Source organism: Protomyctophum parallelum (genome assembly GCF_964188405.1).
Source record: "Protomyctophum parallelum genome assembly, chromosome: 17".
Lineage (NCBI taxonomy): Eukaryota > Metazoa > Chordata > Actinopteri > Myctophiformes > Myctophidae > Protomyctophum > Protomyctophum parallelum.
Window position 1 is genome coordinate 4964132 of NC_139719.1, and position 72089 is coordinate 5036220.

Sequence of the window (72089 nt, forward strand, 5' to 3'; positions counted from 1 at the left end):
TGTTTTTTAAAATCTAATTAACACATTCTGATGTCCACCTGGCACTTGAAACGGATTCTCAATAGACACCTGGCACTTGAAAGGAGTGGAGAGAGCCCCCACCCTTGTTTACACAACACCCTTTGAAAACTGCCAGATGTCAGTTCAAAGGAATGGAGAGCCCTATTGTTCTCCGTTTCACACCTGTATGAGGAATCTCTGCACCTGGCACGGCTGTAGGCTTGGGACATGTCACAGGAACATGAGCGAGGGAGGGTTGATGATCAACTTTTTTTTAAAACATCACACACACACACACACACACACACACACACACTGTACACACTCTGTCATGGAAAATGTGCGATTAGCTTTCATTATTTAATAACACTATGGTAATTATATTTATGATATATATATATACAATATGATTTATGATTTATGGAATGTATGGAATTCAAGGAATGTAAATAATTGAATGCATAAATTAATTACTCATTTGCATAATTTATGCATTAATTGACTCAGTGGCGCCCCCAGTGGTCAAAAGGTGTAGCAAACAGACACCATACTATACTACTTATGGGGAAACTGAGAGACACTGCCAATGATTGCGTGTCACAGGTGCTGCTAAGTAGTCTTCCCAGGTCCGTCCTCCGAGCACGGATTGGCTCCTGGTGACGAGGGGGGGTGGGCAGACAGGTTGATGGGTCTCCGCCTCCACGCACCACAGCAGATCAGACCTGTGACTGAAAGTGTTGATCAGCACTCTGTATAATGTAACCTATTCATGATATATTATAATTATATATATATATACAAGCATAACCACGTTATCATATAATATATATATATAAATACAATCATCAGGTTATCATCTCATAACTATATATAATCCCCGATTATGTAACAGCCCATTAGACCTTTTGCACAGCAGCCACTGTGACATGAATAAGTAATAGGTTAAACCAGCCAACACAGGCAAAATACAGTTCTGTTCCATTCAGGTGGAAGCCAGGGTGTGTGCTACTATTGAACTTGTTGGCTCACTGAAAAGGCTCTGGTACAATAAATTGAACTGAACCATAGAGTTCACTGTCTTTAGACCATGTCTTTCAGTATGCATGTGTATCCGGCGTACACGTGCGCTCGTGCGTGCTTGCTTGCGTGCGTGCGTGCGTGCGTGCGTGTGTTTGTTTGTGTCTCACTGAGTCCAGTGTTGTTGTGATCCCAGTCATAGTCCAGGGCCATGATGCGCTCCTCCTCCTTGAGGAAGTCGTGGTAGGCCTCCGTCTGCAGGTTGAACCTCCGGATGCGAACGTTCTCTGGTAGGACCAGCAGGGGAACAGACCCTGAGGGACAACAAGGCCCACCAATAGCAGGTAGTAGTGGTTTACTTCCACAAGACATGGGGCAAGCAACGACGTTCATGATAATGTTCAAACTAATTATTATTATTATTTATTATAAATATAATTTAAATATAGGGCAGATGTCTTCAACAGGGGGTCCGGGACCCCCAGCAGGTCCTCAGAGATACTGCAGGAGAGCAGCCAAACGTTTGTGTTTGATGGAGGACTTTCACCCTCGCTCCCCTAATCTGGGGGGAACATTAGCCGACAATAGAAGCTCTACAAGCTCACAACGTGTCAGACGTGTTGTGAGCTTGTAGAATGGTGATTTTTGGTGAAGAGGTTTGGTGGTGTACACTACAGGGACAAAAGAGCAGACCAAGTAAGTAGTACTTGGCGAGAAGAAAACATTGAAGACCGCTGATAAAGTGCATAAGTGGACCAACTGACACTGACACACACTGACAGTTCAGAAGCCAGAGTGACAGTGGTGAGTGGTGTGCAATGTTCTGGTGTAAACCGTCTCACCTTCAGCCTCACACATGCCGCCGGCTCCCACAGAGCGATACCCAGGAGCACACTCGCAGTCATAGCCGCCCTTCCTGTTCTTACATGATTGGGGGCAGGTACCATACACCTCACACTCATTAATGTCTGCAAGAGATGTTGGAATGACATTTTTAACATACAACGCACACTGGAAATAGTTCATCTTTCACTGGACAACTCCCGTCGCAAGTTGATGATGTAATTAGTCCAGCCGTGTGGAATGTATGGATGCATGTGCTAATAAAAAGTATAAACATTTTGCTCATATTAACTTTAGTAACTTAAGTACCGGTATTGTGTTTTGTTTAGCACATGCATCCATACATTCCAGATTCCATAGGGCTGGACCACACATACAGGTATGACATCATCAACAGGACTGAAGCGGTCCCTATTGAGTGCAAGACAAACTATTTCTTAATAAATAAAATATTTAATGTGTTTTTAATTTCTAATTTGAGCTACTGGAATCCAATAGCGCCCTGCTTGGCACTCAGCATCAAGGGTTGGGGGTAAGTCCCTGTGACGGGGTGTAGCCTACATGTACATCAAGCTGCCTCACGCTAAGGAAACAGGAGATAGGCTCTGTGGGCCTATGGGCCACATACAGTACTGTAGAACCGTTGGTTCCCATGGCTACTTACTGTACTACTGTACAGTGCTCACAGACAGCACAGTATGGATTACATTTAGAAGTAGGAGCCCCTTCAAACACCTCCTACAGTATGACCAATGTACTGTACATGTTATATTTGTCTTATACTATTGCTGCTATTTAGTTATTCTTTTTGTAATCATATAATATATGATTACAAAATAGTAAAATTCTACTTTGTCATTATAAGGTGCAACACTACAATCTGGAATTTTGAATCTTTGAAGAGACATGGCTGTTACATAATTTGCATGAAATATATTTTTTCAATTACATTGATAATTGCTCTATGAGTCATTGTCAACCATTTAAACATTAATAGTGCTGTAATTATCTGTACTGTTCTGTCTTTTTCTTTTTTTTAAATACCATTTTGAACTAAAACCCACGTCATTGTTGTTTGGTGTCCACAGGCCTCCATACCACTTCTCACAACAAATGACATGCTTTTATCTGCACTGTGCGCTCCCTCAGGAGGTATTTTCAGGCAAGCTAATAAAAGCTTTTTTTGTTTTCAGTTGAATTTTAAGAGGGACAGCATCATAAATGGAAGAGGTAGGAACGGTTGCAGTCGTTAAAAACGATATTAAATATTTATCGTGTGCATATCTGGTTGGGTTTGCAGCATGGGCAAATACCCTTGCTCTGTGTACTGCAGGAGTATTTCTTTGTGTGGGTGTGTGCGTCCGTGTGTGCACCGTGCACGTGAATGCCCACACCTACAGAAATCTGTCATGTTGCATACTCAAGCAATTCTAGTGCCTAGTCTGTCGGGTGGAAACCTCACATGTCTGTAAAACTGTTACTTTTCAGGATTTCAAATTCAAAAATAACATAAATAGCAGATTGACAAGATCAAAGCGCGTCGCGCCACATTTTGAGCTGGTAGATCTGCTAATTTGTGTGACACCGTATATTACAAATCTGGAGATGAGAGGTTTCTGCCAGACAGCAACGGTATGGACTTACACACATTCAACTGTGTGTGTTTCTGTGTATGTACGTGCAAGGATGCATGAGTGAACTTGCAAAATTGTTTGTGGACACAGGCTTGTGTGTGCGGCTGTGCGCATTGCATGTGCACGTTGTGCGTGCATGCGTACCTAGGCAACTGTAGGTGCTGTCTGGATCCACTTTGTATCCAGGATTGCAGGAGCAGATGAATCCTGTACCGTTGAGGTTGGTGCACGTGTGCTGGCACAGCTTCTCCTCACAGTTGCGGTCAGGGCCGAAATCTGGAGCCAGACAAGACAGACAAACATATACTGTAAAAATCCTGATGATTAATTTAACTCATAACTGTGGATAAGTGTAACCAAATGGTCCGGTAAGGGTCTATTTGTGACCAGATTTGACTGAGAGACTGACATCGCGCACATTCCACTTTTTCCAAATGAGTTAATAGCACAGGCAGACTCTTCACATACTAGAGCATGTCTGAAATAAGTGTCAAAGCTGAAATTGACATGTAAATATGAAATAAATGCTTAAACATGTAGCTAGGTGTAATGTTAGAGACCACAGAAGTGAACCTTTCAAGCCTGTTTTCTCAACTCGCTGTTTTCTGCAAGACATCACTCTATAAGCCATATCTCCAAAACTGGTGGGTCAAACTGAACAACCAATATGTCAATTTGAAGCTATGATTCCCTGCTTTGATATGAAACAAAAAATTTAAAGAATCCAATGGCAGTCTTCTAGTCAAATTTGGTCACATTTGGTTACATTTTTTAATTTTTACAGTAAAAATACTGAATGTAGATAAGATGCATCCACCTTTCAGTGTCAAGACATGTTCATATACGGTAGCTGAATGAATCGGCTATCCGACATTATATGTTTTGATCATAAAAAGATTTGCAGTTACCTATCATTTAAATAACAAATTCATTTCAACCATTTTACAGCAGATGTATATTTGGAGCTTCAGTTCTTAGTTGTGAATTGTTATTTTAGACTTTATAAAAAATATATATCGTTATTTGTTTTAGAAACAACAATGAATAACAGCAACAAGTAGTGAGTGGAGATAAAAAATGTGTGACATTAAAATGTGCGACATTGCCGCTGATACATTTAAGGAATAATTTTCCTGCTCTGAAGGTGAACAGTGGCTACTCACTGCAGCCTATCTCGTCAGTGAGGTCGCCACAGTTGTCGTTGTGGTCACACACATAGGGCAGAGACACACAGTGTCCGTTGGTGCATTTAAACTCCTCCAGAGTGCACGGGGGCAGGGTGGGCTCCCGGCCTAGGAAGAGACAGACGCACAAACACACCGACAGGACAAAAACACGAATGTACACATGAACATAGATAATTATTCATATTCGTGCACCTGCACACAGTGGCAGGCAGATACGTATGAATAAACTTACAGAATTTACACTCAAAAAATTAACATCACATTCATCTTCAGCTTTCTATTCAACTGTTACTCTAATCTCCTCCCCCAAATAATTTCCTGTGAGTGATTTTTAAGCCTAATTATGCAATTATGCTTTTTATTATACGCTCTATAATTTCAGGTTTTTTTGTACTCGGCACTGACCGATGGACATTCTTAGATCCTGTTCCAAGAATGTCCTTTGATATAAATGATCGTTCAGGAGACATTCATGTTCAGCATGATCCCTGGTCAGTGATTACAGTGATGCATTTATTTGTGTCTGAACCCATTACGAGCCAGGTTAGGGGCTGTGTTTAAATGGAGCAGCAGCTGTAACATGATTGAATATCACAATGCATTTGCTCAGCATGAGCAGCTGTGTTCCAAGAACTAAAGCTACGCTCATGGGAACTTTAATATAATTTGTGCAGGGCTGTTGTAAATCTGTGTTTTAGTGTGTTTGAGTATGCTGTGTATGGGTGTTAGCACAAAGTCTTCAATTTCACAAGTTTAGAATAAAAACAGATAAAGATCTAAAAACGTGGCCCAGGCCGTAGCGTAACGGTCTGGGCACCGGACTGGTAATCCAGTCGCAGTGTGCCGCGGGTTCGACTCCCGGACCCGACACGGCCTTTACTGCATGTCATCCCCCCATCTCTCTCCCGTTTCCTGTCAGCCTACTGTCTGTCCCTTCAAAAATCAATAAAAGGCGTAAGCCGCAAAAAAAATAATCTTAAAAAAAAAAGATCTAAAAACGTACAGTGAACAAGATAAAATAATAGTTTAGGGGTGCAACGGTTAATCAAAGTAATTGATTTAATTGATTATGACTTTCAAAAATAGCGATCTACAAGATCTCAGCACGTCACATTGACATTTAGATCTACAGGAGAGACATACAGAGGTCTTCCTTCTCATCACTGCCGTCTCCACAGTCATCCTTTTGGTTGCACAGCAGGCCAGCGTTAGCGTAGATACAGTAACCGTTGGCACAGCGGAACCTGGACGGCATCTCACAGGTGATGTTCACTGGACACGCACGCGCACACACACACACACACACACACACACACACACACACACACACACACACACACACACGTGTCACTTCACAACAACAACAACAAAGAACCCTTTGCATGACTGATGATGTTCATGTATAACCAATTCTATACGGGAACCCATTTTGGTGTTAGCATCATGTTATGCTTTAGCTATTGAAAAATAGCAGGTCTGCTATTTTTGAAAAATCGAAGAACGACTGACATTTTTAGAATCTGATCTCAGGTCAGAATGGGTTCATCAGACCAGTGTGTGTCCAGTGGAAACCTCGTATGAATCTGATCTCAGGTCAGAATGGGATAAGCATTGTATGTACACGCAAAGTCACGCTTACGGCACAAACTGAGCTCCTCGTCGGAGGCGTCCCCGCAGTCGTCGATGCCGTCGCACACCCAGGCCTGGTGCACACAGAGGTGGTTCGCACACTGGAACTGATGACGAGGACACCAGCGGCCCCCTGGGAACCGCGTGGCTGGAGGTGGCATTTATAGGAGAGAAAGCAGTCAAGTCAGTTTAGTCATAGTCTTTGGACTGAAACTTCATTTCGTTTTAGTCACATTTTAGTCACCTGGAATGTCAGTCTAGTTTTAGTCGACTAAATGTCATAAGATTTTAGTCGACTAAATCTACAGTTGATTTAGTCGACTAAAATGTATTTTGGCGGGTCTTGATGCCGTCATAATGAGTGTTTTTACACTTGCTGAAAATAGCTGATCTACAAGCTCACAACACGTCGCAACGCGACGCGTTGTGAGCTTGTAGATCGGCAACCAAGTGTAAAATGACTTATACTGGATCTCTTGTCCCTTCCTAACATTTTAGTCTAGTTTTTATTTGTCGACGAAATTGTCAGTATATTTAGTCTTAGTTTTAGTCATCGTAGCTTAGTTTTCATTTAGTTTCCATTTGTTTTTGTCAGTGAAAATAGGTAGTCGACGAACATTGTTCGTCTTCATTTTAGTCGACGAAAACAACACTGCAGCCTATAGGTGCCCTATAGGCTGCCCGTAGCTAACCGTCCGGGGCCGAGAAGACTATGTTCTTGTCAACCGCTATCAACCTGGCAAGTCATTTGGTCGTGTCATTATAGGCTAAAATTATAGCCTATAATATAAGATATATAAGATATATATATATAAGATATATTATATATATTATATATATATATATTGCAAGACTGAAACTTCGCTTTGAATCTCTGAAAAAAGTTTTGAATCTCTTGAAATAAGTTTTGATAGGCCGAAAAGGGATTTTCAAATCTCAGAAGAAAAAAAACGTTTTACAGTGTTTCACCCAGGCATTTTCAAATTATCTATTTATCTATTTATTATCTGAATTACTATTATATAAGTTTGTCACATACACTGCTTCAGAATTTACTTTTTTGGCACCGTTTCCCCTGTTTCCATGTTTGAAACCTCGTAAAGTCCAAACTTAAAATAAAGGGTGTGTGTGTGTGTGTGTGTGTGTGTGTGTGTGTGTGTGTGTGTGTGTGTGTGTGTGTGTGTGTGTGTGTGTGTGTGTGTGTGTGTGTCTCTGTGTGTGTACTCACCACAGTCTCGTTCATCTGAGTTGTCTCCACAGTCGTTCTCATGGTTACAAACCCAGATGCCAGGGATGCACTGCTCGTTGTCACAGCGATACTCACTCTCAGAGCATGGCCTTGGTTCTGCACAACGCACACACGCACACAAGCACACACACACACACACACACACACACACACACACACACACACACACACACACACACACACACACACGCACGCACACACACACACACACACACACACACACACACACACGCGCGCGCACACACACACAGTATCAGAATGGGGTGCTGTCGTGCTGACATATACTAAAACTCTCACTGCGGTTGTTAACAGAAAGGTTTTGGTATGTATGATCTAGTACTGTATGTGCATAAATAATTCAGTGAGAATTCAATCTCATCAATCTCTGGAACAGATTGATGTTTGGATGAATTAAAGGCTCACACTGCTGTCAATACATGTAATAGTCCATTCACAGAATGGCCATGAATGGACTATTCTCCTGGTAAAAACAAACAAACATTATCTTCAATGAAATCCACAAAGCTTCTTTAAAAACAAATCAAACAAACTATGATTGGCAAAAAATGTCAATAATGAATGTGCTGGCAGACCGTGGTATGATCATGGTGCTTCAACTAAAGTATGGTGTATTGATGACCAATGGGAAGTCACGGACAGATGAAAGAATGGGCCAATGGGTGAATGACAACGAGGTGAATGTGAAATATAACGGCACTCACGGCAGTCCCTCTCATCGGAGCCGTCCCCGCAGTCGTTGGCGCCGTCACACTGCCAGCGAATGGGAACGCAGAGGTGGTTGTCACAACGGAAGTCTCCCAGAGGGTCACAGGTCACTGCCTCTGTGGCGATTAAAGCAGGTGGTCAGTACAATCTCATTCTGCACTTCAGTACTGTACAACATGCAAACCAGGACTTAGCTTAGATGCCTCTTCATTGTAAAAGGGTGAATTCTACGCCTGAACCAGTCTCTATACTCAGGCTGTAGTCTGTAATATAGTACTGTACATAACACAAAGAAAAGACAGACACAGTGGTCTAAGTAATTAGAGGCATAGTAACCATTTTGGGAACCATAAGCTGTCAATTTTGAGTCTGTCATGCAACGGGATGGAGCTCGTTATTTTTTATTGATAACAAGCACCTTATAGATCAGGCTTAACAAGTCGGGTTCTTATAGAGCCCACTATTATTCTGTGAAAAGAACAGTTGTGAGTGACTGTGAGTTTGTGGTTGAACGCCATATAAAATGAAATGAACACGACAAAAGTTAAAAATATTTTTGCCTACAGAAAATATTTATAATATGTGTATATATTAGGGCTGTCCTCGACTAAGGATTTGTATAGTCGACTGATAGATGAATAAATTTGCTGTTAGTCGACTGAGCAAAAAAAAAAAATATATATATATATATTTTTTGCCCCAAAATTTTTTATATAAAAATACAATATTTACAAAAATATTGTATTATTCCACTAGGTCTGTGGGGGACATAAACACATTTGAACATTCTGACTGCACAGCAGGTGAGATTGAGATTCTGGATCAGGCCAGCACACTGTGCGATTCAAGTCACAGGCAGTGGCACATTGCCACACAGGCAGACACACTCCACATGCACATTGGAGATTTGAACAGTCAGAATGTTCAAATGTGTTTATGTCCCCCACAGACCTAGTGGAATAATACAATATTTTTGTATATTTTTGTAAATATTGTATTTTTATATACAATTTTATTTTTATTTTTTTTATGAACATCGACTAAGAGGTGGTCAGTCGACTGAGACCCGTTCCGATCGATTAGTCGACTATTCGACTAATCGAGGTCAGCCCTAGTATACATATTTATTTAACCAAATAATATCACTTGCACTACATTTTACTATAGGGACAATTGACCTTTTTACTTAAGAAAATAATAGACACCCTGGCAGCGCTGGTTTGCAGATATCAATACACCTTTAGGCTGACATGTTTGTGCCAGCATGGGTGATTAGATTTATTTCTTCATCGCCTCCTCTCTTGATTGTTTAACCATGACGTCACTGGCCACTATGTTCGATAACAGGCTTGATAAGCCCAAAGCTTATTGATATCGGGTATACTCAATAAGCTTGTTAGCAGGTTTTTTTTAAAGGAATCAGGTATCAGGTTTCAAGATCCATCCCTATAGTGACTCACGCACACACGCACACACACATGCGCACAAACGCAAGCACGCACACAGCCACACGCACTCACCACAGCCCTGCTCATCACTGTCACATCGGGCCCACTGAGGGATACAACGGTAGTTGGTCTTACAGGAAAACTCTGTGTCCTCGTCACACCTGTAGTCCGGACCCCCTGGGGTGGGGGGGGGGGGGGGGGGTAGAGTGATGACAGGGACGGTGATTAAGCGAGAGAGAGAGATAGAGAGATAGAGATAGAGAGAGAAAGAGAGAGGCGGGGGATGGGGAGAGAATAGAGGGAGAGAAGGGTGAGGGAGAACAATTGAAAACAAATTAATGAATGAGTGTCAGGGGATGTGTGCAGAGAGAGAGAGAGGGGAGAGAAGGGAACGATAACAGGAACAGATAGAGAGAGTAATGGAGGACAGAAGACGGATGAAATGGTGAGGGAAAGAAAAGGAGGGAGGTAGAGATGGAGACAGTGGTATGTATGGTGAGAGTGATAGGAGGAGATAGTGAGACAGAAAGATAAACAAGGTAAGGATGAGCAAAAACAACAAGCGTTTATTAGCACCTCTGCAGATTTTGAATTTGTGTTTGGTGTGTGCAACACATATAAATTAATTTGCGCCGATTCATCACAAGCGCTGCTACGTGTCGTGTATTGATTATGCGTCCGCATAAAACCGCAGGAATCCAATGCTTCGTTAAGCCATCAGCACCAGCAGGGCGCTGGATATTGACCATCCCATCAATCTCTGTAATATATCATTAGCTGTTCATAATGAGTAGGAGTTCATTAGATTCATTGGCACGCAGGCCACATGGTTATGGAGGCCTTTTCCGTACGGAGGTTATAGGTTTCAATCCCCCCCCCCCCCCCCCCCCCAGCAATCAAAGTATTGTAGGTCAGCCATTAATCCATCCTGTCGACAAAACCCTGAAACACTGAACGGCTCCAGGTGGCGCTGGCCTCTCTAAAGGTACGGTGCTTTCAGACGGGCACCGATTAACGCATGTTATGCTTTAGCTATTTAAAAATAGCAGACCTACAAGCTCATAGCGCGCCACCGAGTGGCGCGCTACGAGCTTGTAGGTCTGCTATTTTTGAAAAATCGAAGAACGACCGACATTTTTAGAATCTGATCTCAGGTCAGAATGGGTTCATCAGACCAGTGTGTGTCCAGTGGAAACCTCATATGAATCTGATCCCAGGTCAGAATGGGTTCATCAGACCAGTGTGTGTCCAGTGGAAACCTCGTATGAATCTGATCCCAGGTCAGAATGGGTTAATCCATCCTGTCGACAAAACCCTGAAACACTGAACGGCTCCAGGTGGCGCTGGCCTCTCTGAAGGTACGGCGCTTTCAGACGGGCACCGATTAACGCAGACGCTGTCGCCTGGATCAACGACAGGTCTCGTTGAAAATGAATTGTGTGTGTGTGTGCATTTGCAGATTGCTCGACCGGTCTAACTGGACAAGAGACGAAACATAATGCAAAGTCACACATACTGCAAGTTTCAAACGGCTCGTCAGAATTGTCCCCGCAGTCATCCTGGGCGTCGCACACATAGCTGGCGGGCACACAGCGACCGTTGGTACACTGGAACTGGCCTGGCCGACAGGTCTTCTGGGCACAGCCGTCCGGGTCCTCGTCGCTGCCGTCGGAGCAGTCTTGGAAACCGTCGCAGTGCCAGGATACTGGGATGCATTGCTTGTTCTTACACTGGAACTGGTTCACCTCACACCGGTGGTCACCTGCACGGGGGGACAGATCAGAACTCAATACAGAGACAGGTAAACCAAGGGGCAGAGAGAGAAGACATGCACGACATGAAGGGAGGGAGTCGGATTCAAACTCCCATATATATATATGAACAGGAGGAGTGTGTGTGTGTGTGTGTGTGTGTGTGTGTGTGTGTGTGTGTGTGTGTGTGTGTGTGTGTGTGTGTGTGTGTGTGTGTGTGTGTGTGTGCGTGCGTGCGTGCGTGCGTCTCAGTGAATGATGTATTTAATGTGTACTGTGTTGTTTTCTCATCAGATTTCCAGCGTCTCACTCTGGACACAAACACAGCAAACTGTCTCCTCTCTCTGTCTGAGAACAACAGGAAGGTGACACGGGATGGTCAGGTTCATTCATATCCTGGTCATCCTGACAGGTTTGATGAACGGCCTCAGGTTCTGAGTTCAGAGAGTCTAGATCAACGCTGCTACAGTGAGGTACAGTTCAGTGGACTGGTTAGGATAGGAGTGGCTGACGGAGACATCAGTAGGAAAGGATGGGGTCAGGACAGTCTGCTTGGAGGGAATGAACGGTCCTGGAGTCTGGTCTGTGATGATGGTCAGCATGGTAACCATTACTCTGTCAAGGAGACTGTCCTTCCTATCCGTCCCTCTGGCTCCAACAGAGTAGCAGTGTATCTGGACCGTCCCGCTGGGACTCTGTCCTTCTACAGAGTGTTAGAGGACACTCTGACTCACCTGTACACCTTCCAGAGCACCTCCACTCAACCGCTCTACGCTGGGTTTTGGTTGAGCACTGACTCCTCTGTGTCTCTGTGTGAGCAGAGATAGACAGTCTCCATGTGACTTCAGGTCGCCATGGTTACTCAACATGTTTGGGTGAGTCCATGTTGTCATGGTTACCACTGTTGCCTAATAGTGGACACTTTGACATCCTAGAACTCCATATTTGGACATGACTGACTCGTGGTGACATCATAGAACTCCATATTTGGACATATTGACTCAGACTGACAGCATTGTGACGTCATCATAAATAAGACAAGCAGAGACACACTGACATCAGAGAGGATTTGTTTTCAACAAGCAGATCTACAAGCTACGAGCTTGTAGATCTGCCATTTTGTAGATCTGCTAATTTGGAATAGTGATGTATTTAGGTTAAAGTTATTTTAGGTTAGATTTATTTATCATTTTGCTCTTAGGACCCCCTGGAACCGTCTCGTGTGTGTGTGTGTGTGTGTGTGTGTGTGTGTGTGTGTGTGTGTGTGTGTGTGTGTGTGTGTGTGTGTGTGTGTGTGTGTGTGTGTGTGTGTGTGTGTGTGTGTGTGTGTGAGTGTTGTTTTTGGCAGCATATTTTTGTTTTAGTCATAGACTTTTGAATAGTTTTCATTTAGTTTTAGACCCATTTTAGTCAGCTGGAATGTTTTAGTGTTAGTCTAGTTTTAGTCGACTAAATCTACAGGTGATTTAGTCGACTAAAATGTAACGAGTCGCGCTGCGACGCATTGTGAGCTTGTAGATCTGCTATTTTCAACGTGATCTCAGCAACCAAGTGTAAAATGAATTGTACTGGATCTCTTGTCCACTATAGTCTCTTCCTAACATTTTAGTCTAGTTTTCATTTGTTGACGAAATTGTCAGTATATTTAGTCTTAGTTTTAGTCATATAGCTTAGTTTTCATTTAGTTTCTGTTTAGTTTTCGTCAGTGGAAGAAGGTGTTCGACGAACATTTTTCGTCTTAGTTTTAGTCTACGACATCAACACTGGTGTGTGTGTGTGTGTGTGTGTGTGTGTGTGTGTGTGTGTGTGTGTGTGTGTGTGTGTGTGTGTGTGTGTGTGTGTGTGTGTGTGTGTGTGTGTGTGTATGTGTGTGTGTGTGTGTGTGTGTGTGTGTGTGTGTGTGTGTGTGTGTGTGTGTGTCTCTATGGCTGTGGTTCTCACAGTGTGGTCTGGGGACCCAGGGGTCCTTCAGGGGGTTCCAGAGGGTCTCACTCATTCACTGCTATAGATTTATTCTGCCCCTTATTTTGTCCTTTCAGTCAGTCTTTTATTTTGAAGGCGTTGATCTTATTTTAATTCACACCAAACGTATGTTTTAGTAACAATCATCAATCATATACATCACGTCATTAACAACTGCATTTATGTGATTGGTTAGCCTACATATCACGTAAACTTCCCCTTCATTGTCAATGGCATTTAATGTTTGTGTTGCCACAAGTTTACGTCATATTTGGCGGATATTTGTCCTCCTTAAATTGTCAATGGCAAATATGAGACGTGTGAGAACAAAAGCTGTTTATAGGAGGGGCTCAAAAACAGAGAAAAAGTTGTCCTTGGCAGACAGCAGTGAATGAGTTAAATGAATATAGCAACAACTTCAGTTCAACCACTTTAACCTCTACATCAGATATTTGAAAATATCAGATCTACAAGCTCTGCATGTGAGTTTGTAAAACAGGCTATTGTCACAACATCTTGAAGATGAAAATGAGAAAAAAAAGAAAGACTTTGAAATCTGGTCTCGACTCAGACTCCGAAGTCGAATAGTCAGTTATGTTGTGTCAGTTGTACATATGAGATGAATAGTCAGTTATGTTGTGTCAGTTGTACATATGAGATGAATAGTCAGTTATGATGCGTCAGTTGTACATATGAGATGAATAGTCAGTTATGTTGTGTCAGTTGTACATATGAGATGGATAGTCAGTTATGTTGTGTCAGTTGTACATATGAGATGGATATCTTTTTGGGGGGCAGTCCAGACCCCTTTGGGTTTCTGCCAACGTGACCACCTAGCCCTGAGGTAGTGGTTTCTGTTTGACTATGACATTACTTTGATTGAAAGGTTTTTAATACAAGCCGTTCCAGTGGCGTCTAAATGTAAGGTTGTGAGATGCTCATCGGTGGATGACGAGGATGAAGGATGAAGGATGAGGATGAGGATGAGGATGAAGGATGAGGATGAAGGATGAAGGATGAAGGATGAAGGATGGAGGATGAGGATGAGGATGAGGATGAAGGGGTACTTGTAAATATTTCTCCCCTCCAAGTGGTCCCTGCGTGGGCCAAAAACATGTTTTAGAACCTTTTTTATTGTATATAAACCTTTATACTGAACCACTGAAACCCTGTTGACTTTACTGACGGGGGTCCCACAGGGTTCCCTACTCGGCACCCCTCCTTTTTTCCCCCTGCTGTGAGCGTGTTGATTGGTCGACTAGACTTGCATGTAGTTTACTCTCATGGTGGACTTTGTAAATCACTCTGGATTCAAACATCTGCTAAATGTCTGCATTCATTCTTTAATGACATTCTGACCTGAGATCAGATTCTAAAAATGTCTTACACATCCTGACAGTTCTCTGAAAAAGCTATGTTTCTATGTCAGTCGTTCTTCGTTTTTCTAAAATAGCAGACCTACAAGCTTTGGTTTTCTTTTGTTTTCTTTTGATTGTAATATTGATTCCATATTATTCTCATTATTCAGACTAGAAGCTGGACGACATGCGGTCGGTCTGGCTCTAGCGCCACGGAGGGGAAAAAACAGACACCAGGTCGACCCTCTTGTGATTCTGGTAGTGGGATAATTCTGATGTTATTGTCTGATCATTCATATTCATTATTCTGATGATCACATTTTATTATTGAACGTGTGATATTGTTCTTTATTGATATTCATAGTGTTGTCATGACAATATATGTGACCAAACGTGCAGTGGCGGAACAACACTGGGCCGGGCCGGGGTGTGAGACAGCACGACCGGGCCTCACCGAACATGACTCCCAACAGCCCCCCCCCCCCCCCCCCCCCCCGATCGGGAAAAAAAACATTTACGCTCTAACAGTTGCTGCTAATTTGAGCAGGCGTGCATGAACGAGAGAGGAGTTGTGTGTGAGGGGATGATCACAGTCACAGATAGATGTTATTTATGCTATATATTATTGATCGCGTCTGTGTCATTGCGCAGCAGTGCACACGAGAGAGAGAGAGAGAGAGAGATAGAGAGAGAGAGAGAGAGAGACGTAGAGAGAGAGAGAGAGAGACGTAGAGAGAGAGAGATGTAGAGAGAGAGAGGTGCTGCGTGTTAAAAAAATAAATAGGCTACTACTCATCTTTGTGTTCTGTTTCACCTTTGCTGAGTGATCGCACACAGGGAAAAGCAACAAGAAGGGGTTTAGAATCGAAACAGTCCGTTGTGGAATCACACAGAGTGATTAGCCTACTAATGAGTGACAGGTCTTGCCACTTTTGTAGCCCTGGCTGCGACTCTCTCTCGGCAGCGCGGTAAATTCTCATCAGACAGACATGATATTTTGTTAAAGTGTAGGCTAAGGCTATTATAGGCTATATAGGCTCTGTATCTGGTTAATTCAAGATTCAAGATTGCTTTATTTGTCATTATTTAATAACAACTGCAGCAGCAGAAAAAAACTAAATTGCGATGTGCTGAGTGCACGGGCCGCAGCAGCATGGGTCGCGGCGTCGCGCAGCTCGCGCTGCCACAAACTTCTCTTTACATCAGAGAAAAAAAGAAGAAAGCGACCAGCGGGGGCCCGTCGCTTTCTTATTTTTCTTTTTCTTTTTCTTTTTCTTTTTCTTTTTCTTTTTCTTTTTCTTTTTCTTTTTCTTTTTCTTTTTCTTTTTCTTTTTCTTGGTTTTATCAGTCGTGAGTGACTGTGTAAAAAATCGTCCATCGATCATCTGACAGCCCGGGCCCTCAGGAGGTCCGGGCCGGGGTGTGACCACCCCCCCTACACCCCCGGTAGCTCCGCCCCTGCAAACGTGACACACAGTAAGTCATTGGATCTTTTTAATTACTTTAGTTTTACTTCAAATTGACGTATTGGTTGTTCAGTTTGAGCCTCCAGTTTTGGAGATATGGCTTATAGAGTAATGTCTGGCAGAGAAACAGCGAGTTGAGAAAACGGGCTTGAAAAGGTTCACTTCTGTGGACTCTAACATTACACCTAGCTACATGTTTAAGCATTTATTTCTAGCTACATGTTTAAGCATTTATTTCATATTTACATGTCTTCTGTGGACTCTTAACATTACACCTATAGCTACATGTTTAAGCATTTATTTCATATTTACATGTCTTCTGTGGACTCTCAACATTACACCTAGCTACATGTTTAAGCATTTATTTCATATTTACATGTCTTCTGTGGACTCTAACATTACACCTAGCTGCATGTTTAAGCATTTATTTCATATTTACATGTCTTCTGTGGACTCTTAACGTTACACCTAGCTACATGTTTAAGCATTTATTTCATACTCTCATGGTGGACTTTGTAAATCACTCTGGATTCAAACATCTGCTAAATGTCTGCATTCATTCTTTAATGACATTCTGACATTCTGAAAGTTTATTATTAGTGTAATGTGCAGTTATCACCACAGAGTGGCAGCAAAGCCTATATTTTGCCTATATATTCGTCTAGGATGACAGACAGACAGACAGACAGACAGACAGACAGACAGACAGACAGACAGACAGACAGACAGACAGACAGACAGACAGACAGACAGACAGACAGACAGACAGACAGACAGACAGACAGACAGACAGACAGACAGACAGACAGACAGACAGTGTAAAGTCAATCAATTTACTCCATTCCTGTACTTATTAGGCTATTAAGTACAATTTTCAGTAGTTTTAATTCTACATCTCAAAGAAGTAAATATTGTAGGCCTACTTTTAATTCTACTCCACGACCACTACATCTCAAAGAAGTAAATATTGTACTTTTAATTCTACTCCACGACCACTAAATCTCAAAGAAGTAAATATTGTAGTTTTATGCCACAATTCATTGAAAACTTTAGTTACTCTTAATTTGTAAATAGCAAATCTACAAGCTCACAATGCGTTATGCGTGTACATCACGACACATTGTGAGCTTGTAGATCTGCCATTTTGTCATTTTATACGTTTGAAAACATATGAAATGGACGGTACTTCTGATACGTACATTAATATAGGCTAATTAATATTCATAATAACATAATAATATTACATTCCGTACATTAATATGATACTAATACCTTTGTACTTTTACTCAACAACATGCAATTCACTTTCTAAAGTGAATTGCATGTTGTTTTATTTATGTCAAGGACCCCCAGATTCATGTTTGACCAACTTTCAAGGTCCCCAAAAGCATATCGTGTTCCTCCATGGTCATTTGTCAGGGACCCCTGTCTGTCTAAGGGACCCCTGACTGTCTAAGGGACCCCTGACTGTCTAAGGGACCCCTGTCTGTCCAAGGGACCCCTGACTGTCTAAGGGACCCCTGTCTGTCTAAGGGACCCCTGACTGTCTAAGGGACCCCTGTCTGTCTAAGGGACCCCTGACTGTCTAAGGGACCCCTGTCTGTCTAAGGGACCCCTGTCTGTCTAAGGGACCCCTGACTGTCTAAGGGACCCCTGACTGTCTAAGGGACCCCTGACTGTCAAAGGGACCCCTGACTGTCTAAGGGACCCCTGACTGTCTAAGGGACCCCTGACTGTCTAAGGGACCCCTGACTGTCTAAGGGACCCCTGACTGTCTAAGGGACCCCTGACTGTCCAAGAGACCCCTGTCTGTCCAAGGGACCCCTGACTGTCCAAGGGACCCCTGACTGTCTAAGGGACCCCTGACTGTCTAAGGGACCCCTGACTGTCCAAGAGACCCCTGTCTGTCCAAGGGACCCCTGACTGTCCAAGAGACCCCTGTCTGTCTAAGGGACCCCTGACTGTCTAAGGGACCCCTGACTGTCCAAGAGACCCCTGTCTGTCCAAGGGACCCCTGACTGTCCAAGGGACCCCTGTCTGTCTAAGGGACCCCTGACTGTCTAAGGAACCCCTGACTGTCTAAGGGACCCCTGACTGTCCAAGAGACCCCTGTCTGTCCAAGGGACCCCTGACTGTCCAAGGGACCCCTGACTGTCTAAGGGACCCCTGACTGTCCAAGGGACCCCTGTCTGTCTAAGGGACCCCTGACTGTCCAAGGGACCCCTGACTGTCTAAGGGACCCCTGACTGTCCAAGGGACCCCTGACTGTCTAAGGGACCCCTGACTGTCCAAGGGACCCCTGTCTGTCTAAGGGACCCCTGACTGTCTAAGGGACCCCCACAACAGATTTGTGTGGTTAAAATGTTTTTTTTTTTTTTTTTAAGAAAAAAAGGGGAAAAGATGCACTCCCCCCCCCCCATAAGATTATTATTATTATTATTGCTGTTAGAAAATGTTAGAAAATATTCAACGCCCATTATGTATTTATGTATCTCAGACCCATCTGAGCCACGGACCACCATCTGATGACATTTAGCCTCTCAGACCCATCTGAGCCACGGACCACCATCTGATGACATTTAGCCTCTCAGACCCATCTGAGCCAAGGACCACCATCTGATGACATTTAGCCTCTCAGACCCATCTGAGCCACGGACCACCATCTGATGACATTTAGCCTCTCAGACCCATCTGAGCCACGGACCACCATCTATAAGAGTTTAATACCTTTACATATTTTATATATATTGATAAACATACAATAAATCCTTTAAAACAAATTATAATCATATTTAAATGCCCATAATTATAGTATGAATATAGTATTAAGGCTTAACCACAATGAGCAACTATGTCTTCTGGTTTTTCTTGTGCTGCCCTACGGCTACTGTTGCTTTCCCTTCATAAACAGGTACTCAATCATACTATAACTGCTATAACTTAGATGCGTGCGTGCGTGTGTGCGCTTTTCTTAAACCAGTTATTGCAACACTCAATGAAGTGACTATCAGGATCAGCAGATCAGATCACTGAGATCAGAGATGCAAAGTGACTCAATTCCCGTAAAGGCTCACACATATTCTAAACCCAACTTTCCAGTTCAAAATAATGTGAAAATAATGAGAATAGAATGATGCCCCTTCACTGAAAATAAATAGATGAAGTGGTTGAGGTTCAAAATAAATGCAACTAAGTATAATGGTATACAAATATCACTGTTTATTATGAAAACAAATATATGCCTAGTTGCCTACTGGCTTCCAAGTTCCAACGTTTGTGTGTGTTTTGATTATTTCCATATACTTAGTCATTTCCATCTGTTAAGTGGTCAAAAATAATTACTGGGTAAACGATCAACTAACATTTCAAATGCAATTTATTTTTCACTTTTGTGAAAAATCAGAAGCTAAGAGTTTAATACCCACATATTATATTGATAAACAAAAAAATCCTTAGTAAGACAAATTATAATCATATTAAATGCCCCAAGTATATCATCATCATAGTATGAAGGCTTAACCACAATCAGCAATGATGTCTTCTGTGGTTTTTCTTGTGCTGCCCTACTGTTGCTTTCCCTTCATAAACAGGTACTCAATCATACTGTACTGCTAGCATTGTGTAACAATTACAGAATTATCACAAGTTTTACTTCATCATCTTATTATCATCCTCACCATCATCATACAATTAAACGTGTGTGTGTGTGTGTGTGTGTGTGTGTGTGTGTGTGTGTGTGTGTGTGTGTGTGTGTGTGTGTGCCGTGCATGGTGCGTGCGTGGTGCGTGCCTGCGCTGGTGCACTCTTCTTAAGCCAGGGTTGCAACAGAAGTGATTACCAGGATCAGCAGAGATGCAAAGTGACTGGGAGTGCCACTCCTCACAGACCTCACCAGCCGTTCAGCTGGAAAATAAAAATAAAAACAAATACTATTAGCCTAAATCACTAAGATAAATAATAGATATGGGATATAGACACTTACGGTGCTGTACATGGTAGGTTCTGGGGTGAATTTACCTTGAAAAGTAAAACATTTACTCCAACACTGCTGTATACTGTATGTCATATATGAGAACCGTCATGAAGATAAGATAACTGTACCTCCACTCGGCCCGTTCCAGGTTAAAGGTCCCAGTCCCAGTGAGACACCTGCAGTGTCATAGGACATCTCCCTGCGATGTCTTTGGTGGTAGCCAGGGTAGCAATGCTGCAGGAAAGTAACATTCATATTTGAGACATTTAGCCGAAGCTCAAAGACACTGTAGCATACTGCTTTATACTTTTTCGCAAAACTGTGTCATGCACACGCACAGTCGCACACACAAACATGGATACATACAGCAGTGCAGTCCTGCTGGTGTATCAGACACAAGTGGATCTGGCAGTGCAGGTAGATGGAGGAGAAGTTGTTGAAGGTGAACATCCTGAAGGAGAAACGTGCCACGTCGGAGACACCATTCATGTCCAGTTCTACTGTAGTGTCCCGTTCATTAGGACACCTGGACCACAGGGAAGGATGTTACAATTATTACAAAACAATGTAGCAGCTAGATCAAGGAGGGAAATACTAGTGGAGCTGAAAGAGAGAAGACAAGTGTTTCAGGATGTTTATTGACTACAAATTGCTGTCTATATTATATTGAAAATGTATATATAATTATTATTTTCAATAATAATGACACTGTGCAGGTGCAAGCGCTCCATTACCAGTGTTAATACACTTAAATCACACAGTAGCTAATCTCTCAAGAACAGATTCCGAGCTATACACTACCGTATCTGTTGCCTATCGCTATCGTCAGGGTCATTCAGAACACGTGTATACATTGGGGATTAGTGGAGTGAAAACATTTAGTGCCCCACCGGAAGAGGAGGGCTGAGGGCGGATCAACATCCTCACCCTCAACATCCCATTGCAATACCCTAAAGGCCTACCAGTGGTCCCAGTTTTTCCCTTCCACTTTCGCTAAATGCTTGCTCATCGGGGGAAATGTTGGGCTTCTGCTCTACAATAGTATGTAACTTGTTATGATTTGGCACCATAGTAAAATGTAACTGAAATTTTGAAATTGCTTACTCTCTAACAAGGAGATCCCAGCGGACAGGATAATTGGCGTTGTTGACAGGCGTGGCCCAGCAGGAGTCCAGAACAGTGGCGATCTGGTGCCTGTCCACTCCCTCCGATCGCACCTTGATGTACATCCTCTGGTCTAATTCCACTTCCATGTTACCGTCACCGGTGTAGGGGAAACGGTAGCCGGAGTCCAAGAATGGGAGCATTCTCATACGATAGCTGCCCATCCCTGAAGGAAGCCTACTGGACACAATGCTACAAAAAAACAAAACTAATACATTATATATAAGGTCATCAAAGTTATAAGGTAAGACATGTTGAAATAACCAAGTAACTAATTTGATACAGCACAACAGTTAAGCACTTATCAGCGCTTGCACAAAAAGATAACAGGTAAAATGCATCAGCATCTCATTTCAAGACACACAAATATCACTGTCTTGGCTGACACCTCAATGAAGCTGAACCCAACAGTCAGAGATGTTAGCTGACACAATTAAGGAGTAATTCATGTATACAGAACTAACTAAAACCATGTTGGCGCCTTCCAATGGGAGGATTTATGGGAAATAAGGGGGTTGTGGTGAAATGGGTCCTGGGTAATAGCCCGGGATGATTGATTGATTTACAATGTTATTAACAGTTTGTAGAATCGATGCAGACTCAGAGGCTCCACTGAGCTGACAGCTCACAGGGCATTTTATAATAGCAGGTGGAATGCTACAGTCCTACAAACATCTTGCTAAACCAGTCAAAAATAATTCATGTCAGATCCTCATCATGACGGAAACCAAAAGCTCATATTTAAATTCCCGTAAAGGCTTGAAAAATCAATTCCAGTTCAAAATATTCAAAATGATCACTCACTGACTCATAGGGGTCTCTTCATATAATTCCAAATCAAACTGACCGTGCATATATTATACTGTACATCATACAAATCAGTACACAGTATCTCTATAGTCATGTGATCAAGACGGATATTTCCAATTTTTCATATTCTATCCTGATTCGGCTTCCAACGTTTGTGTGTGTTTTGAGTTTTTCCATATACTCATTTCCATCTGTTACCGTGGTGAAGTGGGTCCTGGGTCATAGCCTGGGATGATTGATTGATTTACAATTGTATTAACAGTTTGTAGAACTTGATGCAGACTCAGAGGCTCTCACCTCTCGATGGGGTTAATGCCGACAGACATAGACAGAGACTGGCTCAGAGGGTACTCGCAGCTGAAAGTCAGGTGAATGTTCTTCTCACGACTGATGAGACTGTCATGGGGGTCCACATCACCCGAGATGACGTTCTTGTACATGAAGTAGGACCCATTGCTCTATCAAAAGGGTCATATGAGGAAGCATAAATTAGCATTAATATTAAAAGTACATGTTTTTATTTTTAGGTTAATTGAATGTGTTCAGATGCTGAATACATTTGAATTCCCTTGAAATTGAGCCAATGTGCCAAGTATAAACAATATACAGTACAGTACAATATCCTAACTTCCTGTACAGGTATCTAGTGCGCTGATAAGTGAGTAAGCTTTGACGAGCCAGTACTGTAACTACAATATTCTAGACTTTGGACGTATTTACCGAGAGAACTGTCCCACACTGCTCTGCATTGTTATCGAAGTGGAACAACAGCCTTCCATCCTGGACAGTCCCTTTGCAGGATGAGTCCTTGAGATGGAGGACCTCAGGATGGAAGCCAGCCTCAAACACCTGGCAGCGGGACAAGGACATGTTGGCTGCACTACTGGCACAGGAGACAAATGAATCTATGTACGGGAGAGAGATCAGGCACAGGAGACAAATTAATATACGTACGGGAGAGAGATCAGGCACAGGAGACAAATTAATATACGTACGGGAGAGAGATCAACTATAGAAATGTGTATAGAGTGCAAATCTGTGCGAGAAGGCATATTATGCTCTTAATAATAATAGCAACACTGTATGCAGTGACATCTCTATGTATTGCTATGAAAGTGTGGCATATGATTACTTATCTCTCATACACATTCACTGGCTATGTTTACATGGACAGTTAAATCCCCTTTTCATTCAGAATAAAAGTTAAATCCTATTAAAAGTTGTCATGTAAACACCTACAAAAACTTAAATCGGAATGAAAATGGTCAATCTGATTTAAACTTAGATCTGATGTAACTGACCGGTTTATTCCATTTTTAAATCCTATTGAAACAATTGTGGACTCATGTAAACACTCATTCGGATTGAAGTTCATCCTGGTCTTTCTGTGCATGCTTGTTTCCATGTAATTGGTATGGCTATATTATGCTCTTGTTTTGCGATTAATTATATTAAGAAATTAGACATGTTTAATTTCACATCTCTGAGAGAAACCTCTCATAGGCTATACAGGATACATCAAATATAAAGTAATACGGCATAAAAGTGTTTTTTTATTATTATTATTTTGTTTTACTGAAATGTAGTGTAGTAAAAGTAAACAAAAAATGGAAAGTAAAGTAGAAATACCTAAAAATTGTACTTTAGTACTAAAGTAAATGTACTTTCCACTTTCCACGTAAACATATCCGCCCGCCCCCCTATCCAATCAGAAGCCTTCCCAGCCCCAAACCTGATGTGGAATGAAATAATGGGATTTAAAAGTATTGTCCATGTAAACACTCATTCGGAATGACCTTCCCGCATGTAAACATGCAGCAAAAAACATTACTTCTGAATTAATTCATTCTGAAGTTTTCATTCTGAATGAAAAAGCCCTCATGTAACCGCAGCCATTGTCTACCTTCCTCAATCTTTCAAAGCACGCACGCACACACGCACACACGCACACACGCACACAATGTGATTACTTTGGTACTTCTTCATGCCAATACGTTTGTAGTAGTACGTTTACTCAAGTAAAGTTTTGAATAAAGGACTCTTCCTGCGTCATCGTTCAAATGCAAGAATCTCCTGTTGGAGATTAATAAGGAATGCAGACCCCATCATGTCATTAATAAAACATCATACTTTAGTGTTTCAGACTCCTGAACCTCTACACCCCATGTAGATTGTTCCCAAGTCACAGGGCCCTGATGGGCTGACTTAGTTGGCATACATGTAAATAACAGACGAGCACTGTTAACCTATCAACACACATATGAAAGACGTTTTCATCATACATACAGTAGTCGTGTGACCTGTACTCTACCATAGCTCTCGTTGTTGCGGCGATGGTGGTTCTCATCACAGAAGCAGCCGTGGACACCACGCTCCTCCCCACACCACTCATGCTCGACACAGTCCAGCTCCTCACAGGGGTCTGTCTCCGCTGGAGACATGGAGACATAAAATAAACAAAACTTTAATCCCATTATTCTATTTTATTTTATTAAATACAAATAAACACAGTCAAACAACAGCTACCAAACACCAGTACGCAACACACACAAATTAAATTAAATGTAAAAAACTAAATACTGTAGAAAATGGGAAAAAGAGGGGAAACCATTCATCTTTCTTTGTGTTATCTTGGCAATTTGTCAAAGCCGTTGTCTGTCTACGTACCACATTGCAAATCAGAACGCCACTGAGGGATTTCCAGCCCAAAGACAGCACAGCTTCTCTCATAGGACGAGATATCAGAACACAGCATGCCATTGGCCGGCGAGTAGAGGCAGAGGTCATAGACACAGGAAGTGAAGAATGGCTGAGGGTCAGAGTGCAGGTGGCAGGTGCTGAACGGGCCAGTAGCGTTGGTGATGATGCTACACAGCTGTGAGTACTCCTCTCTGAAGCGACAGTTCTCTACGCCGCCACCGCTACGGTCATCTGTGGCACCACATCTAAGGATATGGAGAGGCTCAGATTAAGCCTAATTATATTTCACCATGTCGTGTCGCTTGTTTAAAAGTAATGCGATGTGTTGCGTTTTAATTGGAAGATACCGTACACTATTGTTTTCTTTCTTGTCAATGTGTTGACGGAAAATGTATAAGAATAGCTACCTAGATTCTATAACCATTTTGCTCCAAAAAACTAAATGGTGGTCCAGACGCATGCCACATATAGGCTTTGGCCTGACAGCGTGTCGCATGTTCGAGTCCAATTCATGACGACCTTTGCTGCATGTCTCTCCCCTTCTCTCTCTCCCTCTTTCCTGCCAGTCTTCACTTGATACTATCAATAAGGGCAGTAAAGCCAAAAACAAATCTAAAAAAACAACAGCAAACAAACAAAAAACTATCTATGACATTAACACAGTCCTGTTCATTCATCTAAAATGCACATAGCCTACCTTTAAGCTTACTACACCTTTCAAACCAACTCGCAAGTTCATACTAGATAATCAAATTGTACATCCTCGCTTCAGCTGTACCACTCAGAGCCAGCTCTATATTCTTTACTCAGTCTGGAATATACCCACATTCAGTAACTTTGAACATACAATAGATTGAGGGACAGCCTTATGAATCAAGCCTCTCCACTTGCTTCTACCATATAATGTACTAAATGTAGCTCTACTTCTGCATACACATACGCAGACACGCGCATTCGGTAGTTGTTGTCGTGTTTTATGTTAGATTAATATGTTAAGTATGTTTAACTTACTACTTTCTTGTTTATTATTTTAGGTGAGAACCGTATATACAGTGTTTATTGTGCGAAAAAAAAGTGGATAAAAAGACCGAAAATATCAGTCAATACATTGACTGATACAATTGGCTCACCCAGAACGGCTAGTGGGAGACTTCCAGCCATCCCCAAAATCATTGTCATTCTGTGCCACTGTGCCGTCGGGCAAGGCCTTGTCATCTGCAGGGTCACCGTTGAAGTTACCACACATGCCAACAACTCTGTTGCGGTGGTTCGGACCCACTATGACCAACAGAGTGCTCCGGCCATCAAACTGGACAATCACATGGCGGGCGTTGACCACTACATAAGATCCATTACTTTCCACCTGAGCTAGACTGCCCACAGTGGCAGGGAGAGACACATCACTGTTGTTAACCTGGAATATAAGAGAGAGAAACATTGATAATGAATATTCAGCTAATAATGCTTATACTGACATAAGCGTTCAGAGACACCCTAGAGCAGGGATAGATGCCCTAATAATGCTCTTTAAATTTGAAGCTACAATACTGTTATTTATGAATTAGTCATCTGAATGAATTAAACATTATTTTAACCAATCTGGTAGAGTATGTTAATAGAATAACTAGCAGCTGTGTTGCTGTGTCAAGCTCAGTGGCATAGGGTTGCGTTTTCCTCTAACAATGAATTTACCTTCACTCTCCTGTTGGCTCCAATCCTGACATGGGCTGTCTCTTGTTGATTCGACAGATATATGTCCACTGCAGACACAAATGATACACCATTGCTGCCACGGTGATTGTTAGTCGCGACCACTCTGAACCCAGTTTCATTGGCAGGGCTATTCACACTCTCTGTGATGACGTAAGAGCATGTGCCCTGGAAATGAGCCAGTGCACCATCAAAGGTGAGATAGTGGGGGTCCCCCCACACAGTGCAGGTGGTCAATGCATCAAAGCAGCCTAGTTGGCCGTTTTCGATCGTGCACTCTTGCGTGGGGGTACAGGATACAGCAGAGCAACGCAGATCATTCGGGGCAAAGCACTCACATCGCTCGGAGCAACCGGGTGTCCAGAAAGTCTCCCCAGCCTGTAACGCATAAGGGAAAGAGAGAAGCACACTGCACTCAGAAATCATGTTACACACTACATGAGTTTGCTTTAGTTCTGTTTCATAATCATTGTTTTCTTGTCAGTGCACGGCTCTTATGTTGCCATGTCATGTTCATGTTTTTCCTCTCTGCACCTGTACTGTAGGCTACAGTACATCCTTTTTCTGCACTAGTTATGTGATCATTATACTATAGACAACCTATAGACAATCTATAATTATTCGTAACATAGACAAGACAACCTATAGACAATCTATATTTCAACGTATTTTTTGTATAAGGACTGGTGGAATAAAATGCTCATATGGGGCAAAATCGGCATATTATTTTAAAAAATATTCCTAAAAAAGGAAATGGAGTTGGGAACTTCTCCTTTGGTCCACCCATTCCTGGGACATGTGAGATGGTGACAAAAAAACAAGAAAAACAAGTCCATTGTGGGGGTATGGGATTTTTCTCTGTCACACTATCACTAAACACAGGTGAAATTCACCTGAAAACAGGGATGTGAGCAGGGAAACAAATCTACCTTCTATGATGTCACTGAGCATCATGAAGGTACTGAAAGACCCACCCACCTCAGACATCAGCAGCATTAAATATTTGTCCGGGTGAAAATCACTGTGTTTAGTGTTAAAAATGCAACGTAGGGGTTCAAAGTCTTGCTCAAGGACACTTCGACGCTGACTCTGGGAGAGACCAGGTTTGAACTGGGAACCTTGCGGTTCTTATCGGGTCACTCGATCTACCCCTGAGCCGTTGCTGCCCCATTATCAAAAGGTTATGAAGTGGAGCTTTAAGTGGACATACTAGTGAAAACAACTGACTGACTGGAAAGCTTACCCCAAAGTAGAATCCATCGTACTGGCAGCCACATCGTTCCACAGGGACACACCGACCTCCACTCCTGACATAACCCTCATCACAGAAACAGCCCTCAGAGCACACTTGCTCGCAGCTAGCATCGATGCTGCTGGCACATGTGTGCCCGCAGTCTGTGCCACAAAGCTCATAATGGCTGTTTTCTGGACAATCAGGATAAGGGTAAGGTCAATCAGGTTTTATAACATCAAACAACCAACTTGTATTGCGTAGATAGATAGTGTCCAAAGCTATTATTAAATCACTAAAGCAAATTGGAACAGTGGAATAGTTACATACCCTACATCACATTAACTATAACATTCACAGTATATTACACAATACACATGCTAATCATCAGTGTTGGAACCCACTGTGTATGTACAAAACAACTTAGTTACATAAGAACATTTAGGGACGGTGTGTTAATAAAAGCTTCCAGCTGTGTATATTAGCCTATGTCATATCAATATTCATTGATACTGTGTTTTTGGCAGTCAATCAGTTTTAAAAAATGTCGGTTTCGTGTGTCTTCTTGGAAACATTACGTAAGGTTCCTGTTTAATTCCCAGCTCCACCTGGCTTAGTGTTGAAGTATCCTTCAGCATGTCAAGACACTACAGGTTAGTGCCTTGCATGGATGCCTCTGTTGTCAGTGTGTGAATGTATGTTTACATGTGTGAATATAAAGCACATTGTAAAGCCCCCTTAACCATTTACCAACAGAACTGTGCATTCTGTGAATAACAATCTTACTGCTTTCAGATTTGGGCAGAACGTAGCCTGTGATTGTATTTGTGTTGTCTTACCATTACAGCCTCCAGATCCATGGTCAACACGAAAAGCCCAACGACCAGCGACGCCAACATTACTGCCGTTAAGTAAATTTGAGTAGCTGTCATTGCCATTGTAATAGGATGATCCAGGAATGGTGAAATGGTGTGTGGAGTTGAACGTGTCATAGCCAGCCTGGGAATTCACATACACATTTTAATTTGTTGAAGTTTTGTACAGGTGAATATTATCACTATTGTGCCCACAGATTCTGAACTATGCACTCATGTGTTGCTGACAGCAGCTGTGAAAGCAGATAAGTAAAAAAAAAAAAAACTTTATTGTTCTACCTGTACATTGCGAGAAGTTGAGGCTATAGTTTCATAATTCATCAGTACAAATGAGTACTGATTTCCAGAGATCAACACCGCTTGGAATGTTGTGCGCTGAAAAAAGAAAAGAAAAAGATAAATACCATTTATCTCATATTTTGTTAAGTAAATTTGTAATTTGTCATTAATTTGTACTTTACCATTAAATCTGCCCAGATTATGATTGGTGTGTGTGTGTGTGTGTGTGTGTGTGTGTGTGTGTGTGTGTGTGTGTGTGTGTGTGTGTGCGCGTGCGCGCGTGCGTGCGTGCGTGTGCGTACAGAAAATGTAAATAATTTATGAGTTAGCCATGGGGCTTCAATGTTGAGTTGTCACGATCCAAGGAATCCAGGGATTCATTTGTGGATTATGACCTCAAGAGTAAAGGCCAAAACGTGAAGTGGGCTGTTATAGCGCCACCATGAGGCCGATTTTGAAGATTTGATTTGGGGGTTCTTCCTTGGCCGAGAATGTGTGCAAAGTTTCAGGGCAATCAGGCTGGCAGTGCTGCAGATTATCTGGTCACAGACACACTTGGATGGACACATGCGGACGGACAGGAGTGAAATTAACATATTCTCCGGCCTTCAGCCATATTGCCTGTTGGAGACAACAACAACAACAACAATAATAATAAAATACGTACATCTCCTGATCTGGGATAGTATGCCACCTCGTACCATGTTGCAACAAACACCAAACGGGCAGAGAAACTCAGGCCTGGGAAGTATTGATTTATATCTTGTGTAGCCTGATGAAGGATACAGCCACTGGTGTATTGGTTATATGTGATTTCCCCATTTGCTCTGTTGTCCAAATCTGTCCAGAATGGAGCAATTAGATCTCTCCCCCCATACGGGAAACTTCGAGGGCTATACGAATTCCAAGGATTATTAAAGGTAAGGTGTCCATTGTTGTTGACCTAACAAATGAGTGGATAAAACAAACATTACAAACAAATATTTGACAGGTGCATGGGGCTGAACTATTTTTTACTTCAAAGAGACATTCTTTTTTTTTTTAAGTGTGTGCAGTGTACTGACTAGAACTGACAAAAATCATTCAAATCACATAATCACTGCATTTAATGGCTTTATTTCCTCTTTTATATAAAAGAGGAATACATTATAACATGTATACATTTTTACCACCCAATTATAGTAGGTTAGGAAGTTATTTGCTAATCACCTGTAATCATTGAATACACAAATAAAACATAATACTGTCCCATACAAAAAGATAATGCTGCAAATTGCATAAATTATATACATACAAATGTCTGATTGTATCTGCGTCCAAAATAGAAAAAAGGTTGTTGTAGGGCAATGACAGAAGAGCTCCCATCATCCTCTCGTGGAAGTGTGGTTCCAATTCTTGGGTACAGTCGACCTAGGCCATGGGTGTACAAAAAGGAGGGTTAGGCTAATTACACAATATTTAAGTTTAGTATACCATAGGTGACTGATTCAAATGAAAGCTGAAAATCATATCAAAATAATGAAATATTGGTTAATTAAATTGAGTGTTTTGAAACTGCAGCTTATAGAACTGAAGTCTCATAATAAAGCAATGATATTGCTTAAGGAAGTGCCTTGCATGGATGCATCTGTTGTCAGTGTGTGAATGTATGTTTAAATGTGTGAATATAAAGCACATTGTAAAGCCCCCTTAACCATTTACCAACAGAACTGTGCATTCTGTGAATGGCAAGTATTTGTGTTGTCTTACCATTAATCGTACAGCCTCTAGATCCATGGTCAACACGAAAAGCCCAACGACCAGCGATGCCAACATTACTGCCGTTATGTAAATTTGAGTAGCTGTCAGTGCCATTGTAATAGGATGATCCAGGAATGGTGAAATGGTCTGTGGAGTTGAACGTGTCATAGCCAGCCTGGGAATTCACATACACATTTTAATTGGTTGAAGTTTTGTACAGGTGAATATTATCACTATTGTGCCCACAGATTCTGAACTATGCACTCATGTGTTGCTGACAGCAGCTGTGAAAGCAGATAAGTAAAAAAAGAAATATTTTCTTTATTGTTCTACCTGTACATTGCGAGAAGTTGAGGCTATAGTTTCATAATTCATCAGTACAAATGAGTACTGATTTCCAGAGATCAACACCGCTTGGAATGTTGTGCGCTGAAAAAAGAAAAAAGAAAAGAAAAAGATAAATACCATTTATCTCATATTTTGTTAAGTAAATTTGTAATTTGTGATTCATTTGTACTTTACCATTAAATCTGCCCAGATTATGATTGGTGTGTGTGTGTGTGTGTGTGTGTGTGTGTGTGTGTGTGTGTGTGTGTGTGTGTGTGTGTGTGTGTGTGTGTGTGTGTGCGTGTGCGTGAGTGTGCGATTGTGCGTATAGAAAATGAAAATAATTTATGAGTTAGCCATGGGGCTTCAATGTTGAGTTGTCACGATCCAAGGAATCCAGGGATTCATTTGTGGATTATGACCTCAAGAGTAAAGGCCAAAACGTGAAGTGGGATGTTATAGCGCCACCATGAGGCCGATTTGGAAGATTTGATTTGGGGGTTCTTCCTTGGCCGAGTGTGTGTGCAAAGTTTCAGGGCAATCAGGCTGGCAGTGCTGCAGATTATCTGGTCACAGACACACTTGGATGGACACATGTGGACGGACAGGACTCACAGGAGTGAAATTAACATATTATCCGGCCTTCAGCCATATTGCCTGTTGGAGACAACAACAACAAAAACAACAATAATAATAAAATACGTACATCTCCTGATCTGGGATAGTATGCCACCTCGTACCATGTTGCAACAAACACCAAACGGGCAGAGAAACTCAGGCCTGGGAAGTATTGATTTATATCTTGTGTAGCCTGATGAAGGATACAGCCACTGGTGTATTGGTTATATGTGATTTCCCCATTTGCTCTGTTGTCCAAATCTGTCCAGAATGGAGCAATTAGATCTCTCCCCCCATACGGGAAACTTCGAGGGCTATACGAATTCCAAGGATTATTAAAGGTAAGGTGTCCATTGTTGTTGACCTAACACATGAGTGGATAAAACAAACATTACAAACAAATATTTGACAGGTGCATGGGGCTGAACTATTTTTACTTCAAAGACACATTATTATTTTTTTAAGTGTGTGCAGTGTACTGACTAGAACTGACAAAAATCATTCAAATCACATAATCACTGCATTTAATGGCTTTATTTCCTCTTTTATATAAAAGAGGAATACATTATAGCCCTACATGTATACATTTTTACCACCCAATTCTAGTAGGTTAGGAAGTTATTTGCTAATCAAATGTAATCATTGAATACACAAATAAAACATAATACTGTCCCATACAAAAAGATAATGCTGCAAATTGCATAAATTATATACATACAAATGTCTGATCGTATCTGCGTCCAAAATAGAAAAAAGGTTGTTGTAGGGCAATGACAGAAGAGCTCCCATCATCCTCTCGAGGAGATGTGGTTCCAATTCTTGGGTACAGTCGATCTAGGCCATGGGTGTACAAAAAGGACGGTTAGGCTAATTACACAATATTTAAGTTTAATATACCATAGGTGACTGATTCAAATGAAAGCAGAAAGTCATAACAAAATAATGAAATATTGGTTAATTAAATTGAGTGTTTTGAAACTGCAGCTTATAGAACTGAAGTCACGTAATAAAGCAATGATATTGCTTAAGGAAGTGCCTTGCATGGATGCCTCTGTTGTCAGTGTGTGAATGTATGTTTAAATGTGTGAATATAAAGCACATTGTAAAGCCCCCTTAACCATTTACCAACAGAACTGTGCATTCTGTGAATGGCAAGTATTTGTGTTGTCTTACCATTAATCATACAGACAGATCCATGGTCAACACGAAAAGCCCAACGACCAGCGATGCCAACATTACTGCCGTTACGTAAAGTTGAGTAGCTGTCAGGGCCATTGTAATAGGATGATCCAGGAATGGTGAAATGGTGTGTGGAGTTGAACGTGTCATAGCCAGCCTGGGAATTCACATACACATTTTAATTGGTTGAAGTTTTGTACAGGTGAATATTATCACTATTGTGCCCACAGATTCTGAACTATGCACTCATGTGTTGCTGACAGCAGCTGTGAAAGCAGATAAGTAAAAAAATAAATATTTTCTTTATTGTTCTACCTGTACATTGACAGAAGTTGAGGATATAGTTTCATAATTCATCAGTACAAATGAGTACTGATTTCCAGAGATCAACACCGCTTGGAATGTTAGGCGCTGAAAAAAGAAAAAAGAAAAGAAAAAGATTAATACCATTTATCTCATATTTTGTTAAGTAAATTTGTAATTTGTCATTAATTTTTACTTTACCATCAAATCTGCCCAGATTATGATTGGTGTGTGTGTGTGTGTGTGTGTGTGTGTGTGTGTGTGTGTGTGTGTGTGCGTGTGCGTGTGCGTGTGCGTGTGCGTGTGTGTGTGTGTGTGTGTGTGTGTGTGTGTGTGCGTGTGTGAGTGTGCGACTGTGCGTGTGCGTGTGCGTGTGCGTGTGTGTGTGTGTGTGTGTGTGTGTGTGTGTGTGTGTGTGCGTGTGTGAGTGTGCGACTGTGCGTACAGAAAATGTAAATAATTTATGAGTTAGCCATGGGGCTTCTATGTTGAGTTGTCACGATCCAAGGAATCCAGGGATTCATTTGTGGATTATGACCTCAAGAGTAAAGGCCAAAACGTGAAGTGGGCTGTTATAGCGCCACCATGAGGCCGATTTGGAAGATTTGATTTGGGGGTTCTTCCTTGGCCGAGAATGTGTGCAAAGTTTCAGGGCAATCAGGCTGGCAGTGCTGCAGATTATCTGGTCACAGACACACTTGGATGGACACATGCGGACGGACAGGAGTGAAATTAACATATTATCCGGCCTTCAGCCATATTGCCTGTTGGAGACAACAACAAAAACAACAATAATAATAAAATACGTACATCTCCTGATCTGGGATAGTATGCCACCTCGTACCATGTTGCAACAAACACCAAACGGGCAGAGAAACTCAGGCCTGGGAAGTATTGATTTATATCTTGTGTAGCCTGATGAAGGATACAGCCACTGGTGTATTGGTTATATGTGATTTCCCCATTTGCTCTGTTGTCCAAATCTGTCCAGAATGGAGCAATTAGATCTCTCCCCCCATACGGGAAACTTCGAGGGCTATACGAATTCCAAGGATTATTAAAGGTAAGGTGTCCATTGTTGTTGACCTAACAAATGAGTGGATAAAACAAACATTACAAACAAATATTTGACAGGTGCATGGGGCTGAACTATTTTTACTTCAAAGACACATTATTATTTTTTTAAGTGTGTGCAGTGTACTGACTAGAACTGACAAAAATCATTCAAATCACATAATCACTGCATTTAATGGCTTTATTTCCTCTTTTATATAAAAGAGGAATACATTATAGCCCTACATGTATACATTTTTACCACCCAATTCTAGTAGGTTAGGAAGTTATTTGCTAATCAAATGTAATCATTGAATACACAAATAAAACATAATACTGTCCCATACAAAAAGATAATGCTGCAAATTGCATAAATTATATACATACAAATGTCTGATCGTATCTGCGTCCAAAATAGAAAAAAGGTTGTTGTAGGGCAATGACAGAAGAGCTCCCATCATCCTCTCGAGGAGATGTGGTTCCAATTCTTGGGTACAGTCGATCTAGGCCATGGGTGTACAAAAATGACGGTTAGGCTAATTACACAATATTTAAGTTTAATATACCATAGGTGACTGATTCAAATGAAAGCAGAAAGTCATAACAAAATAATGAAATATTGGTTAATTAAATTGAGTGTTTTGAAACTGCAGCTTATAGAACTGAAGTCACGTAATAAAGCAATGATATTGCTTAAGGAAGTGCCTTGCATGGATGCCTCTGTTGTCAGTGTGTGAATGTATGTTTAAATGTGTGAATATAAAGCACATTGTAAAGCCCCCTTAACCATTTACCAACAGAACTGTGCATTCTGTGAATGGCAAGTATTTGTGTTGTCTTACCATTAATCATACAGACAGATCCATGGTCAACACGAAAAGCCCAACGACCAGCGATGCCAACATTACTGCCGTTACGTAAAGTTGAGTAGCTGTCAGGGCCATTGTAATAGGATGATCCAGGAATGGTGAAATGGTGTGTGGAGTTGAACGTGTCATAGCCAGCCTGGGAATTCACATACACATTTTAATTGGTTGAAGTTTTGTACAGGTGAATATTATCACTATTGTGCCCACAGATTCTGAACTATGCACTCATGTGTTGCTGACAGCAGCTGTGAAAGCAGATAAGTAAAAAAATAAATATTTTCTTTATTGTTCTACCTGTACATTGACAGAAGTTGAGGATATAGTTTCATAATTCATCAGTACAAATGAGTACTGATTTCCAGAGATCAACACCGCTTGGAATGTTAGGCGCTGAAAAAAGAAAAAAGAAAAGAAAAAGATTAATACCATTTATCTCATATTTTGTTAAGTAAATTTGTAATTTGTCATTAATTTTTACTTTACCATCAAATCTGCCCAGATTATGATTGGTGTGTGTGTGTGTGTGTGTGTGTGTGTGTGTGTGTGTGTGTGTGTGTGTGTGTGTGTGTGTGTGCGTGCGTGCGTGTGTGTGTGTGTGTGTGCGTGTGTGAGTGTGCGACTGTGCGTACAGAAAATGTAAATAATTTATGAGTTAGCCATGGGGCTTCTATGTTGAGTTGTCACGATCCAAGGAATCCAGGGATTCATTTGTGGATTATGACCTCAAGAGTAAAGGCCAAAACGTGAAGTGGGCTGTTATAGCGCCACCATGAGGCCGATTTGGAAGATTTGATTTGGGGGTTCTTCCTTGGCCGAGTGTGTGTGCAAAGTTTCAGGGCAATCAGGCTGGCAGTGCTGGCAGTGCTGCAGATTATCTGGTCACAGACACACTTGGATGGACACATGCGGACGGACAGGAGTGAAATTAACATATTATCCGGCCTTCAGCCATATTGCCTGTTGGAGACAACAACAAAAACAACAATAATAATAAAATACGTACATCTCCTGATCTGGGATAGTATGCCACCTCGTACCATGTTGCAACAAACACCAAACGGGCAGAGAAACTCAGGCCTGGGAAGTATTGATTTATATCTTGTGTAGCCTGATGAAGGATACAGCCACTGGTGTATTGGTTATATGTGATTTCCCCATTTGCTCTGTTGTCCAAATCTGTCCAGAATGGAGCAATTAGATCTCTCCCCCCATACGGGAAACTTCGAGGGCTATACGAATTCCAAGGATTATTAAAGGTAAGGTGTCCATTGTTGTTGACCTAACAAATGAGTGGATAAAACAAACATTACAAACAAATATTTGACAGGTGCATGGGGCTGAACTATTTTTACTTCAAAGACACATTATTATTTTTTTAAGTGTGTGCAGTGTACTGACTAGAACTGACAAAAATCATTCAAATCACATAATCACTGCATTTAATGGCTTTATTTCCTCTTTTATATAAAAGAGGAATACATTATAGCCCTACATGTATACATTTTTACCACCCAATTCTAGTAGGTTAGGAAGTTATTTGCTAATCAAATGTAATTATTGAATACACAAATAAAACATAATACTGTCCCATACAAAAAGATAATGCTGCAAATTGCATAAATTATATACATACAAATGTCTGATCGTATCTGCGTCCAAAATAGAAAAAAGGTTGTTGTAGGGCAATGACAGAAGAGCTCCCATCATCCTCTCGAGGAGATGTGGTTCCAATTCTTGGGTACAGTCGATCTAGGCCATGGGTGTACAAAAAGGACGGTTAGGCTAATTACACAATATTTAAGTTTAATATACCATAGGTGACTGATTCAAATGAAAGCAGAAAGTCATAACAAAATAATGAAATATTGGTTAATTAAATTGAGTGTTTTGAAACTGCAGCTTATAGAACTGAAGTCACGTAATAAAGCAATGATATTGCTTAAGGAAGTGCCTTGCATGGATGCCTCTGTTGTCAGTGTGTGAATGTATGTTTAAATGTGTGAATATAAAGCACATTGTAAAGCCCCCTTAACCATTTACCAACAGAACTGTGCATTCTGTGAATGGCAAGTATTTGTGTTGTCTTACCATTAATCATACAGACAGATCCATGGTCAACACGAAAAGCCCAACGACCAGCGATGCCAACATTACTGCCGTTACGTAAAGTTGAGTAGCTGTCAGGGCCATTGTAATAGGATGATCCAGGAATGGTGAAATGGTGTGTGGAGTTGAACGTGTCATAGCCAGCCTGGGAATTCACATACACATTTTAATTGGTTGAAGTTTTGTACAGGTGAATATTATCACTATTGTGCCCACAGATTCTGAACTATGCACTCATGTGTTGCTGACAGCAGCTGTGAAAGCAGATAAGTAAAAAAATAAATATTTTCTTTATTGTTCTACCTGTACATTGACAGAAGTTGAGGATATAGTTTCATAATTCATCAGTACAAATGAGTACTGATTTCCAGAGATCAACACCGCTTGGAATGTTAGGCGCTGAAAAAAGAAAAAAGAAAAGAAAAAGATTAATACCATTTATCTCATATTTTGTTAAGTAAATTTGTAATTTGTCATTAATTTTTACTTTACCATCAAATCTGCCCAGATTATGATTGGTGTGTGTGTGTGTGTGTGTGTGTGTGTGTGTGTGTGTGTGTGTGTGTGTGTGTGCGCGTGTGTGTGTGTGTGTGTGTGTGTGTGTGTGTGTGTGTGTGTGTGTGTGTGTGTGTGTGTGTGTGTGTGTGTGTGCGTGTGTGAGTGTGCGACTGTGCGTACAGAAAATGTAAATAATTTATGAGTTAGCCATGGGGCTTCTATGTTGAGTTGTCACGATCCAAGGAATCCAGGGATTCATTTGTGGATTATGACCTCAAGAGTAAAGGCCAAAACGTGAAGTGGGCTGTTATAGCGCCACCATGAGGCCGATTTGGAAGATTTGATTTGGGGGTTCTTCCTTGGCCGAGTGTGTGTGCAAAGTTTCAGGGCAATCAGGCTGGCAGTGCTGGCAGTGCTGCAGATTATCTGGTCACAGACACACTTGGATGGACACATGCGGACGGACAGGAGTGAAATTAACATATTATCCGGCCTTCAGCCATATTGCCTGTTGGAGACAACAACAAAAACAACAATAATAATAAAATACGTACATCTCCTGATCTGGGATAGTATGCCACCTCGTACCATGTTGCAACAAACACCAAACGGGCAGAGAAACTCAGGCCTGGGAAGTATTGATTTATATCTTGTGTAGCCTGATGAAGGATACAGCCACTGGTGTATTGGTTATATGTGATTTCCCCATTTGCTCTGTTGTCCAAATCTGTCCAGAATGGAGCAATTAGATCTCTCCCCCCATACGGGAAACTTCGAGGGCTATACGAATTCCAAGGATTATTAAAGGTAAGGTGTCCATTGTTGTTGACCTAACACATGAGTGGATAAAACAAACATTACAAACAAATATTTGACAGGTGCATGGGGCTGAACTATTTTTACTTCAAAGACACATTATTATTTTTTTAAGTGTGTGCAGTGTACTGACTAGAACTGACAAAAATCATTCAAATCACATAATCACTGCATTTAATGGCTTTATTTCCTCTTTTATATAAAAGAGGAATACATTATAGCCCTACATGTATACATTTTTACCACCCAATTCTAGTAGGTTAGGAAGTTATTTGCTAATCAAATGTAATCATTGAATACACAAATAAAACATAATACTGTCCCATACAAAAAGATAATGCTGCAAATTGCATAAATTATATACATACAAATGTCTGATCGTATCTGCGTCCAAAATAGAAAAAAGGTTGTTGTAGGGCAATGACAGAAGAGCTCCCATCATCCTCTCGAGGAGATGTGGTTCCAATTCTTGGGTACAGTCGATCTAGGCCATGGGTGTACAAAAAGGACGGTTAGGCTAATTACACAATATTTAAGTTTAATATACCATAGGTGACTGATTCAAATGAAAGCAGAAAGTCATAACAAAATAATGAAATATTGGTTAATTAAATTGAGTGTTTTGAAACTGCAGCTTATAGAACTGAAGTCACGTAATAAAGCAATGATATTGCTTAAGGAAGTGCCTTGCATGGATGCCTCTGTTGTCAGTGTGTGAATGTATGTTTAAATGTGTGAATATAAAGCACATTGTAAAGCCCCCTTAACCATTTACCAACAGAACTGTGCATTCTGTGAATGGCAAGTATTTGTGTTGTCTTACCATTAATCATACAGACGCTAGATCCATGGTCAACACGAAAAGCCCAACGACCAGCGATGCCAACATTACTGCCGTTACGTAAATTTGAGTAGCTGTCAGGGCCATTGTAATAGGATGATCCAGGAATGGTGAAATGGTGTGTGGAGTTGAACGTGTCATAGCCAGCCTGGGAATTCACATACACATTTTAATTGGTTGAAGTTTAGTACAAGTGAATATTATCACTATTGTGCCCTCAGATTTTGAACTATGCACTCATGTGTTGCTGACAGCAGCTGTGAAAGCAGATAAGTAAAAAAAAAAATATTTTCTTTATTGTTCTACCTGTACATTGACAGAAGTTGAGGCTATAGTTTCATAATTCATCAGTACAAATGAGTACTGATTTCCAGAGATCAACACCGCTTGGAATGTTAGGCGCTGAAAAAAGAAAAAAGAAAAGAAAAAGATTAATACCATTTATCTCATATTTTGTTAAGTAAATTTGTAATTTGTCATTAATTTTTACTTTACCATCAAATCTGCCCAGATTATGATTGGTGTGTGTGTGTGTGTGTGTGTGTGTGTGTGTGTGTGTGTGTGTGTGTGTGTGCGTGTGTGCGTGTGTGAGTGTGCGACTGTGCGTACAGAAAATGTAAATAATTTATGAGTTAGCCATGGGGCTTCTATGTTGAGTTGTCACGATCCAAGGAATCCAGGGATTCATTTGTGGATTATGACCTCAAGAGTAAAGGCCAAAACGTGAAGTGGGCTGTTATAGCGCCACCATGAGGCCGATTTGGAAGATTTGATTTGGGGGTTCTTCCTTGGCCGAGTGTGTGTGCAAAGTTTCAGGGCAATCAGGCTGGCAGTGCTGGCAGTGCTGCAGATTATCTGGTCACAGACACACTTGGATGGACACATGCGGACGGACAGGAGTGAAATTAACATATTATCCGGCCTTCAGCCATATTGCCTGTTGGAGACAACAACAAAAACAACAATAATAATAAAATACGTACATCTGCTGATCTGGGATAGTATGCCACCTCGTACCATGTTGCAACAAACACCAAACGAGCAGAGAAACGCAGGCCTGGGAAGTATCGATTCATTTCTTGTGTAGCCCGATTAAGGATACTGCCACTGGTGTATTGGTTATATGTGATTTCCCCATTTGCTCTGTTGTCCAAATCTGTCCAGAATGGAGCAATTAGATCTCTCCCCCCATACGGGAAACTTCGAGGGCTATACGAATTCCAAGGATTATTAAAGGTAAGGTGTCCATTGTTGTTGACCTAACAAATGAGTGGATAAAACAAACATTACAAACAAATATTTGACAGGTGCATGGGGCTGAATTATTTTTTACTTCAAAGACACATTCTTTTTTTTTTTAAGTGTGTGCAGTGTACTGACTAGAAAAAAATTCTTTCAAATCACATAATCACTGCATCTAATGGCTTTATTTCCTCTTTTATATAAAAGAGGAATACATTAGCCCTCCATGTATACATTTTTACAACCCAATTCTAGTAGGTTAGGAAGTTATTTGCTAATCACCTGTAATCATTGAATACACAAATAAAACATAATACTGTCCCATACAAAAAGATAATGCTGCAAATTGCATAAATTATATACATACAAATGTCTGATCGTATCTGCGTCCAAAATAGAAAAAAGGTTGTTGTAGGGCAATGACAGAAGAGCTCCCATCATCCTCTCGCGGAGATGTGGTTCCAATTCTTGGGTACAGTCGAACTAGGCCATGGGTGTACAAAAAGGACGGTTAGGCTAATTACACAATATTTAAGTTTAATATACCATAGGTGACTGATTCAAATGAAAGCAGAAAGTCATAACAAAATAATGAAATATTGGTTAATTAAATTGAGTGTTTTGAAACTGCAGCTTATAGAACTGAAGTCACGTAATAAAGCAATGATATTGCTTAAGGAAGTGTCATGTCTCCTTGCTAGAATCAGAAGGATACACAGACAAAGCTTCTTTTACATGACGGTTTTAACAAAATATCATTGTTCATACATCTTTCTTGAGATTTACTATTACAATTTAGGCATTTAGCACACTCTTAATCCAGAGCAATTTACAGTAAGCAAGAAGGTATCAATTATACACAAATACACTAAGAACCTAAAGTCCGTCTAACAGTAGAATAACTGTACGATGAAGTATACACTATACAATGCCATGTCTAAAAATATAAATCTACATTACATATTTTAGCCTTTGCATACACCTGCAGGGTCATCGAGGCCAGTGCTACGGCAAGTGCTATGGGCTAAGGTGGAGTCTGAAGAGGTGGGTTTTCAGACTACGATGGAAGATTCATGCAATGGGGAGTTAATTCCATAGTTTTGGAGCAAAAGTCTGGGACGTGTGGAGCGTTGTCCCGGTTGTTTAACTCTCTAAGACCCAGCGTTGCTTTTTAGCAACAATTTTATTTTAATTAATTACTATATATTTTTTACAAGTAGAAATTAATGCGGGTGTTAGAGGGTTAAGTGAATGTTCTGTCAGCCTCCCTTTGTTAGCTGACCTGAGATTAACAGTATAGACAAGCCAACGGGTGCATGTGTTTGGTCCAACGAATCATAAGTCCGACCCAAAACCCAACCCTAAACCTAACCTCACATGAAGCCACCTACGTATACTGTACATGATACAGGCATGTGTATATATATTGGAATTTACAGTACAATTGACACTGTACAACCCAGAGTGTTAATTTAGTGCATACATTAAATATAAATGTAGGGTCAGGTTTAATGTACAATCTTCCATACCAATGAACCACTTTCACACGTCTGAGTTCCAGCCTGAGGGCGTAGTCTGCTGGTTGTTACTGAGTAAAGACCAATAATTAGACTTTGCTGTCAGGGCTCCTCGGCTCTGGAATGACCTGCCCTATAAGAGCTCAAGCTTGATTGTCTTTTTGTTCACTTCTTAAAACAACAAATTGGTGTTAAAAAACGTAAGCTAGCTCTGTAATGGGAAGTGAATTGTTCAATTTGAAAGTGGTTGGTTGGTGTAGCAGATTGTACAACAAAGTAAAGTATAAAGTATAAAGGCTCAGTCTTTATTCAAAAATAAAATAATATATAAATTATTTTATTTACTGGAATTTTGCTTACGATTTGTTTTTAAGTTTTTATACTATTTGCTGTTTTTATTGGTGACAGAGCACTTTCCAGAGAGTGCACACACACACACACACACACACACACACACACACACACACACACACACACACACACACACACACACACCCCGCATGTATTATTTTATTTCTTATAATATATTTTATCCATATCCTGTATATATTCTTATGTATTCGTAAGTTCTGGTATAGATTTCAACTTACCAGACGCCATACCTCCAGACACCACCATACCTGCAACATAAAGGGAAATAATTATAATAAATGAAAAGAAAATATACGAATAGCCACAGAATTGAGTTACATTTCCATCACAGTCAATAATGTACTTACTTATCCCTAAAAGCAACACAGGCAACATGATTGGCCCGAATTCCAAGCCTATTCACCAGCCTGTTCACAACACAAGTGGTCAAATTATTTGAATATATATTTTTGTTAGTAGATCTAATAGTCTATTGGTCAGGAGTCTTCAACATTTCTCTGGTCAAGGACGCTTTACCTGAGAGAGATGAAGCAGGACAAGTGTTAAATTGCTCTATATTCTGATAAGAATCATCGCTATATAGGTGTTTGTTCACTAACCGATCGCCCCTGTCTGTCCAGCTCTAAAGAGAAAATGCATTTCCAATCAGGAGAGAAAACTCATACAGGATGCAGGATTAACGACTGAAATTGGAAGTGATGACTCAAATAAATGAACTTTGAAGGAAATTGGAAGGTCAAATTGAAGCTGATAAATGGTATACCCTCTCCTGATTGGCAGACATTTGCAAACCACCTGAAAAGGTAAGATGTAGATAACCCTAGATACCCACAATGATTACTATCAGAATAGAACTTTGATGATTTAAGAAAAATAAGCTTTTTGTTTTTACCCTAAAATATCCCTTACCCTACATTTAAGTGCTATGGGTTGAAGGTAATGCTACAGCTTTGATGGATACATAGATTTATATGATTTATATATATCTATGTGGCATAGTTTATATTGATTAACATCAACAACAAGAACAAGACCAAAAACGTTGACAATAATAATAATAGTAGTAGTGGTAGTAATAATAATAATAATAATAATAATAATAATAATAATAATAATAATAATAATAATAATAACACTTGCAAGAACAACAAGAATGCATACATGATCTAATAGATAATATAGAGCAGTCACCTGTATTGTGTTGAGTCAGCACTGCAGTCATGGAGCCACTGAGCTGATTTTATACTAGCAGGCGTCGTCACGAACTGGTTAAGCTAAAACCAAACTTTCTAGTTGAAAAATGTTCAGAATGAAAATAAGTAAATAAATAAATGTGAAATGAATGTGGAAATGTATAATTCATGCTGTTGAGGCTCTAATGCAACTATAAGGATCTGATACATCCCTTATATACACATATTATTTGTTATTTTTATAAATGTATTTATTTATTTCAAGTTAGACACATGGTTCAATCTAACATCTTGTTGAACCCAAACAACGTAAAGTTGACTTACTTCTATAGGCAGTGTTGATTGAAAATATGATGAAAAAAGTTTGTCGACTACCTTTTTTCACTGACAAAAACGAAATAAAAATATGTTTGCAAATTTGTCAACAAATAAAAACGAGACTAAACAGGGAATAATAGAAGAATAATTAGAATAGAACTAATAGAATTATAGGCAATGTTTGGTTGTGTTCTGGTGTTGCAAATGGATACATTTTCAGCATGCAACCAAGTGTAAAATCAAGCCTTACAACCAGGCCCAGCGCCACGGGGGGGCAAAGGGGGTTCTTGCCCCCCTAAATCAAATCCTAAATCAAATTTAGGATTTCTTTTTTTGTAATAAAAAATAAAAGTATTATTATTATTTTTTTTTAACTAATAATGCGCGATAATGTAACTACCTTGCGCGATGGATTGGTTTTCGGTTATTGGTTATAACTCTATAGTTACAGACAAAACAATGGTACATTTCCAGGCATTCAATTACATTCTATTGCTTGAAAGGAAGTAAGGATGCATCTTAATACAGGATGCAGCAGCATCTTAATGATCTCCCATCTAGAACTGGAAAAACAACATTCCTCACCTATAGGCCATCCTTGGGGTGGGGAGGGATGCTAATGTAATTGTTGCAGTGGTCAGGGTGCTTAAGTGGGCAGCCACTGTAACTAACTAGCCTATTTATTTGTTTGTAAAAATGTCAATGATGATTCAAGTTTCTTTATTACATACAACTTTGAATTAAGAAGACAAGACACTTTTAAAAACTGGGAATGTTGAGATGGATCTAATGTTTTTTTTTTATTTTTTAATAAAAAAAAATTGTAACTAATAATGCACGATACAACGCCATCAGAATATATATATATATATTTTATAAAAACCTGTTTTAGTCGACTAAACTCTTTTCTACATCCTCGTACAGGAAAAATATTGTTACAGGGTAGGATTAACTGTGAGTGGACGACACCACACTTAGCTTGTTTACCAACAGTCATTTCACTAGTAAGAGACCACACCTTCGCTCAAGATTAACAGTTTATTGAAACTGAATGAGATGAATGCGGAATGGAGTGAGGAACCCAAGGTAGGGCGAGACTCAGGGTGGGGGCGTAGTCTCTGGAGCTGACGGTCATCTTTGCTCTACTCGGAATGAACAGTTGGTCGTCTCTGCTCAGTCACTGGGGGGGGGGGGGGGGGGGTTCTTACGTCATCATTGAGAGCTAGTCATACAAATACACACCACGTACGCTGGTCCCAGCAGATCAGGCACAATTTGCTATTTTATTTTTACTGGTTATGTATATAGTATACGTATGACTAGCTCTAAATGATGACGTAAGACATACGTATACATATACATATACTATATAGAGTATGTAGTTGTAAGTTGATTAGCGGTATACTGTGGTTACTTTGCGCCAAAAACCGTGACAGCCAACCCGCCATTTTATGCTTATGCAAGAAAAACAGCAAATCTGTGCCTGGTTTGCTGGGACCAGATTACACAAATGACCATATTTCTTACGTCATCATTGAGAGCTAGTCATACATATACACACCACGTACTCTGGTCCTGGCAGATCAGGCACAATTTGCTATTTTATTTTTTACTGATTATGTATATAGTATATACGTATGACTAGCTCTCAATGATGACGTTTGACATACGTATACATATACATATACTATAGAGTATGTAGTTGTAAGTTGATTAGCGGTAGACTGTGGTTACTTTGCGCCAAAAACTGTGACAGCCAACCCCGCCATTTTATGCGTATGCAAGAAAAACAGCAAATCTGTGCCTGGTTTGCTGGGACCAGATTACACAAATGACCATATTTCTTACGTCATCATTGAGAGCTAGTCATACAAATACACACCACGTACTCTGGTCCCAGCAGATCAGGCACAATTTGCTATTTTATTTTTTACTGATTATGTATATAGTATATACGTATGACTAGCTCTCAATGATGACGTTTGACATACGTATACATATACATATACATATACTATATAGAGTATGTAGTTGTAAGTTGATTAGCGGTAGACTGTGGTTACTTTGCGCCAAAAACCGTGACAGCCAACCCCGCCATTTTATGCGTATGCAAGAAGAACAGCAAATCTGTGCCTGGTTTGTTGGGACCAGATTACACAAATGACCATATTTCTTACGTCATCATTGAGAGCTAGTCATACAAATACACACCACATACTCTGGTCCCAGCAGATCAGGCACAATTTGCTATTTTATTTTTACTGGTTATGTATATAGTATACGTATGACTAGCTCTCAATGATGACGTAAGAAATATGGTCATTTGTGTAATCTGGTCCCAGCAAAACAGGCACAGATTTGATGTTTTTTTGCATACACATCAAATGGCGGGTTGGCTGTCACGGTGATAGAGACTGGGCGAAATTATTACTTCCTCGCTCTGCTTACGCAAGTAATAACTTAAGCTTTGCCTCCTACAATAGCTGTGAACAGATAAAACTAGAACTGCACTCTGTCGAGTGCCTACTTGCTTGTTGCACACTAGTAGAGTAGGCCATAAATGGCCTACTAGTGCCATAAATGGCCTACTAGTGCGCAAGCAGAGCGTGCAAGTACTGTCGACCACTACAAACTGTCAAATCTCAGCTTCTCTGTGAAGGAACGTTTGAAATGTTGAATTATTAGGTTTAGCTATTTGCTACCTACCTACTTTATGCATGTAAAAAAGTTGTATTATGAAGTATGGTACAAGTTTCTATCTATAAAATAAATACAGTTTTATTGATTTAGAATTATTCTGGATCCCTTTTTAGTTTCTCAAAGAAAAATAAATCATCAATATCCGATCAGTGTCGGGTGGATTAAAGGAAATGCCTCTATGTATATGTAATTTGTAAGTTGATTAGCGGTACTGGTATAACTAGCTCTCAACGATGACGTAATAAAGATGTGGATTAAAGGACCCAATGCCAGGGTGTTATTGGTTTTCGATGGTGACGTAAGGACGATATGTTTTAGTGTCGGGAGGATTAAAGGTAATGCTCCATCTATGTATACATGTATGTAATATGACACCACTGCTATATCAAGGACAAGTAGTCATTACTCATACGCATGAGTGACGGCTTTCGATGGTGACGTATATGTCGATCAGTGTCGGGTGGATTAAAGGAAATGCCTCTATGTATTATGTATAATTTGTAAATTTGAATAGCGGTATACTGGGGTTACTTTGCGCCACTTTTGATGCGTATGCACCGACCCAGCAAATGACTGCATATGCACCGTCCCAGCAAATGACGTCAGGGTATTAAAGGACCCAATGCCTTGCATTGTGCAGTCATTTGCTGGGACGGTGCATACTCATCGAATATCGTCCTGGGCGAAACTAGTACTTGCACGCTCCGATTGCGCAAGTAATTAGGGCTAAAAAAAAGTTAAAAGGTGTCCGGTTTAGGAGGAGCAGCTGTCAAACACCGCAGGACGCCAGTGCATGCGCATCAGAGTGGAATCGATTCAGGAACTGGTTGGAATAACATGTTCCTTCCACAAGATACATCCAAATGGGGAAACCCCCCCCCCCCCCCCCGTCAGGTGAAAGGAAGCGGATTTGACTCCTCATGCATAGAAGGAAGCATGATGTTAGTCCGTTGCTCTCTCCAGTTTGGCGGAGTTAGTGTATAGTGCCCAGGATTACATTAGACAACCCTTTTTTATTTTTTGAAAAAGTGGGTTACAAAAATCATGAAAAAAATATATAAAAATTAAAAAAAACTAGGCCACTGCTGAAAACTAGGTTTACAAACATCAACGCTATTTCACACTCATTACAGAAAAGCTGATTGTTGCTAATCACTTAAAGATCTTCTTTGCAACACTATAGTTAACAAACTGAAACTGCCCTCTCACTCTAGGCTTTATGGTTCAGAGCATGGTTTTAAACTGCCCTCTCACTCTAGGCTTTATGGTTCAGAGCATGGTTTTAAACTGCCCTCTCACTCTAGGCTTTATGGTTCAGAGTTTTAAGCAGTCTACAAATATCTAGGTGCAGTCAGTCCGCAGGACAATCGTAAAGCAGAGACGTGTCATTCTAGTTTTTCTCTGTTTTTCTAGTTTTGCATTTTGTTTCTTTCCCTTGCTTATATAATGACCTACAAAAACTGCAGTTCCACTCAAGGCACAGGTGGACATCTGCCTTCGCATGATGGACGATGGGCAGGACCTGCATGACTAGTGATACAGCTCCGGGCTGAAAAGGAAACACTGATGCAAGACCTTTTACTGTCTGAACTGTGAACTCTACACTACCTCTGACCTTACTAACGGGCCCTGAATGAACTAACTTGAGTTTTATCGTTGGGACATCGATAGAAAGTACATGGGGTAGAATGCAAATGATGGCATCTGACGGTCACGGTGGGATAGGCTGCTTTCCCACCCACCCACCTCATATGCGGACTCGCATGCAGAGCTGCTGTTTAGCTCCTGATAGCTGACTGACTGTGTGGCCTCTTAACCCGTCATACAGTATACCCTTGTATGCAGACTCACATGCGGCGCTGCGCAGCTCCTCTTGGTTCTTTGCGTGCTGCTTCGTGGACCAGAGCACGTTTAATACAATCAGGATTCAGATAGGTCTGTTTGGATGGGCTGCCAATTGCAAATTGTGGCTAGTTTCCACATTAACTTAATGGCAAGATGGTCTATTTGTTATTGTTCGCAGATGACTCTGCTCTGCTGGTCTCGGACAAGGACATTACAGGTTGAAAAAGCCCATTAGCTCTGTACTTGGTAGAATCTGCACCTGGCTCGCTGATAACGAACTATTACACCTGGGTAAAACTAATCCATTCTCTTTGGGTCACTTTGTGTGTGTGTGTTTATGTGTGTGTGTGTGTGTGTGTGTGTGTGTGTGTGTGTGCGCGCGTGCGTGAGTGCGTGCGTGTGTGTGTGTATATGTGTATTAACACTGGAAACTGATCCCTGCATCTATACATAACAGTAATTATTCAGTGTTAGCTTCACTCTTGAGACTATTTATACATATCCATAATTGGCATTTTTTTTAGCACATATAAATACCCCCCAAAACTTTCAATCCTATTGCTTACACGATAGATTGCTTAATAATCACAATGGTCTTCCCTGTGGTTCAGGATGTTAACCTTCACCAACTTCTCCACCATCTATACCCAGGGGCCTGTTTCACGAAACTTGGATGAACTAATCCAGGATTTCAAATGTTGTACACAGTAGACAAAACCAGTCGCTACTGTCATAAACATGATAAATCATTTCTCAAGGAAGTAATAAAACAATATTTTCAATTCAGTGACAATGAATGTTAGCAATTGTAATCCACTCAGTACTGTAGTAATTACTGTATGTCTTTCTAAGGTGATCCCTTTGCCCCATTTAATTCAATAAAGTCTATCATTTACACAGTGAAAAAAAAAAAAAAAAAAATCCAGGATTTAGGCCAAAACCAGGCTTTTTCAATCCTGGTCTTTACAGCCTGGTTTATTCCGTTCCACTAATGCCAAGCGAGGCTCAGAATTGGCGGATTTGGCGAGCCGGGATCAGCAAGCCTGGCTGAATAGACAGCCTGGCTTTTTGTCGCTAGACCAGGGGGGCAGTCAGACAGATATTTTGTGAAGCCACAAGGAAATCGGGATTTCCTGAAAGTTCATATAATGGCCTGTTGTGGCGCTGTCATTGGGCCCAAAAAAACCCATAGCCCCATAGAAGTCCATGTATTTGGGCCCAACTTCACCTAGACTGTATTACCTTAAATAAACATGGTCATGAATACCTTTTGCTTCCAGTCACTAGTTTAAAGTTTTCTAATGTCATAATATTCTTTTTGGAAAATTATGGTCCCAATTATAAAGAAAAAGGACCATAAAGTCGCGCATGTTCTGAGGGGCGTGGCTACCGTTACAGTCTATGAACGGGATCCCCCACCCACTCGAGTCAAAATAAAAAACAAAATTTCAAGAATTTTTTCTGGGTGCCTGAAGCTCGCCAAGTCTGTGTAGCATTTGAGCCACGGACCACCATTTGATGACATTTAGCCTCTCAGAAGGGTCCATTTGGTTACATGTGAGCCAGGTCTCCCCATTGACTTTCAATGAGGTATTTTGTCTTAGTTCATTGCGCATTACGTTGCCACCAACATTCTAATGCTAACATGCTAACATGCTAATACTAACATGCTAACATGCTAGCATGCTAACATTTTAATGCTAACATGCTAATGCTAACATGATATCATGCTAAAATGCTAACATGCTGCTAACATGCTAATGCTAACATGCTAATGCTATCATGCTAATGCTAACATGCTAATGCTATCATGCAAACATGCTAATGCTATCATGCTAATGCTATCATGCTAATGCTATCATGCTAACATTCTAATGCTAACATGCTAATGCTAACATGCTAATGCTATCATGCTAACATGCTAACATGCTAATGCTAACATGCTAACATGCTAATGCTAACATGCTAATGCTATCATGCTAACATGCTAATGCTAACATGCTAACATGCTAATGCTAACATGCTAACATGCTAATGCTATCATGCTAACATGCTAATGCTATCATGCTAACATGTGGCTCCAGAGTAACGTGTCGTTTTCTGTTTTTACCAGCGTTTCCCCATTGACATGGGGCATTTTTCGCGTCGTTTATTGCGAATTACGTCGGCACGGTAACCCGAAACGGAAAGAAAAGCACAAGCACACCATTCCCGGCCGAGCCGCACGTTTCGATGTATATATTGTGGGGCTTTGGTAAACCGTGCGGCCGGCCATAGACGTCAAAGTTTCGTGTCTTGACGATTAATATTACTAGAAAAAATTCAAGAAATTTTACTGGGTGCCTGAAGCTCACCAAGTCTGTGCAGCATTTGAGCCACGGACCACCATTTGATGACATTTAGCCTCTCAGAAGGGTCCATTTGGTTACATGTGAGCCAGGTCTCCCCATTGACTTTCAATGAGGTATTTTGTCTTAGTTCATTGCGCATTACGTTGCCACCAACATTCTAATGCTAACATGCTAATACTAACATGCTAACATGCTAGCATGCTAACATTTCAATGCTAACATGCTAATGCTAACATGATATCATGCTAAAATTCTAACATGCTGCTAACATGCTAATGCTAACATGCTAACATGCTAATGCTATCATGCTAACATGCTAATGCTAACATGCTAATGCTATCATGCTAACATGATAATGTTAACATGCTAATGCTATCATGCTAACATGCTAATGCTAACATGCTAATGCTAACATGCTAATATGCTAACATGCTAATGCTAACATGCTAACATGCTAATGCTAACATGCTAATGCTATCATGCTAACATGCTAATGCTAACATGCTAACATGCTAATGCTATCATGCTAATGCTAACATGCTAATGCTAACATTATAATGATAACATGTTAACAAGCTAATGATATCATGCTAACATGCTAATGCTAACATGCTAACATGCTAATGCTAACATGCTAATGCTATCATGCTAACATGCTAATGCTAAGATGTCTGAGCTGTAAGGGTCCATTTGGTTTCGTTCAGGGGGGCGGCCCGGTTCCGGCGAGCCGCCCTGCTTCTGAAACGGTCGAGAAATGACAGAGTTACGTGTTTCCCCGATTTTCTCCATTGACTTTCAATGTGTGTGTGTGCGTGCACATGTGTGCATGTGCGTGCATGTGCGTTCGTGTGTGCGCGTGTTTGAGAGGTGGTCAACTTGACCTTGAATCATTAACAAAGTATCAATTTCACCTGGGCTAGGGCTAGTCTATGCGAATGCAAACACTATTGAAAGTTAAAACCACACTGATTCAGTGAGAGAACGTATGTCCGAACAAATTGCTCTATCGCAAAAAGTAAACGTCAAATGCGATTTTTGTTTTCGCCGTGAGTGACCCGAGACATTGAGGTACGCCGTGTGCGATCGTGGTATTGGTACGATAAAAAACGTGGTTATGAGAGCGAGTTAAGAAATTGTGTTTGTGATGAAAAAAGTGCTGACTCATTCTGGCATTTAACATGGAGTTGTATGACACATTATGATGGTACACCTGTCGCTTTCAGGGCTGTAGTTCACGTACCGTATGAATCTGGGCTGTGGTTGTGACATTGGGTGAAAGAGGACGAGTGTGGCTACAAAATTACCGAAACCCATGCGTGTAAAGTTAATATTTTGGCCGTGAGGACGATTTGTTCGGAGAATTTCGCTACAGTCTTCACAATGTCTTGTCCCTCTGACCCGCTCTCTCTCTGGCCGTGCGACACTCTAAGTCGAGATTTTTGCTCAGACCAAACACACTTTGAACTGCGATAGCGGGCAAACCGTGCAACGTATTCGAATTCCGTCTGAACCACGACAAAGTCGATGGCCTCGTGTGCTGTTTGAGGTTTAAATCGTGTTTCTACGTAACAGTATGCCAGAGTAATGTGGCTCCAAAGTAACGTGTCGTTTTCAGTTTTTACCAGCGTTTCCCCATTGACTTTGCATGGGGCATTTTTCGCGTCGTTTATTGCGAATTACGTCGGCACGGTAACCCGAAACGGAAAGAAAAGCACAAGCACACCATTCCCGGCCGAGCCGCACGTTTCGATGTATATATTGTGGGGCTTTGGTAAACCGTGCGGCTGGCCATAGACGTCGAAGTTTCGTGTCTTGACTACGATTATTAAGTATTGGTTGCGGATTTCAACCTGTGTTTCTGCCATTGAATGGCAGGCACCCAGAATTAAGTATGTGTTGCGGATTTCAACCTGTGTTTCTGCCATTGCATGGCAGGCACCCAGAACTAAGAAGAAGAGTGGAAGTCCCGCCTCGTTGTCTGGGCCAGCCAATGGGCCAGCTGGGCCCAAACGGATCTAGAAAGATGGCGACTTACAATTCAAGGACTGACAGGCTTCATTTTACGTTCATGTTAGACCGGGGGAATGCTTTGTCCATATTTTTTACAGTCTATGCTAGACCCATTCTGTCGAACACAGATTTACTTCTTCTTCATGGGGTATTATGGCAGTTTGCATCCTAAATAAGTTGCATTACTGCCCCCTTCTGTATATCTAATCTATTCAAGACTTACTGATACAAGGACTTAAGCTTCTAAAATAAATACTGCTGCTGTAATTAAAGAGAGAACATACTATCAATAGTGGATAGACTGAATGATTAACTACCCCAAAAATATAGTTTACATTTTACCACTACTATTAACTTAAAACAGAATTCTTAATATTGTAAGCATAATGATATTGTCGCATTGTGATATTTGGCCATAACCCCCTCCTCTGAGGGAGCTACCTTTGGGGAAGGGGGTTGTTGTCCAGACAGGGGCCAGACTGGTGAGGGTCATGGGTTCATGTAGCATGCCAAAGTTTGTGCTATTGCCATTGAGAATGCATTGGGCGTTTAAGTTAAATAACTCAGAAACTACAAAACATTTAAAAGTAAAATGTTCCAGCATGTGTCTCCACAGTAAGCTGCATTTTACATAGTGTGAATGGAGTTTCTAGATGAAAGTGATTTTTTGTGTGCCACTATCTGCCTATAAATGTCTCAAATCTGAAAGCACTATATTTCTAAAACTATGAAACATTTAAAAGATTCCTTTTCAGGCACACATGTCCACCGTAGGATGAACCTAAATAGGTTTGGGGTTTCTAGGTGTAAGTATGTAGGACTAGTAGTGGGTGAAACGTTACAATGGTAATATGTTGTAAAACAATGAGTAATGGTATACCCGGCTCCTCCACCGCTACCACAGCTACTACAGCTCCCACTGGTGTCAGCTGTTCCTTCATCCATTCTCCTTTCTCCATCCAACTGCCATGTTGTGGATCACCCTGCTGTGTCTGTCTTTCCACCTCCTCTGGTCAACATACGCGTGGCCAGCGGCTAACAACGGCTCCAGGCTAACAACATCCATCCCGACCCTACGCTCATTCTGTAGCTCCGAGATTCAGAAACGGCACATGTTTCCACAAGGACCGCTTCTTACCCTTTTCTGCACAATGAATCCAAAAAGTGAAGGGCCAAAAAAGTTTTACACTAATTCAAACTTAGCATCGGCCTAGAAAATCCAAGTTCAAAATGGTTACACGAGTGTTTACAATGGTTGTTTAGCATGTTTTTCAAGGAAGTTGAAAAGCTTTGGCGCCTCCCCTGGTTAAATGTGGAATTAGATTTCCAACTGACTTCAGTTCACTCGACACGCACGCGCACACGCATAACTTCCTTGATAAACATGGAAGCGGCTGACTAAACAACCACTGTAGCCGTTTAAACTTGGATTTTCTTCCTAAATTTGAATTAGTGTAAAACTTTTTTGGCCCTTCACTTTTTGGATTAATTGTGCATAAAGGGGTAAGACGCGTTCCTTGTGGAAATATGCGCCGTTTCTGAACCGCAGTGGGAGGTGCCCAGGGTGTGACCTCATCTCGGAGCTACAGAATGAGCGTAGTGCTGAGGGAACATACTAGGGCTACATCCATCCCAGCTGGCATCATGTCTTTGCAATACTCCGCATCACAACTGCTCAAATTTAACAACCACATCGTCATTTCATCCTACATCTCAGCCATCAAAACACACAGATTGTTACGCCGAACCAAATACATCCATAGAATTATGTAGTAGTTATTATTGCGAACGCAGTGATTGCGAATGCAATGAGCACTAACTATGAGACCCTGCAGATCATGTCTGTCTGTCTGTGTCTGTCCCGCTGTGACACCACCCGCCCGCCACCAGAGGGCGCAGCTGTAGCACACACACACACACACACACACACACACACACACACACACACACACACACACACACACACACACACACACACACACACACACACACACACACACACACACACACACACACACACAGGGAGCAGGTGTAGCACACACACACACACACACACACACACACACACACACACACACACACACACACACAGGGCGCAGCTGTAGCACACACACACACACACGAGCTGCGTTCGTTTCCCGCGTTTGCGCGTCTTACTTGTTATTATTGTCTTCTATCCTCACAAAAAACATGCAGTAATCCTGGTGTCTAAACTACCTCCCCCTGGCCAGCCGGGGCGCCTGATGGAGGGGAAAGGAACTGGTCGGAATAACGTGTTTCTTCCACGTGCTACTAAAGAAGCAGCTTGGACTCCTCATGCATATAAGGGGGCATGAGACATATCACTATGTCATAATTTCTTGTTATTATTTTAAGAAACATTACTTTTTATAATAAATGTCTTTACATTGGAACCATACAAAGGATGGGTGTCACTTGGAACACTGTTTATCTCGTCTTTGTGACACAAAAACTCTTGTGCTATGGTGTGTTCAATCACATAAAGAAGAAAAAAACACATGTGTGAACTGAGCGTTGCAACTATACATTTATTGTTATAATTACTGCTAGGGTTTGTCCCGATCGGATCGGGTGATCGAAAATCGGCTCCGATAACATGATTTTCAAAAGTGCAAATCCTTGAATATATGTGACCAAATTTGACTGAGGGACTGCCATTGGATTTCTTTGAATTTTCGTTTTTTCATGTCATATGAAAGCAGGGAATCATAGCTTCAAATTGACAAATTGATTTTTCCTTTCATTACTGTTTATTTCCTTGTTTGCTGTGTTATTTTTATGTGCTATATTTGAGTATGATTTTGCTAGTGTGACAATTGAGTTGATTATTTTTGCGCATGATTTGTTTACTTTCTATATTTATTTTGTGTGTTTATGCATTAATCGTTTTCTGCCACTGCACCCAGGACTGTTAAATGATTATTGACAGTGGCTGTGTAATCTAGGTAGTGATCAGCTGGGACAGTATGGAAGCTCTCGGCCAATCCTGAGCCGAGTTCAGTCAGGGGAGGGTCCCCCGACACACAGGCGCGGCGCACAACTGTTTGTGACAGAACAGTGACAAGCAGACGACACGACACAGAGAAAGGAGGGTAAAGGTTTCGGGAGAGAACTGTAAAGGCTCATACATACGTCTGGATTTTCGGTGGTTAGGTGACCACCGAATTACAACATGACGCCACGAGCCGTGGTGAAGAGCAAACCATTTCAGCTCCGGTGGTGAGGTGACCACCGGAGAGGTGGTCACCTCACCACCGAAAATCCAGACTATGAATAGGCCTTCACAGCACCAGACAGCAGGGGGGATTAGGTACAGGGGAGACGGACAGGTTTGCACTCCGCACTTTATAGAGCCACAGCAAGCTCCGGAGCCACCGGTGTGAAGAGCCAGAGACGAGGAAGGTGTCCAACTCCAAGTGCGACCAGGCGAACTTGAACGACAGTCGAGACAGAGAGGTTGCATTTACTGCAAGCAGAAGACAGATAGGCCCAGGTTCACGCCTGGGTCGCCTGTAAGTACCCGACCACGCACTATTGCCAACGTGATGACTTCCCTGTCTGAACTGTCTGGTCATTTGAATTGTGATTGATTTTGTTTTGATTAAGATTTTAGGTTAGTTAGTTATATAGGATTTTTAGGGTTTTAGGTTTAGGGCGTTTTTAATCACTATTGTATTTTCTATTGGCCATTTTAGCGTGCCCCCCTGTATTAGCCCAATACAATTACTTTGTAATCCCCCACCTTAATCCTGTCCAGTGTTCAGTCTTTCCAGGGTTTTCCTTAATTTATTGCTCTTTTTAAACTGGTTTTAATATCGAACCTGAGTGTCCTTTTATTGTTGTTTTTAAGAGTCAGAGTTCCCTTGACTCTTTTAATCCAAGGGTGGCGTAGTTGGCTACAATTTTAAATGAGTCTCACAGTACAAATGTACACTGCACTTTAATTAGTGCACCTGAAATAGCCTATACTACTGTGTTACTATTTTCTTGTGACTTAACGGCCACACGTCACAAATACACTAGAGTGACATACATTAGGATATTTGCTATTGTGATATACATATGGCAAAAAATATAAAGATCGGATCGGGAAAGATCGGTATGTCTCAAAATTGAATGATCGGAATCGTATCGGGAGCAAAAAAACGTGATAGGAAATCCCTAGTTACTGCACAGTACTCTGTACTGTATTGAGCTCTGTACTGTACTTTGATTATTTTTGGAAAAAGTGATCAGTGTACTGCACTGTACTCTGTACTGTACTCTGTGCTATTGTTGTAGTTTGTCGTCAGTGTGCTGTACTCTCTCCACACACCCTCCCAACCCCTCCCAACCCCTAGGTGTCTAGGATCTGGTAGAGCGGTTGGCCTGACAGAGAATCCTGGGGCATCCAAATGCATTGGAAGTAGAAAAGACAATTACATTTTAATTTAATGTCATAATCTACATGTATAGACTGAAGAAACTCAAGTGGGTCTTTGCATGTTTGGAATTCTAACAGCTGAAATATATCAGTATTCTGATATTAACCTGTGGGCTGCATTAAGTGATGGTGGGGGCCGCATGTGGCCCCCGGGCAGCCAGTTAGTTGCACATGTATGATCTTGGTTGATGGGGGCTGATTCGGAATCATGGCCTTTGACATGTTATTTCTACTATATCAGTGTGCACTGTGCTAACTGCTAACGTTCACATTCACAATCAGATCATTCACAACACATGTGAAAAAATAAAGTTTGAGTGACTAAATATGTCACAATGCCAAACCTTTGCGCAGCAGTAGGCTGTACAAACATGAAATCTGTCTGGGGGAGAAGCAAACCACGCCTACTTTGGAGACCATTTGTAGGATTTGTTGTCCATTTCTCCAATTCCGAGATTGTTTATCTTCGTATATTAAAAATCTTTGTTTATGCTCCCAAGGTGTTCTGCATGATGCTGTCAAACATCACCATGCGCTGTCGGATGTCAACCACCAGATGGCGGCAGTGTCTTGTATTCACACCAGTGTTGATTTTGACAGCACATTTTGATTTAGTTTTAGTCACAGACTTTTAAATACAATTCCATTTAGTTTGAGTCTTTTGAAATGTTTTATAATATTTTTGTTGACTAAATCTACAGTTGATTTAGTCAACTAAACACTTTGTTACACGTAAAAGTCCGGAAGTCGGTTCACAAAGAATTCTGGCAGGTCTTGAAATGCCTCATTTATGGAGCCAGCCGTTCAAAATTTGAGAGGACCTGTGATGTCATGACATACTTTGGATTTGTGTTTTTTTCTATTAATTTGGTCATTAAGGTCCACAGAAAGACCTGTTTTATACCACACCATAGACAACCAAAGCCAGGTTTACAGTTAATTATCATCTCAACTCATTATTTTGGTGTCATTCTGTACAGTCCAGTCTTATGGGGTGTGTTGCTGTCATGTACACACTGTGTGTGTGTGTGTGTGTGTGTGTGTGTGTGTGTGTGTGTGTGTGTGTGTGTGTGAGAGACACGTGCACACACTTCCAGGAGCCCAGTCAAGCTGTCACACCATGTTCTCCTTCGTGTGTGACTGTGTGTGTGTGGACTAGAAGATCCAACTATGACCTGTATAGGCCATCAGGTTTGCTGGAACTAAATTGTTTTGTTAGTCTGAAATAAATTTGGCACTTTGAAACATATCTTTGTGTTTTTTATATCCCAGATTGTTTAGAAGAGTTGAGTGATGCAAATGCACGTCAAGTTGATTAATAGATTGTATTATCCAATGCAATAACAATAGTGAAATTAAGGCTATAAGGGAGCCCTTTTTTAAGTAACTAAAACATTAAACACTGGGTGAAAAAAAGTCTTACAAAAACTGCAGAGAAATAAAAAGAAATTAAAAAAATAAGTAACTAAAAAGTTACTTTTCACAGTAACGCTTTTACTTTTTGGTTTAAGTAACAGTAAAGTAACTAAGTTACTTTTGAAATGATGTAACTAGTAACTGTAACTAGTTACTTTTTAAAAGTAACAGTCCCAACACTGCACCTCTCTCTCTCTCTCTCTCTCTCTCTCTCTCTCTCTCCCTCCTTCCCTCTCTCTGTAAAAGTCTCCACAGCAGTTTACTAAATGAATGTAAATGAATTGAATGTCATTACGCACATTAGTCGTGCCACCGTGCAGGACTGCCTTCTTTCATCATTAGAAACATTGCCCGACGATGCAAATAACACGCTCTGCTTAATAAACAACTGACAGTTTACATTTACAACTTGCTCAGAAGAATGTGGCAGTCAAATGGCCCCTCCCCCGCCCCTTGCTCTCATTCTGACTTTCCTCCCTCTGGTTGCCGCCCCCCCCTATCTGTCTCTCTCCCTCCCTCCACCTCTCCCCACCCCCCTTCTCCCTCTGTCTCTCTCCCTCCCTCTCCCCCCTCTCTCTCTCAGCCCCTCTCCCGCTCTCTCTCTTCCTCTCTCCCTCCCTCTCCCCCTTATTCCTCCCTCCTCCTCTCTCTCATCCCCCTCTCTCTCTCCCTCCCCCCTCTCTCTCTTCCTCCCCCTCCTCTCAACCCCCCCTCTCTCTCCCCCTCTCTCTCTTCCTCCCCCCTCCTCTCTCCCTCCCTCTCCCCACCCCTTTATTCCTCCCTCCTCCTCTCTCTCATCCCCCCCCTCTCTCTCTCCCTCTCTACATACACCTACATAGGCTGCAGACGGATCAGAACAGAATGTGAGAATATCCTAGTCTGTTATGATCAGAGCCGAAGTGTTTTCATAATCCTCATGGGGGCCATGATTCCCCCCCGCAGCCACGCCTCCCCGCAGCCCCCGTTCAAATCAGACACCCCCACAGCCCAAAAGGGGAAGATTCTCTATGTAATATCGCATAATGGCCAACTATACGAAGTCAATTGCATGGATTGTGGAGGCTTAATTATGTAGATTTGAAATGCGTAAATGCTACTGTAGCACCCTTAAATAAAATAGGTAATTTACGACTGTATAGATATAGAACATTCAAGTAATAAATAAGTAATGTGTGGGACATGAAAAATGTAAACTTGCCTGCAGACTAGAGTATTTGTACTTTATTCTGTGCTGTGTTATGGGAAAGATAGCCTAATCACAGCTGTTAAAATAGGGAGTGTAGCGGGCTCATGTTGTGAGGTATCAGTTTTAGGGTTTTGTTTTGTATGACAACTAGAATGTCATTCATGTGAGAAAGTTAAAACTAACTTAGAAGTGTGGTTTTAAGAGATATGAGGGTCGCCGCGGCATGACATCATGTCACTTAAGTAACCAGGTGTCCTTTGCATCCCTCGTGTCAGAGTGGTAGTAGACAGTAGTGGATACATTTAGGCACTGTCCCACAGTGTGACTGACAGGCATCAGTGTTTGGGTGACTTCAATAGGTGGTCCCCTAATAGCTGTCTGTCTGTTGTAAAACATTTTGTCTTCTTTCCGGCTAGATAGGTAGGGGAGAGGTATCTAAGATGACCGCAGTCATCCTTAATTTATCTTGACAGCTTAGGTAACTGCAGTTTCAGTAAGAAGTAAACTGTACGAGTCTCGTCATAATGTTAATCTTTATTTTCCTCCACGAGGACTTGTGATCAGGATTATATTGTGTTGATTAAGAGTATTGTCGTCTTTAGTCCGTAGGTGCTGAACATTTCACAGTAGTGGCAAATGGCCTGTACGGGTCCATTTGGTTATCTCCACTGCGCTAGTGTGCACAGTGGTCATAAAGTAAGTAGTGTTAGTGTATAACCATATTACTCTTGATTACAGGCAGTGATGTATATAGATTTTCAATGCAATGAGTCATGGGATGCAGGGATGGTTTTTAGATGAGTCTGAGGGACATTTTAGAATAGCCAGTAGAATAGCCCTGGTGTAGTAGCTGAGATTGGGTTGGACTCTCTGGCCAGCCTCGCGCATGGTCAAACCATGATTGAGCACATGGTCAACCACAGTTGCCCGGATCTCATTACATATGACTGTTCTCCTTCTTCTTTCTCCTCTTCCTCCTCCTCCTCCTCCTCCTCTGTGCATCCCCTTTTATGCTGCAGTCCTGATAGAAAATTACTAAGTAGGCTAAGTACCACTTCACCACTTTTCAACCTATCTTCATATAATAGGTCCTCTCTAATAATCATGAAAAAATTGTGAAATTTCTTTCTACTCGGTCTGTGTCTCATAGGAGGGCTGTGGGCAGTTCAGAAAACCGTCTTCCAGTGACATCATCGATGGGGAATACAAGCTAATAAAAGGGGAGTGGTGCAACCACTCCCTTGTGTGAGGGTGGCTGGGTGTGTGGCTGGCTGGCTGGGTGGGTGAGTCTGAGCACGAAACCACCTGTGCGCAACCCAACACACACACAAACACACACGCACATATTAACTGTATGATTTTGGGTGTGCCAGTACAGTAGGTACAGTAGAGGGACCCCCACACGGTAACCACACGGTCATTTCTCAACCGTTTCCGGAATCGGGCCGGCACCCTGTGTGCACTCCTGTGCACACAAGAACGAACACCTGCATGAATTAAATAAAGTTGTAGGCCTACCCTGTCTGTTTCCCTCTCACCTCGCTTGCCTTGCTGTCATGTCCACACACGCACGCATCTACATGACACATCGACATCGCATCGCCATGAATGGAATATGTTTGGACTGGCCTATATTAATTTTACCCATTCGTGCGCAGTGCACGGCGAAGGCGTGAGACTGCGCACTGCTGTGATATTAACCCATTCTGACCTGAGATCAGATTCATACGAGGTTTCCGCCGGACACACACTGGTCTGATTAACCCATTCTGACCTGAGATCAGATTCTAGAAATGTCAGTCGCTCTTCGATTTTTCAAAAATAGCAGACCTACAAGCTCGTATCGCGCCACTCGGTGGCACGATATGAGCTTGTAGATCTGCTATTTTTAAATAGCTAAAGCATAACATGATGCTGACACCAAAATGGGTGCCCGTTCAGAATGGGTTAAAGTCCTGTGGGTGAGTGTCAGTGATGCCTGCATGAGAGATAGGCTATCATGTCATCAAGGCAGTCATAATCAACGTTTATGTAGTGATTTGATCATTGATGAACGAATCATAAACATATGGATGAAGGCTTGCTTGCATGTGTGCTGGTATGTATTGGCGACGCACGCCGCGGTCCCGTCCTCAGGCTCCCGACCCCCGAAAATGATCTTGCTTTTATCTGAACTGTCAAAACCTGTCTAAGCACTTATTTAAATGGTGAATGATTAAGCCCCTTACGCCTATAGCCTGCTAGTACTTACTACAAATAGGCAAGCTGTATGCTTGTCATTGTCACTTGGAAATAAAGGCGTGCAGTCCATTTATGCCTTTTTTTTATAATATCATAATCACATATGCTGCATCACCGCATGCGCTCCAAAATCATCTCACAAGTGCGCTTGCATAACAAGGCCAGTAAAGCACTGTTTGATTAAGCACAAACTAATACATTGTAAACATGTTATATTGATTTTAATTGCGCGATTTAAATTACTTGTAAAGTTGGAAATCTCTCTTTTGTATTTTACTGCATACGCATACCGTTTTATATTAACATTTTAGGAGTGAAAACATGTTTAAATGCCTGTGACAGCCTCTCAGCTGGTCAAACAATGCTGCTCCGCCGTTCTACGACAGAAAAACAGGTGAGGACAAAACGTACGCCAGGTCCCGAGCTGACGTGGGTTTTGAACGTTGTCACGTTCAATTTCAAGCTTTGCCGGAAATGTTAAATGCCGAAAATGTCGGTAATTTCGGCGTGCGCCCATATTTTGGCGTACGCACGGTTGATAAATGAGGGCCATAGTGTGGTACGAGGTGTCAAAAAAACAGCTCCCGTAGGATTTTTGTGCTAAAATTGTTTTTTTTGCAGATCTTGGTTCTATAGGGTCCAAACTATGAGAAAATGATGGGGTTCAAATATTCCCGACCCCCACCCCGTTTCTGGGGGGGTCATCTATTTGGGACCTCCCAGAACAGTATGCCAGCCAGTTAATGTCCGATTTTTATAATATTAGAATTGTTTAGTATGTTTTAAAACATTCTGAGTTGAGTTTTATACGTCATTTCAACTGAGAGATGGAACTAGCCGTCACTCATCAGCTCCAATCAGATCAACGTTACCTTATCCGCGCCCCTTTAAAAAGGCGTCCTATCCTTCCCGTCACTCATCTGTGCTTCCGTTCAGGTACCCGCCACCTCCCCGCCGCCGCCCAGCAGCAGGCTCCACCAGGTCGGCCCCAGGGGGGCAGGCTCAAGAGCCCCCCCTGCCTCCGCCAGGCAGGATTTGAGCCGAGGCCCCGTCCCGTCCCCATGGGGCCCACGCCAAAGCCCCTCCACCATGTCTCCTCCTCATCACTCTGTTATCATGTTATCAGTCACTTCTCTGTCCATTCACTCAATCCCAGCTCCATACTGTATTCAATCTTCTGCAATAAATCTCGCCTTCACCCTCCGCATTGTGTAATCTCTGTACAGTTGAAAAACTTTGTGGTCAAAATAATATTTTTTTACTTTTGGTAGGGGTGTTTCCTCACCTGGGACCTCCCGGACTGACTCTTGGGCCTATCCCAGTTCTCATTACATTCCTTGCTCTGCTCCTGCTCCAGAATATTGTCAAATTAGATCATAAATGAAGCATAAAAGTATTTGTAGCTGGGCTCTGATTTAAAAATAATAGTAGTAGCCAATACCAAGGGTCTTCCACAGGGGGCCCATGACCCCTAGGGGGTCCTCAGAGTTACTATACAGGGGCCCACCAAATCATTGTGGGATAGGAACTTTTTTCTTTTTTTACATTAAACCACTTGAACCATAGCATCCCTTTTCCAATGAGAACTTTAGCCAACAATAGCTGATCTACAAGGTTGTAGTTTGAGCTTGTAGATCAGCTATTTTCAAAGTAAGGTGCCTCAGACCTAGGGATGGGTATCGTTAGGATTTTTTCGAGTCCGGTACCGATTCCGGTTCTGCTTATCGATTCCGGTTCTTAACGGTTCCCTATTTCGGTTCCAAAATGATATAAAAGAGGTCAAATGTTTAACAAAAAAGCTCAATGTCAATGGAAAAATAAATGGTTATGGCAAAACTTAACTTAAATAATAATCACTATTATGGGTCCATAAAACATGTATTCAGCCCTTTTGAATGCATTAATTGCATACACTATTCGATGATAAACCCGAAACCGAATAGGTCAAAAATGCATTTTTAGCCATTTTCTGCCGAACATTTTCTGCGGCCGAATATTCGGTGCATTACTAGTTAAAATAGTATGTTTATACAGAGTAAGTAAAGAATAAATAATCTCTCAATCACCTGGTAATGACTGTGACACAGTCCTGTAGCTGAAAGGTCAGAAGGTCAGTCCTTGCAACCACAATGTTTCCAGCCAGACTGGTCTAGTCCAGAATGCCACTTGAGCACTATATACTTTGTTGTACAATAAATAGCGAAAATAGTTGACCTACAAGCTTGTAAATGTTTGGAAAATGTGAAAGCTTTAGAAAGATTTTGCCTATAATGCCATGTTGAAAGTGGTTATCACTTAACATACCTAGTATAATTGGTATGAAGTGTAACTGAATGTTTAATATCCCCACTTAACCCATTATAAGACCTGAGTTTGATTCTACAAATGTTATGTTATGGTTATGGCAAAACTTAACTTAAATAATAATCACTGTTATGGATCCATAAAACATTTATTCTGCTCTTTTGAATGCTTTAATTGCATACACTATTCGGTGATATATTTTCTGCTTATTTGGGCCGAAACCAAATAGGGCGAAAATGCATTTTTAGCCATTTTCTGCCGATTTCTTTCTGCGGACGAATATTTGGTGCATCACTAATTATTACTATTTTCACGAGCCTTGGTGGAACTGTGGGTTTGAGTGTTTATTCATAATGGTAGACTGGGTTGTGGTGGAGTTGCTTTGCAGACTGCTGATCCGCTCTAGATCTAGACTCTAGAGCGGATAGGGAAACAATGCACACTCGTTGGTACGTCGTACAGTATGTGTGAAGTATCGGAGGCAGCCTTAAACAGTCCGGAACGCGGAACAACAACCTAAACTAGTGTGTGTAACTCGTTAGACTGCACTGTTAGAGAGAAGAGACATAAACAAACTATCCATGGAGGAGGTGGAGGAGACAGAGACACCGGCACAACAAAGCGTTATAACATTCAATACTTGGAAGTATTCGCATTATTTTAAGTATATGTCCGCGATCAAGACGAGATGAACATTATTGTCCGCTGCAAGTTGTGCATAGTGAAGAAGCTATATTCCACGTCGAAAAAATCTACTTCAAATATGTGTACAAATGGACCCATCATCATGTGTAAACTATACAGTACACTTTTTAGAGTTAAATAAACACTGCAGAATAGGGGAGGGGGGGACTGCTAATGTTGAAAATGCAAAGTAAGACTTTTGGGGACAAAATATGCAATTACTGGGGGCGAGAGAAAAAAGTAATAAGTAACTAGTTACTTTTCTCACTAAAGTATGAAATAAAAACAGTAGCGGATTGGGTTGATGAGAATAAATTAGTATTGAACATTGCTAAAACCAAGTGCATGGTGTTTGGATCTAGACATACTGTAAGCTAGAGGGTGATCCTCAACTGAGCCTGTCACTTGCCGGGAAGCCAGTAGAACAGGTAACAGAGGCTAAACTACTTGGAGTGGTACTATAGATCCTAAACTTAATTGGACTAAACAAATTGACAGTATAGTAACTAGAATGGGAAGAAGTATCGCCATAACCAGGAAATGTTCTAGCTACATAACACTAAACACTCGGAAAGCAGTAATTCAATATCTAGTGTTATCACATCTTGATTATTGCCCAGTCATTTGGTCATCGGCTACAAAAACAGACATACATAAATTACAAATAGCTCAAAACAAAGCTGCCAGTTTAGCTCTCCAGTGTTCCAACAGGAAAATGCACAGAAATATTATCATGGCTTACTGTTGAGAATAGATTACATTCACGTATTCCTCTATTCTTACGTTTTTCAGAAATGTATTAATGGACAAAAAACCACAGTATTTATTTGAACAGGTAGCACATGTAAGAGACGAACATAACCATATGACTAGACAAGCCAGTTTTGGTGTTTTGGTGGCACTTAAACCAAGAACAAATATTCTTAAATCTTCTATTATCTATAGAGCAGTAATAGGTTGGAATGCACTACCAAAGTGTATAACCAATACAAATACAAAATTAATCTTTAAAATCAAGTTAAAAGAACACCTTATGGAAACCATATTGCAGTAACCCTGGGAAAAATATCAATTCTAATGTATAATTTGTTGAAAGTGATTTTTCTATTTTTTTCTGTTTTTTTTCTCTCATATGTTTATTTTATTTTATATTTTATTTTAAAATGTTATGTTTTATTTTGAGTTAGTGTAAACAATTGTAAGTATTGCCTTTGTTAAATGTTAAATGTTTGTCTGTGTCGGACCCCAGGAAGACTAGCTTTTGTCAAGGCAAAAGCTAATGGGGATCCTTATAAACAATAAACAATGCCACTAGGGCACAGGACAGAGACAGTGATGGTGTAGCATGCCACTAGGGCACAGGACAGAGAGTCCCTGTAGGCACACGCGACGGACCGTTTCACGGACGCGCTCTCCTCTGCGTCCGTCGGGCGCGGAGGTGGAGCTTCTTTTCCATCCACCAGCTGTCTAAAAACCCCACAAAGAAGAAGGGCTTCAGCTTCATCTGACGCTCCTGACGCGTCCAGTGTGCCTACGGGGACAGTGAGAGCTGTTAGGCTGTAGCATGCCACTTGGACACAGGGCAGACAGTGGTGTCTTATTTCAATACACATCATGTACCATAGATTTACTTTTGTCTTATATTATATTTGATAAAAAAATGCAAATGTACTCTAGAATAAATATATCAATTGATTCATTGTCTAATAATAATAATACATTTTGATGTATTAATTGATTTACTAAACAGTGTAATGAAGACACAGCACTGCTTTTTCCATTAGAGTAAGCATATTTGCATAGGCGGCAGGTGGATTTTACCTTTGGGTAGGCTAGAATTGCGAAAGCAAATTATAGCCACTGCATCTAGCTTTTAATTAAAGTTCCCCGGGCATTGTTTTGGGATATCTTGGCCGATATGGGTCTTTTTCTCAAGTCTCGAGTCAGTGTGTGGATTTTACCCGGCTGTGTTGCTGCCCCTCCCGGCTCATGGCTCTTCACAGACGGCACAGAGACAGCAGCCACTCCGCTGAACGTGTCAGTGTTGCTGCGGTGGTGTGAACCGTGTGGTTACTGGTGCTGCTGAGTGCTGACAGCCGATTCACAGCTTCTTCTTCTGAATTACTTTATCTTTGCCTTGAAAACTACTGTTTGCTACAAAGCGACTGGAAGGAAGAGGTTTACAGACTAGAGGTTTAGCCAGACTGTAACATTTCAATAACTGTGAATCCCGTTTTGTTCTCCAAAATGTAAAAACTTATTACACTTTTTACAGACAGATCATTTTGACATCGGTTTATATCGGTTATCGGCCATAACAGCAATTAATTATATCAGATATCGATATCGTCCAGAAGTTTCATGTCGCCAGGCAGAAACTCACAGATGTAAAGCAGTGATTTCAAAGCACTGCAATGGGTCACAGACGAAAGAAGCTGAGAGAGCCACCGCACACAGCATTGAAAACAACGGCAAAACATACAGCCGCGATTGTCCATTAGTTCACCCCGAGGACGCGTCGTCGTGTTGAAACCTGCAGTGAAACCACAGTGCTATGCTACCGCTAATATCAAAGATTGGATCAATGTGTATACCAGCCGGTCGCATAAGACATTATTACCACTCAAAGTAATGGACTGGTCGTTATTTATTCACCAGGGGGGGCTGGTGCAGATGTGATTTCGTTTTTTATTTTTTCCTAGATCCCCCCTCAGCCTCCAAATATTTTTTCGGGACCCCACCTCAGAGACTGGAAGAATTTATATGACCCCCCCCCCCCCCCCCCCCCCCAAATACCATATAGCCTAACCATATTTTTTCACACCAAAAGTAGGAGCAGACAGTAAAGTTAACGCAGATTTTTTTTATAGGCCTATAGCTGAATAGCGCCGGTCGCCGGGGTTCATTTGGTTCCAACCGTTCCATTATGGTCAACACTGATGATATGCCATTGCATTCTTCCAACTAAAGATTTAAATATTAATCTGGCAGCTCCGAAAATAGTAGCCCCATATGTGCCCTCTCCCTACGCTCATTCTGTAGCTCCGAGATGAGCTACAGAATGAGCGTAGGGAGAGGGCACATATGGGGCTACGAAAATAGCAGATGCAGACCTACAAGCTCACAACAACACGCTGAGGACGCAACGCAAATGTGTGAACTCACTATCAAATCATGTACTTTTAGTCATTGCCTACATGCATACCATTGTTAATAGGCCTACTACAGCTTCATACTCCACAGAGAAACGCACAACGGTCCAACAACTGCCTGCTCAGCTCATTTAGCCAGCCAGGCACCGCATGAGCATTATGCTTTATGCATCATCAAATTTGGCCAAACCGAATAGTTTAACTCTTTATCTTTAGTCTATTAATTTACAACCAGTATGCAGACAAGAGTAGGCTACACCATTGGCACCGCGGCCAAGTACTAGTCTCTGACGCACACACCAACATTGCAAGGGGCACAGTGCGCAAAGATGCACATCACGGCCAGCCAGCCCTACCTTTTAAATCAATGAGTGTCTGTCTCGTCTGCGCTTTTCTCCGCCACCATGTCGACCATGTGTTGTGCAAAGACGGTAGAGTCAATTCCAACTAAATGTTCCATATAACATAAAGGCATGTAACATAAAGGCAAGGTGTTCCTGTGATGTTTTGCTACTTTCTATGTGGAGGAACTTTGTTCACAAGCAACTTGAGTCACCAACAGTAACTTGTAAGAAGCCTTTTTAAGGTTATATCGTTACGTCATCCACGGCCTCAGCCGCGACATTATTATTATCTCACATCATTATTATCCCCAAACCACAGAAAATCCACTGAATGTGTGGGTGTAATTGAGCAGATATTGGATGGACTGCCCCCACAGAATACAAAACTCTGATGCTGGCATTCAAAGCAACCAAAGGTATGGCTCCCCCATATCTTGCAAGTATGATTGAACCCTACAAACCCTCCCGCACACTCAGATCAGCCAACGCAGGGAAGCTGGAAGTACCCTCACAAAAAATCCCAGGACAACGCTCCACACGTCCCAAACGCTTCTCCCTTCTGGCTTCAAAACTGTGGAATGCACTTCCCTTTGCAGTCAGAACTGCAGCATCACTCTTTTCAGACTCCATCATGGCCCATAGCACTTACCCTACCCCCTTAGATAGCACTTTTGTAGCAATTGATACAGACTTTGTTATGTAGACAGCACTATAATTGCACTGTATGTAGTCAACCCTGAGTGAGTAGGTGGGGACCCAGACATATTAATATGAATATAATATAATGTAATTGAGGTCATAAAATAAAACCTAAAATAAAAAATGAAAGTGAATGTCATGAAACCTTTAATTTACAATTTAGGCATTTATCAGACGCTCTTAATATAGAGCGATTTACAGTAAACAATGGTTGTTTGTTTAATTATTAAGCACATTGAATTGCCTTGTTGTTGAAATGTGCAATAAAAAGAAGCTACATCACAGTCCACAAGAAAATCAGAGCACTTGTTTGAGCCAGAAAACCACAGAAAATGTACTGAATGTTAAAGGTTCAGGTTTTTCGGGTGCAATTGAATTGAGCTGCAATTTATGTCACGAATCACGATCCCTTTAAGCCTTGACATTTAACATTAAGCCAAGACAGAGAGTAATTGCCCCAGTTTGCCTGGAGAAAACCACTTAGTTTGCTTGGAGAACCACATTTTTGGACACATTGTTTGGACACATTTTTGGATAAAACATTTAGCTTATTAGTTCTGAGTGAACTGAAACAACACCTGTATTACTAGTTATTTTCAGTGCTTAAGTTCTCCTTTGCATGGCTGTTGTCAGTATTAAATCAATTAACTGTAATTAACGATCATAAATATACTGTATGGTAATCATAAATATACTGTATGGGTACAGTCAAGACAAGCAGGGAACAATATTTCTGGGTCATTGTTGAAAACGTTGCCTGATCTTAGTGACCTATCATGCCATTTAAAATGTCAATTATTGTTGTATTAATGCAATCAGAAATGTTCCCATAAATGTTCCCCCTTTGAACACAGACCACAGGTTTGTTTTTCACTGGCGGGAGAATTAAATGACAATGCAATGCCTAAATAAATCAACCAATCAATCAAGAAAATAATGGGTAATGATTTACATTTTCAGGGATTATAAATTGCCCTTGTGGTTTAGTTAGGATAGTTCCCCAAATGAGTGTGTAGTTGTGTAGTCTACATTTTAAAGTTTGCTGTTGCCTGCCTTAATTTGTGTTGAAGGGCCATTCCTTACCACTACCCACAACCCTTTAATATATATTTTTTCTTTCTGGAAACAGATTTAATCTGCACAATTCATGCATATCTGCAACAGACTACCAGTATGTGGGGATATTAACATGTTCTTTTCAAATTGAATTCAGGTAACTAATAATCACAAATGAATGTCACTATGGAGTTGAATGGCAAGAATTATCCCTGGGCTACGTCACGTAGCCCAGGGATAATTCTTGCCATTCAACTCCTACGTGACGTCTGCTTTAGAGGGGAGGGATAAATCCCTCTCAATATGTCAAAGGGTCAAATGTTGACAGAAGATTACCTACTTTCATCTATAGAATACACTCTAACATATATCTTGAGAGAAAGGTCTACTATGATGTTCTAGAAAGACAACAAACAGATCAAGGCCCATATATGCCAATATTTTATTTTCCTTGATAATGCAGTGCAGGGGAATGCACCTGCGTAAAAAACTGAAAAAAAAGAAAGAAAAAGTATATTTGTGTCATTTATCTTTCCATTCCCACAACACATATTTTGGACATAGTTTGTTAGTTAATCATTCCATTTGACAGCCCTAATATATTGTGAAAGAGGAAAGATGGTAGGCCTATATCTGCACAAAATTAATTTGAGGCTACAACGTTTCAACCTACATAAACCTTGTTTTCTATTTCTATGTTCTATTTTCTTTCACTTTGATAAGAAAGACTGTGTGCAGCCTAGTTAACGTTTTCCTGTAAATACTATAATAAAGTTGAGAGTGACTGTCTGTGGGAGACACAAACTGTACTGGATTAATTTTGAGATTGGGTACCAGGACAATAATGGTATCATCACTGGACAGTGGACACCATCAATAGATGCTGATTCAATTTAATTATATTTTCAGTTTGTATATCATTACAGAATAGCAGTTGTTTACTGACTTGATCTCATATTACTCTCACTCAGTGATGGTAACTCAATGACGTCAGCATCAGCTGAGCGTTGTACCAAGCCGAATCCCCATCACATCATATTTCCATGGAACGCCCTCATGAGATACTATGCCATTACTGTGAACATTCTCTACTCTATGGTCCTGCGGCAGGGGAATGTGATCTCGCTGGTTAGACCGGCCTGCGTTTAAGCTTCTCATCATTTCCCGGCGACAGGGTTAAATTAACCTTTTGACCCCAAGGACAAGAGATATAATCATACTTACCCATTAAATGAACTATTATAAAAAATATATATATATATATATATATATATATATATATATATATATATATATATATATATATATATATATATATATATATAAAATATATACTATTTTAAAGCAGGGCAGTGCAGTGGGTACAGAGAGAGGATTGGATCAGCAGGATGTTGATCCTGACAACTGCCAATATGTGTCCTTATTACCACTTAAACTCTATATACGTCATTAACCAAAATCACCCAGGGGTCTATACTAAGCCCGCTCCTTCCAAAAATAGATTTACAACACATTGCAACTTGGTGCATTCTGAGCTTGAAGATCTGCTATTTTCGCTGAATGTTTGCCCCCGAATAGGGACGCTATAGGGTTCATCTATCTATAAATGTATCTCTATATCTATATAAATACAACGGGTATTGCATAGCCGGG

At 41.1% G+C, this 72089-nt stretch overlaps 1 protein-coding gene across 1 annotated transcript; it reads right to left on the reverse strand.

Annotated features, from left to right (window-relative positions):
• Window positions 1–20078: 20078 nt before the first annotated feature.
• LOC310874560 (alpha-tectorin-like) lies at window positions 20079–45139 on the reverse strand (the record flags this gene model as incomplete). Its single annotated transcript, XM_083787418.1, has 17 exons — window positions 20079–20173; window positions 20372–20477; window positions 20610–20769; window positions 21348–21584; window positions 22515–22675; window positions 22938–23122; window positions 24529–24648; window positions 24885–25162; window positions 26048–26331; window positions 26610–27005; window positions 27871–28052; window positions 30762–30927; window positions 31086–31181; window positions 40346–40621; window positions 42134–42192; window positions 42712–42741; window positions 45103–45139. 17 exons carry the CDS (start codon window positions 45137–45139, stop codon window positions 20079–20081), a joined length of 2868 nt encoding a protein of 955 aa, XP_083643544.1.
• Window positions 45140–72089: the final 26950 nt, after the last annotated feature.